At 43.9% G+C, this 70649-nt stretch overlaps 7 protein-coding genes across 7 annotated transcripts; all 7 read right to left on the bottom strand.

Annotated features, from left to right (window-relative positions):
* Window positions 1–4560: 4560 nt before the first annotated feature.
* Window positions 4561–6552, bottom strand: LOC137046765 (zona pellucida sperm-binding protein 3-like). Its single transcript, XM_067424162.1, has 8 exons — window positions 5993–6552; window positions 5693–5811; window positions 5515–5618; window positions 5261–5438; window positions 5032–5149; window positions 4866–4948; window positions 4702–4793; window positions 4561–4631 (listed from the first exon to the last, which is right to left on the bottom strand). Exons 1-8 carry the CDS (start codon window positions 6539–6541, stop codon window positions 4561–4563), a joined length of 1314 nt encoding a protein of 437 aa, XP_067280263.1. The 5' UTR covers window positions 6542–6552.
* Window positions 6553–14706: 8154 nt separating this feature from the next.
* On the bottom strand, window positions 14707–15682 carry LOC137046079 (zona pellucida sperm-binding protein 3-like). The gene is made up of 6 exons (XM_067423132.1): window positions 15679–15682; window positions 15426–15603; window positions 15197–15314; window positions 15031–15113; window positions 14869–14960; window positions 14707–14801 (listed from the first exon to the last, which is right to left on the bottom strand). Exons 1-6 carry the CDS (start codon window positions 15680–15682, stop codon window positions 14731–14733), a joined length of 546 nt encoding a protein of 181 aa, XP_067279233.1. The 3' UTR covers window positions 14707–14730.
* Window positions 15683–15718: 36 nt separating this feature from the next.
* LOC137046776 (zona pellucida sperm-binding protein 3-like) lies at window positions 15719–16592 on the bottom strand. The gene is made up of 2 exons (XM_067424176.1): window positions 16155–16592; window positions 15719–15975 (listed from the first exon to the last, which is right to left on the bottom strand). The coding sequence occupies exons 1-2, from the start codon at window positions 16578–16580 to the stop codon at window positions 15853–15855; spliced, it is 549 nt and encodes a 182-aa protein (XP_067280277.1). The 5' UTR covers window positions 16581–16592; the 3' UTR covers window positions 15719–15852.
* A 5346-nt stretch (window positions 16593–21938) lies between these two features.
* LOC137046774 (uncharacterized) lies at window positions 21939–25442 on the bottom strand. Its single transcript, XM_067424174.1, has 6 exons — window positions 24954–25442; window positions 24566–24709; window positions 23622–23711; window positions 23320–23462; window positions 22655–22805; window positions 21939–22289 (listed from the first exon to the last, which is right to left on the bottom strand). Exons 1-6 carry the CDS (start codon window positions 24963–24965, stop codon window positions 22221–22223), a joined length of 609 nt encoding a protein of 202 aa, XP_067280275.1. The 5' UTR covers window positions 24966–25442; the 3' UTR covers window positions 21939–22220.
* Window positions 25443–33591: 8149 nt separating this feature from the next.
* On the bottom strand, window positions 33592–36054 carry LOC137046081 (uncharacterized). Its single transcript, XM_067423133.1, has 3 exons — window positions 35887–36054; window positions 35591–35642; window positions 33592–35371 (listed from the first exon to the last, which is right to left on the bottom strand). Exon 3 carries the CDS (start codon window positions 35143–35145, stop codon window positions 33592–33594), a length of 1554 nt encoding a protein of 517 aa, XP_067279234.1. The 5' UTR covers window positions 35146–35371; window positions 35591–35642; window positions 35887–36054.
* Window positions 36055–37635: 1581 nt separating this feature from the next.
* LOC137046082 (uncharacterized) lies at window positions 37636–41774 on the bottom strand. The gene is made up of 4 exons (XM_067423134.1): window positions 41616–41774; window positions 38194–38661; window positions 37893–38011; window positions 37636–37639 (listed from the first exon to the last, which is right to left on the bottom strand). The coding sequence occupies exons 1-4, from the start codon at window positions 41772–41774 to the stop codon at window positions 37636–37638; spliced, it is 750 nt and encodes a 249-aa protein (XP_067279235.1).
* A 4296-nt stretch (window positions 41775–46070) lies between these two features.
* Window positions 46071–47069, bottom strand: LOC137046083 (zona pellucida sperm-binding protein 3-like). The gene is made up of 4 exons (XM_067423135.1): window positions 46628–47069; window positions 46328–46446; window positions 46140–46253; window positions 46071–46074 (listed from the first exon to the last, which is right to left on the bottom strand). Exons 1-4 carry the CDS (start codon window positions 47051–47053, stop codon window positions 46071–46073), a joined length of 663 nt encoding a protein of 220 aa, XP_067279236.1. The 5' UTR covers window positions 47054–47069.
* Between the last annotated feature and the right edge of the window lie 23580 nt (window positions 47070–70649).

The following is a 70649-nucleotide window of genomic DNA, read 5'->3' on the forward strand; positions in this document are numbered from 1 at the left end:
GCCGCGGAAAGCCATTTGAGATCCTGGCTGACAGAGGAACCAACTTCCGAGGTGGAGCTGCGGAGCTGCAAGCCAGTTTTGCAGCTTTAGAAGGTCCTCTTCAAGAACAGCTGGCCAGACAGCAAATCGAGTTCCGTTTCAACCCCCCTGGCTCTCCACACTTTGGGGCAACATGGGAACGAGAGATCAAGTCGATTAAGTCAGCTCTCCAAGTTATCCTTCAGGACCACACCGTCGCTGAACCTGTGCTGCAAACTGTGCTGATTGAAGTGGAAGGAATACTCAATGCTAAACCACTTGGGTACCTCTCCTCCGATGCTGCAGATCCGGATCCTGTCACGCCAAATCTACTGTTGATGGGACGCCGTGACGCATCACTCCCACAGGCTGTCTATGCATCTAGTGACCTTCTCAGCAGAAGAAGATGGCGCCACAGCCAGATCCTGGCGGACCATTTCTGGTCCAACTTTATCCGTCGTCATCTCCCGGACCTTAAGAAGCGGTCGAAGTGGCACAAGGACACAGACAATCTGGCTGCTGGCCAGGTGGTGAAGGTGGTTGATTCACAGCTACCCAGAGCTCAGTGGCCCATCGGGAGAGTGGTGAAGACCTGTTCCGGTTCGGATGGACGAGTCAGGGTAGCTGAAGTTAAGATCAAGAGACAGACCTACCTACGTCCAGTCGTGCGTCTTGTGCGGCTGCCAGCCTGGGAGGATGAAGATGACACCAACTAAGTAGACTTTCCTTTGGGATTCAAATTTATCGTTAAATTTGGGAGCGCTATGTCAGGAAGTCTTTTATTCCTGACATTTTATTTTGAAACTGTAATGATGTCATATCTTTTCTGAGCGCATCACATCATCATTGCCAACTCCGCATTCTGTGGGATGGTGGCTCGCGTGGTCGTAACCTAATCGAAAACCACACACACACATACACACACACACACACACACACACACACACACACACACACACACACACACACACCCCACCTATATACCTATTTGTACACCAATGATTGTACCCAAACTACAAAGTTTGCTGAAATAACTTCTCCGTGCCCTTCTCTCTGGTTCAGTGTGATTCAGCGAGGTCTGCAGCGGGAGAGAGAGCCGTGGGACGAGCGGTAAGTGAGTGGGTTGGACGCAGATTGATAACCCCTGTATCTTGTTTCAGTAAAGGGCGCAGAGAGAGTATAAAATGCCAGGAGAAACGGAAGCAGGAGAGAGAGAGACAGACTGCTGACGCACCCCCCTGAGAGACCCGGAAGTGAAACTGTTCCTGAGTGTTTATGAGAAGTCACAGGCTGAAGTGTGCGCGCTGTGTTTGGAGTTGAATAATAAAAGTCGTCAGCAGTCTTGCCGACCCCCGTGTCCTCTTCCTTCCGTTCTTACCGAATCACTACACTGGTGCCGAAACCCGGGAGGGAAGAAGGACCCGCGCCGCCGCCATGCAGAGTTCGTCCTCCACGCCGCTTGCGGACATCATCGCATCCCTCGCGGCCCTACATCGCGAGCAACATCAAGCCCTGCTGGACCTCGGAACTGACCAAGAGAGGTGCTTCCAGGCCATCGTCCAGGCCCAGCAGGAGGGCCGCGAGAGGTTCCGGAGCTGGGTCGATCGGGAGGTTCACACCGAGGCCGTCGGGCAGTCCACCGCACCGGTTCACGTGCCGCTGCACAAGATGGGGCCACAGGATGATCCGGAGGCTTTCCTGGAACTGTTCCAAAAATCAGCGGACGCCTGCGGGTGGCCCCGTGCACAGTGGCCGGTGCGCTTGATCCCCCTGCTATCCGGCGAGGAACAGGCGGCCGCACAACAGCTACCGGTGGTGAACCTCCTTGTCTACGACGACCTGAAGAGGGCCATCATCCAGCGGGTCGGCCAGTCGCCGGAACAACATCGCCAGCGCTTCCGTTCCTTAGACTGGGGCAATGCCGGCCGGCCCTTCGCGATGGCCCAGCAGCTCCGGGACTCATTCCGCAAGTGGCTATTGGCCGGGGGAAGCGACGTGGACCAAGTGATCTATCTGGTGGTGCGGGAGCAGTTCATCACTCGGCTCCCCAAGAAGACGGCCGAGTGGGTCCAGTGCCACTGGCCCACATCGCAGGACACGGCCATCCACCTGGCGGAGGACCACATGGTGGCGTGCCCAGGGGTCGGCGAACCACTAACTTCTACCTCTCTCTCTCCCCCCTCTGTTTCTCTCTCTCGCCCTGTCCCTCTTCCTAGGTCCCGTCCACCGGGCCCTCCTCGTGTTCCCCCCAGAGGCCGGGGGGGAATGGGCCCAGGCCAGTTCGGGGGTTTGAGGGCTCCGCCCAGGGGGGCGGGGCTTATGGGGGCAGGGGGGGATAGTGCTTCCGGGGTTCTGCTCTCTCCGCGCCTGTTCTCAAACCCACTCCCTGCCACTGGAGCGGCGGGTAGGTCTGGGCTGGCCTGCTGGAGTACCCCCGATCAGGCTGGCGAGTACCAAATACTGAGAAATGGAAGCAGGAGAGAGAGAGACGGACTGCTGACGCACCCCCCTGAGAGACTGAGTTAACCGGAAGCCGGAAAGGCCGCAACCCGGAAGTGAAACTGTTCCTGAGTGTTTATGAGAAGTCACACGCTGAAGTGTGCGCGCTGTTTTTGGAGTTGAATAATAAAAGTCGTCAGCAGGCTCGCCGATCCCCGTGTCCTCTTCCTTCCTTTCTTACCGAATCACTACATCCCTTCAGAGTGTCCCACTCTATCATAGTCACTTAATTAGATTTTACCATTTCATTTGAGAAAACTATCATGTCATGAATACAGACACTTGAAGGTCTTCACGGCAACCTGTCAAAATTAAAGTGCAGTTTAACGTGAAGAAATTAGAAATATATTAGGCTACTGTTGTACAGTAGATTTAGCCAAGTCTCTATGTAATAATAATATGTACTACTACTAATAATTATGCCTAGATTGTTGCTTTTACTTGTTTTTTATAAACAATGTCTACTTTTAAACAGCATACAGCCTTAAATTTAAATGTTTATGTTGTGGAAATTGCAGTAAATTACAAGAGACAAGTTCTCACGTTGACCACACATGTACGTGTGTCATTTATTTTATGAAGAAGAAAAATCTAAACCAAAATGATGCTGACAAGTCCCACGTCAACACCATGATCAACACGCATTCAGAACATTTAAAGGGACCGCGATCCCTGAACAGTTCTGAAGAAACATGCTAAGAATAAAGTGCTGCCTTTATAATCAACAGTGTATAAAAATACGTTTAACAACAAAGGTGAATTATGTTTGTCACATTTACTACATTGTATTATTTAATTATAATTATCATCATAAAGAATAAACTCATTGAATGCAATTATAAATAACTTTTAAATAGTAAAAAAAAAAAGTATGGTATTGGTAATGACTACTGGAATTTTGTGACATCCCTAATTACTACTAGTATTAAATTACTACCACTAGTAATATAAATTGGAGATGTTGCTGATATGATCATTCATAGTAGTAATAGTAGAGATTTTTCCTTTTTTTTACTATAATTTAGTCACAAATCTGTTCTCTCTAGAAATAAGCATTTTTCAAGCATATGGCTGTTTGGTAGCTGTATAATACTTATTGTACATTGTTGCTATTTAAAAAAAATAGATGAACTGCTAATAAATGAAAAACTAATCATCTTTGGCACATTTTATTTACAGAATGAATGATATATCATGATTTTCTTGAAATATATCGTGTCAAAGAATCGCTGTTGTTGTGATAGTTATCATTGGTAAAATATCACGATAGTATCATATCATGAGTTATCCTGTGATTCCCACCCCTAATAGTTATGTAATACTTGATGTACTGCTTAATGCTGCATATTTGTAAAACTGCTGTGAGGGTGCTTCAAAGACAACATCTATGGGATTGATGGTAAAAAAAACAGCTCTTTTCACTGCAGTTATCAAGCTCATTATTTTCCCTCTTTTTTTGAAAGTTGTGAAACTGTTACTGCATTTCTATTTTGCCATTTGAGCAAATGGTGACAATATTTAATGTACTCCTCCAGTCACCACTATAAAAAGGTAACTCAACTACGATGACTTCCACTCTGAGAAACCCAGAAATGTGAAAAGGGTCTATGAAGCTCAACATAAAAACTACACTATCACTGAAGTGAAGTCTAATGAGTATTCAGTTAATAAAGGACAATATAATGTTGAAACTAAATGATAATAGTTTAGAGTAAGAGATTTGTGAACAGTAGTGGAACTAAAGGAACCAAATGAGTGCTTGTCATGCCGTAAAGTCAGCCAATCATGAAACAGTGTCAAGCAGCCACTCTGGAGAAGCTGCGCAGAAAGCACCAGTCAGCTGCTCGAGCCACTTACAGCACTTTGGAATTGGCATGATCTCACGTCAGACAATTTCTACCCAGAATGCACTGCTAAAGTAAGCCACTTATCAGTCTGTGCATTGCGGCATGAAGTTGAACAAGCCTTTTGAGAGCACAGAAATATGATAAGGAGAACAAAGAAATATAACAAGTCAGATACAAGCAAGAATTGATGTCAGCTTTATTGAGGAACTTTCTTTTGCCCTTGAACCACCACAGGACCAAGTGTAGCCTTGCCTTCCCACTGAACACCTAGAGAGAGGAGAGCCAGGTTAGAGCAGTTAAAACGTCAAATGCAACCTTAAGAGCAAAAGTTACTAACCTCCATAGGGAGAAGCAGCAATTCCACCATCAGGACCACATGTTGAGTCACAGCAACCACAAACTTGGTCATTTCCATCAGCAGCAAACCACCTGAACCAAGACAAAGACACCACCTTCAACATGATTAAAGTCAGCTTTAAAATAAGATAAAGTGCAACGTACCCATTGGCGAATGAACAGGATTTGTGCTGAGCGTCACTGGGTGCAGAAGCAATAGTTGCCTTCACAACACATGTTATGTAGATCTGCAAGGGATGACAGACACGTCAGAAAACCAAAGAAGATGGGAAGAGAAGTCGAATTAACTCATGATATGCGCAGTACATACAGAAGGACTGGAGCTCTCCTGGAACACGAACGCCTCCAGCTGGATCTGGACCTTGTCAACCTGGGACCGAGGCATGAAGCGGGAGCTGGAAGCTGTAGCCTTGGCATCCACAAAGCACCTGAAGACAAAGAGCAACTCAACTATAGAGAAAGTGAGCAACTAGACCCTAGCCATGACTGGTTAAAAAGCAACCAAAACGGTCCTATAGCATCAAGGGCCATGACCTTACCCATGATTCTCAATGAAGGAATATCTCGGAAGGGAGTTCACATCAGGCCCTTGAGTGGCCACACAGCTGTCCACAAACACACGCAGAGGCACATGATTGTACTGCTTCACAGATGCCTCAATGTTAATAATGCCACCCAGGAAATAGATGGATGAAGGTCTCTGACTGGACCAATCATCTACAGAGAAAGAGGGAACATTTTAGAAAAATAAAAAATAAATCCTTATTCTTGTTTATCAAAAACCTGTACCAACCCATCATAAGCTTCAGGGAGAACACCAAGGCTTCTTCACCAACCTCCGTTGAGGCATAAGGGACCCATGTTGGCCTCAAGGCATCACTGCTTACATTCTGAAGCCTGTGGTTCATTAAAGGACCCATTAAATGAGCTCCCCGTTGCACGAGAGGAAGTGAAAGTCACAGACCACTTACCTTTGATAGTGGCATTGAACACCAACAACTGCACCCTCGACCCGGGTAATCGGAGTACCTGCAAGAGCCTCAGGGGTGTAGGTAAGAGAGAAGGTGTAGACAAGCTCATCCTCATTCATCTGGAAGAGATTGAAGTAGTTAAAACAACTGTTCCTCACTAAGATGATTGGGTGAACCACCCCTTTAAGAAAGGTTTATACCAGCTGCCCTGGCATTGCAAATACAACAGCCATGTGAACTGACACTCCTTGAGGACTTTGGATATCCTCAACTAGAATAAACAGATTCAGGAGTACTTACCATCTGCACGCTGTTGCAGTCCTGTAACTCATACTCAAAGATGAGCACCTTAGACTGAGAGTCCTGACCAACAACAGGACAGCCGCCTAAAGACAGGCCAGTTGGCTGGATCAAATGACCATTGCTAAACAAGTCCTGCTGGACCTCTACAAGAACCCGGTTCTCTCCGCATTGAACCGCTACGCTGCTGGGAGTCACGGGTTGCCTCAACTGGAAGTTCACCGCCAACTCGCTCTGCACCTCGGGAACAATGGGATACTTCCAATCCAAAGGCTTCACTGGACCCTGCAACAGCTGCTTCTCCTGAAGGCCAAAAGGCTCCTGTGCAAGGCCTCTGGAGGAAGAACCCAAAGGACTCTGAAACTGAGACGACACTTGCAAAGTGTTCCGGAGCCCTGGAGGAGAAAGGGCAGGACTTCTGGAAGCTGGATCTGATTTTGGCCCCATGCTTCTTGGACTTTGACTGTATCTCAAACTTCCCCATGCATTAGGCAGATCAACTGCAACAATCACAACCACCACTAAGACACCTTTCAGAAACTCCATCATAGCAAACTTTGACACAAATGCCACAACACACACCAGTGCTTGGCTTGGCCATTTTGTACAGCATTGAGTGAAGGTGGCTCCTCCCCTTTTAGTTTAATTGATTACCTTTGATTCTCCTCTGGACCTGTAGAGTTTATCCATCTCTGGCACCCACTGCTCTGCGTTTACACTGGCACAAACAAATCAGAATTTTTACTCACATCTAACCCAGATCAAAATTTGTTGCATGCATATAAACGCAAAAATATATATATATATATTTTGCATCCATTTTGAGCCACTCCCAGATGTGTTTTTAAATCAGATTTATATCCGATATCTGGACATCTGACCAACGTCTAAATATGAATATCTTATTCCCATTGGCAGTCCAAGCCACCACGAGGCCAGAGTAACACATTTGGCCACAAAGATAGCTTTTTATGTCGTATTATGAAGCAGATGTGCCTGTATAAGCTCACATTAAAATTACTGCTATTATCCGGTCTATCCGTTGTCAGATTGAGCTGCAAACATCCATGACAGATTTGAACTTATCCAAACAGGAAAATAATCATGGCCACCCGACATGAATTTTTCGGCAAGGAGTTAAAAACCGAAACATGAAGTCCGACACTTTCTGCTTCCTATAGGGATGCTTGTGCTGTTTGAATAGTTTATCAAAGATGGAGTGAAATAAATGCAATATTTGTCAAATACACAGATGTTTCAAAGAGATCATAGTTATTAGGGGTGGGACAAAAAAAACGATATGCCGATTTATCGTGATATTTCGAGCCACGAGACGTTATCGATACTCTAGCACCAAGTATCAATATATTTTTTGTATAGGCTACATAGGCCTACCCACAGCTGCGTTCAGTCGCTTCCGTGTTTATCTAAGCGCAGGGCTCCAGACTGTAGCCGAATATACACTAGTGTCTGTGAATATTAAACTGCAAAATACTATTTAATAGTACGTGGCAGGTGTCAGGCCAGTGATTATTTCGTTCGCTGGCGTCCCCTGGATCGGCTAAATGAGCAGAGTGCTTCCCTGGTACCAGCTACGGTGACCTCTGGTGTGTGTGGCTTTCCCCATATCTACCGCCGTCGAGGAGTGTGTTCCGGTCATCTGCGCACTTTCCCTCGGATGCAGCGGTCGGAGGAGTTGACGGTGACGGACAGTCCGCGTCTGTTCAGGCTGGGTCTACTTAATTCGAGATCGGTGGTAAATAAGACTTTTATTATAAACGCCTTTTTTACCTCGCGCGAATTGGACTGCTTATTTATAACGGAAACCTGGATTACCGTTGGTGATTTAAGTCCTTTGTTGGAACTTTTGCCTTCAAACTGTTTTTAAACTCGCCCCGCTTAACTGGCAGGGGTGGCGGATTACTCTCTATGTTTAAAGACAAATATTCTTATCACCAAATAGGACAAAATGACTACAGAAGTTTTGAGCTGCAACGCTTTGTATTTGAACTAAATAGCCCATTGCTTTGATATATCGTCCTCCAAAACACAACACAGACTTTTTAATTGAGTTTGCAGATTTTTTGGGTGAATAAGTACCAAGGTATGATAAAGTGTTAATTTTAGGAGATTTTAATGTGCATGTGTGTTGCGCAACAGATTATTTAGGTAAGGAGTTTATTACTTTGATAAATGCCTTTGATTTGGATCAGCATGTAAATGTTCCTACCCATTGGGGTGGACATACTCTTGATCTTGTACTATCTCATGGTATTTCTTTGTTTGATCTGGAGATAGTAGATAATGGGTTTTCCGATCATAAATGTATTATATTCTCAATTCCTTCATCATCAAACTCTTTGAAATCCAAAAAGCTAGTTCGTAAATCTCGATTAATAAGTTCTGATATTACGACAATTTTTTCATCAGCTTTTTGTGATAAAAATGCATGTTATGGATACAAACCATGAATTAAGTGCAGAAGATCTTTTGTATGAGTTTAATTCTACATGTGTGAATGTTTTAAATGTAGTAGCTCCCGTAAAGATTTTAAAACCTAAGCCAGGTTTTGATCCATGGGTTGATGATAACATCCGCACTTTGAGGCAATCCTGCAGAAAAGCAGAGCGTAGATGGAAAAAGGATAAGCTTCATGTTTCTTTTGAAATACTAAGTGATTCATTGTTAAAATATCAAAAGGCCTTGAGAGCAGCAAGATCTGATTACTTCACAAAACTCATTACTAAAAACTATCACAGACCAAGAACTCTTTTTACTGTTTTTAATTCTGTTATTAACCCACCTGTTTATGAATATCCTGCTGCCTCATGTACTCTGTGTGATGATTTTCTTAATTTTTTGTGTGAATAAGATCAGTGACATTAGATTGGTGATACCTTACCCTTCTTTTGATCCTACTATTCCCATGGCGTATTTGGCAGAGCTTAAGCAATTCGTACCCATTTCTCTCTCCCATCTGCAAGAAATAGTGGGGCAATTAAAGCCGTCGGGCTCCTCTATGGATGCCATCCCTCCTTTTCTGTTGAAAAAAGTTTTTGATGCTATGGGGCCCTACATTTTAAACATTATAAATCGATGTTTAGAAACCTCCATGGTACCAGAAGCATTGAAGCATGCTATAGTTCGGCCACTTTTAAAGAAACCAAACATAGACTTAAATGTTATGGTGAATTTTAGACCTATTTCGAATTTGCTTTTGTCTCTAAGATTTTAGAGAAGATAGTGCTGAATCAATTACAGAGTTTCCTGGATGAAAGTAAGGTTTTTACTTTTCCAATCGGGTTTTAAAAAATATCATTCTGCACTCTGAGACTGCACTCCTTAAAGTTTTAAACGATGTGTTAATATCTGCTGACTCTGGGGTTTCTACCATACTTATATTGCTAGACTTGAGTGCCGCCTTTGATACGGTGGATCATTCTATTCTTCTTCATCGTCTGGAGCAGTGGGTGGGTATCAAAGGAACTGCTTTGGAATGGTTTAAATCATACTTGTCAAATAGGAAGTTTAGTGTTGGTACTGGGGAATATTCATCGAAGGCTGCTCCTTTGTCTTGTGGTGTTCCGCAGGGATCCATTTTGGCTCCAACTCTTTTCACATTATATATGCTTCCATTGGGGTCCATTTTCAGAAAAAATGGGTTGTCGTTCCACTGCTATGCGGACGACACTCAAGTTTATTTACCCCTAAAACCAAATTGTGATGGACTGGAAAAAATTAAGGCCTGCCTATCTGATGTGAAAGCTTGGTTATCTCGAAATTTCCTTAATTTTAATGAAAATAAAACTGAAATTATAGTATTCGGCTCATCGAATTCTATTAGTCAAATTACCTTAGGTAATTTAACACTTCCAGTTAAGTCTCGAGTGAAAAACTTAGGTGTCATTTTTGATGACGGTCTAAAATTTGACAGGCAGATAAGCTCGGTGGTTAAATCATGCTGTTTCCAACTGCGTCTTTTATCTAGAGTAAAACCAATTTTATCTTTTAAAAACTTTGAAAGACTGATTCATGCTTTTTTAACAACGAGGCTGGACTACTGTAACTCACTGTATGTCGGGATTAGCCAATCAGCTTTATCAGTTATAGGTAATTCAAAATGCGGCGGCCAGACTTCTAACAGGCACTAGAAAGCGGGAACATATTACTCCAGTACTACGTCATTTGCACTGGCTACCGGTACAATATCGTGTTGATTTTAAAATTCTTCTTCTGGTTTTTAAATCCTTACATGGTTTGACCCCTCCTTACCTTTCGGATTTACTGACAGAACATCGTCCAGTTAAGTCTCTCCGGTCGTCGAATCAGAGGTACTTATGTGTACCAAAAACAAAGTTGAAAAGTAGCGGGGACCGGGCGTTTTCATCAGCTGCGCCTAGACTATGGAATGCGTTACCTTTAAATATTAGATTAGCCCCTTCCTTGGCTGTTTTTAAATCTCGGCTAAAAACCTATCTTTTTGATTTGGCATATGGCTGAGGATGAAATGTATTGTTTTTATATTGTGTTTTACTTTGTATTTTGTATTGATGTAAAGCACACTGGTCAACTAGTGTTGTGTTTAGTAGTGCTATATAAATAAAATTGACATTGACATTGACATTAATAATTACTGAACTCTTGCATGTTCTGCGTCTCTGAACGACGGGCACTGATCTGTTATTATCTATTGCGCTGATGCACGAGAGCGCGTGCACACACACACACACACACACACACACACACACACACACACACACACACACACACACACACACACACACACACACACACACACAAGCGCAAGCACAAGCACGTGACACTCGCTCGCAGTCTTATTAGCCTTAAAAGCTTAATCTGCCGTCTCACTATATGAGGACTCGAATGCGTAAACTGTCACTGTCAGGAAGTCTTTTATTCCTGACATTTTATTTTGAAACTGTAATGATGTCATATCCTTTCCGAGCGCATCACATCATCATTGCCGACTCCGCATTCCGTGGGATGGTGGCTCGCGTGTGCGTAACCTAATCGAACCCCCACCTACTATAAACCTATTTGTACACCAATGATTGTACCCAAACTACAATATTAAAGTTTGCTGGAATAACTTCTCCGTGCCCTTCTCTCTGACTGGAGCCCTGAGCCCTGTCAAAGGGCCCTGCCAGACCAGTATTATCCCCTTCAGAGTGTCTCTATCATATGGTCTCTATCCACTCTATCATATGGTCCTTCGAGCCGGATCTGACAGCTTTCTGGAGACAATATGGAGCCAGGACAACCATCTGCAGATCCAGCAGTGCGTTCTCAAACCCAGCATAAGATACAGTTACCAGCATCCCTTGCAAACTTTGAAGTTGGGTACACACTGAGAGTCACAGTACTCCCTTCCACCAAAGCTGAGGAACTCGGAGCAGCAGCCCCAGCTCAAGACATCCCAATCCCTGATCCATTTTCACTGCCATCTGTGAGAGCAGAGTCATGTCGATCCTGGATATCTTCTCATCGTAGCAGACCGAGATCTCGAGCCAGTGCTGCCTCATCAACCTAGAGGTCCATTGCAGACGGGTTATCCGAGCTACAAAGTGCCATGTTGGAGGAACAGGTCAAGCGGATGGAATTAGCAGAAGTGCAGTGGCAGATTATGGAGCAGACGCTAGTGGACGAGCAGTGTACTCTTCTAGACAAAGAAGCCAGAGAGGCCCTCTATGAGAAGGAGGATCTTCTCAGAGAACAAGAACGTCAGAGACGATGACTGGAGGAGAAAGCAGAGATGGCACACAAGAGTAAAGAGGCTATCACCAGGCATCAGATGTTGCGACGGCGACAGAAAGAGAAAGAGATGGAATTGACGCAAGCGGCTCTTATCCCGTCTTTCCTGAAGGAAGAAGGAATTGAGAGTTCCCGTTCCTCCATGCCCCTCAGTGAATGTGAGTACAACCGAATCTATTTGGTCCCTACAATGTCAAGGTGGGCCGGTGCACAGAAAAGCGGTGGGGTCTGATTTTCAAGTGCATGATGACGAGCTGTGTGCATCTTGACCTACTGGAGAGCATAGACACTGATGCTTTCCTGATGTCTCTCAAGCCGCCTCATCGCCCGCCGCGGAAAGCCATTTGAGATCCTGGCTGACAGAGGAACCAACTTCCGAGGTGGAGCTGCGGAGCTGCAAGCCAGTTTTGCCGCTTTAGAAGTTCCTCTTCCAGAACAGCTGGCCAGACAGCAAATCGAGTTCCCTTTCAACCCCCCTGGCTCTCCACACTTTGGGGGAACATGGGAACGAGAGATCAAGTCGATTAAGTCAGCTCTCCAAGTTATCCTTCAGGACCACACCGCCGCTGAACCTGTGCTGCAAACTGTGCTGATTGAAGTGGAAGGAATACTCAATGCTAAACCGCTTGGGTACCTCTCCTCCGATGCTGCAGATCCGGATCCCGTCACACCAAATCTATTGTTGATGGGACGCCGTGACGCATCACTCCCACAGGCTGTCTATGCATCTAGTGACCTTCTCAGCAGAAGAAGATGGCGCCACAGCCAGATCCTGGCGGACCATTTCTGGTCCAACTTTATCCGTCTTCATCTCCTGGACCTTCAGAAGCGGTCGAAGTGGCACAAGGACACAGACAATCTGGCTGCTGGCCAGGTGGTGATGGTGGTTGATTCACAGCTACCCAGAGCTCAGTGGCCCATCGGGAGAGTGGTGAAGACCTGTTCCGGTTCGGATGGACGAGTCAGGGCAGCTGAAGTTAAGATCAAGAGACAGACCTACCTACGGCCAGTCGGGCGCCTTGTGTGGCTGCCAGCCTGGGAGGATGAAGATGACACCAACTAAGTAGACTTTCCTTTGGGATTCAAATTTATCGCTAAATTTGGGGGCGCTATGTCAGGAAGTCTTTTATTCCTGACATTTTATTTTGAAACTGTAATGATATCATATCCTTTCCGAGCGCATCGCATCATAATCGCCGACTCCGCATTCTGTGGGATGGTGGCTCGCGTGTGCATAACCTAATCGAAAACCACACACACACACACACACACACACACACACACACACACACACACACACACACACAATTAGAAATATATTAGGCTACTGTTGTACAGTAGATTTAGCCATGTCTCTATGTGATAATAATATGTACTACTAATAATAATTATGCCTAGATTGTTGCTTTTACTTGTTTTTTATAAACAATGTCTACTTTTAAACAGCATACAGCCTTAAATTTAAATGTTTATGTTGTGGAAATTGCAGTAAATTACAAGAGACAAGTTCTCACGTTGACCACACATGTACGTGTGTCATTTATTTTATGAAGAAGAAAAATCTAAACCAAAATGGTGCTGACAAGTCCCACGTCAACACCATGATCAACACGCATTCAGAACATTTAAAGTGACCGCGATCCCTGAACAGTTATGAAGAAACATGCTAAGAATAAAGTGCTGCCTTTATAATCAACAGTGTATAAAAATACATTAAACAACAAAGGTGAATTATGTTTGTCACATTTACTACATTGTATTATTTAATTATAATTATCATCATAAAGAATAAACTCATTGAATAAACCGACTACTGGAATTGTGTGACATCCCTAATTACTACTAGTATTAAATTACTACCACTAGTAATATAAATTGGAGATATTGCTGGTATGATCATTCATAGCAGTAGTAATAGTAGATTTTTCCTTTTTTACTATAAATCATTTAGTCACAAATCTGTTCTCTCTAGAAATAAGCATTTTTCAAGCATATGGCTGTTTGGTAGCTGTATAATATTTATTGTACATTGTTGCTATTTAAAAAAAAATAGATGAACTGTTAATAAATGATAAACTAATCATCTTTGGCACATTTTATTTACAGAATGATAGTGATATATCATGATTTTCTTGAAATATATCGTGTGTCAAAGAGTCGCTGTTGTGATAGTTATCGTTGGTAAAATATCACGATAGTATCATATCATGAGTTATCCTGTGATTCCCACCCCTAATAGTTATGTAATACTTGATGTACTGCTTAATGCTGCATATTTGTAATACTGCTGTGAGGGTGTTTTAAATACAACATCTATGGGATTGATAGTAAAAAAATAGCTCTCTTCACTGCAGTTATCAAGCTCACTATTTTCCCCCTCTTTTTGAAAGTTGTGAAACTGTTACTCCATTTCTATTTTGCCATTTGAGCAAATGGTGACAAAATATTTAATGTACTCCTCCAGTCACCACTATAAAAGTTAACTCCACTACAATGACTTCCACTCTGAGAAACCCAGAAATGTGAAAAGGGTCTATGAAGCGCAACATAAAAGCTACACTATCACTGAAGTCAAATGAGTATTCAGTTGATAAAGGACAATATAATGTTGCAACTAAATGATAATAGTTTAGAGTAAGAGATTTGTGACCAGTAGTGGAACTAAAGGGACCAAATGAGTGCTTGTCATGCCATAAAGTCAGCCAATCATGAAACAGTGTCAAGCAGCCGCTCTGAAGAAGCTGCGCAGAAAGCACCAGTCAGCTGCTCGAGCCACTTACAGCACTTTGGAATTGGCATGATCTCACGTCAGACAATTTCTACCCAGAATGCACTGCTAAAGTAAGCCACTGATCAGTCTGTGCGTTGCTGCATGAAGTTGAACAAGCCTTTTGAGAGCACAGAAATATGATAGGGAGAACAAAGAAATATAACAAGTCAGATACAAGCAAGAATAGATGTCAGCTTTATTGAGGAACTTTCTTTTGCCCTTGAACCACCACAGGACCAAGTGTAGCCTTGCCTTCCCACTGAACACCTAGAGAGAGGAGAGCCAGGTTACAGTTAAAACGTCAAACGCAACCTTAAGAGCAAAAGTTACTAACCTCCATAGGGAGAAGCAGCAATTCCACCATCAGGACCACATGTTGAGTCACAGCAACCACAAACTTGGGCATTTCCATCAGCAGCAAACCACCTGAACCAAGACAAAGACACCACCTTCAACATGAGCAAAGTCCGCTTTAAAATAAGAAAGTGCAACGTACCCATTGGCGAATGAACAGGATTTGTGCTGAGCGTCACTGGGTGCAGAAGCAATAGTTGCCTTCACAACACATGTTATGTAGATCTGCAAGGGATGACAGACATGTCAGAAAACCAAAGAAGATGGGAAGAGAAGTCAAATTAACTCATGATATGTGTAGTACATACAGAAGGACTGGAGCTCTCCTGGAACATGAACGCCTCCAGCTGGATCTGGACCTTGTCAACCTGGGACCGAGGCATGAAGCGGGAGCTGGAAGCTGTAGCCTTGGCATCCACAAAGCACCTGAAGACAAAGAGCAACTCAACTATAGAGAAAGTGAGCAACTAGACCCTAGCCATGACTGGTTAAAAAGCAACCAAAACGGTCCTATAGCATCAAGGGCCATGACCTTACCCATGATTCTCAATGAAGGAATATCTCGGAAGGGAGTTCACATCAGGCCCTTGAGTGGCCACACAGCTGTCCACAAACACACGCAGAGGCACATGATTGTACTGCTTCACAGATGCCTCAATGTTAATAATGCCACCCAGGAAATAGAGGGATGAAGGTCTCTGACTGGACCAATCATCTACAGAGAAAGGGGGAACATTTTAGAACAAAAAACAAGAATAAGGATTTATTTTTATCAAAAACCTCTACCAACCCATCATAAGCTTCAGGGAGAACACCAAGGCTTCTTCACCAATCTCCGTTGAGGCATAAGGGACCCATGTTGGCCTCAAGGCATCACTGCTTACATTCTGAAGCCTGTGGTTCATTAAAGGACCCATTAAATGGGCTCCCCGTTGCACGAGAGGAAGTGAAAGTCACAGACCACTTAACTTTGATAGTGGCATTGAACACCAACAACTGCACCCTCGACCCGGGTAATCGGAGTACCTGCAAGAGCCTCAGGGGTGTAGGTAAGAGAGAAGGTGTAGACAAGCTCATCCTCAGTCATCTGGAAGAGATTGAATCAGTGGGTTAAGCAAGAGGGTTTTTAAACAGATGCCACATACCAAGATGGGCTTTTTGGTTTGAAGGGTTATTTCAAGCGCAAGTTTAGAACGGTGAAAATACAACATTAACTTTTATCAACCCTCTGCCACAAAAAAAAAAAATGGATTTAGGAGTTCTTACCATCTGCACGCTGTTGCAGTCCTGTAACTCATACTCAAAGATGAGCACCTTAGACTGAGAGTCCTGACCAACAACAGGACAGCCACCTAAAGACAGGCCAGTTGGCTGGATCAAATGACCATTGCTAAACAAGTCCTGCTGGACCTCTACAAGAACCCGGTTCTCTCCACATTGAACCGCTACGCTGCTGGGAGTCACGGGTTGCCTCAACTGGAAGTTCACCGCCAACTCGCTCGGCACCTCGGGAACAATGGGATACTTCCAATCCAGAGGCTTCACTGGACCCTGCAACAGCTGCTTCTCCTGAAGGCCAAAAGGCTCCTGTGCAATTGGACTTTGACTGTATCTCAAACTTCCCCATGCATTAGGCAGATCAAATGCAACAATCACAACCACCACTAAGACACCTTTCAGAAACTCCATCATAGCAAACTTTGACACAAATGCCACAACACACACCAGTGCTTGGCTTGGCCATTTTGTACAGCATTGAGTGAAGGTGGCTCCTCCCCTTTTAGTTTAATTGATTACCTTTGATTCTCCTCTGGACCTGTAGAGTTTATCCATCTCTGGCACCCACAGCTCTGCGGTTTCTATGTCTGCGTTTACACTGGCACAAAAAAATCTGATTTTTTTACTCACATCTCACCCAGATCAAAATTTGTTGCATGCATATATGCATAAAAAAAAAAAAAAAAAAAAAAAAAATATATATATATATATATATATATATATATATATATATATATATAAGAGCTTTTGTATGAGTTTAATTCTACATGTGTGAATGTTTTAAATGTAGTAGCTCCCGTAAAGATTTTAAAACCTAAGCCAGGTTTTGATCCATGGGTTGATGATAACATCCGCACTTTGAGGCAATCCTGCAGAAAAGCAGAGCGTAGATGGAAAAAGGATAAGCTTCATGTTTCTTTTGAAATACTAAGTGATTCATTGTTAAAATATCAAAAGGCCTTGAGAGCAGCAAGATCTGATTATTTCACAAAACTCATTACTAAAAACTATCACAGACCAAGAACTCTTTTTACTGTTTTTAATTCTGTTATTAACCCACCTGTTTATGAATATCCTGCTGCATCATGTACTCTGTGTGATGATTTTCTTAATTTTTTGTGTGAATAAGATCAGTGACATTAGATTGGCGATACCTTACCCTTCTTTTGATCCTACTATTCCCATGGCGTATTTGGCGGAGCTTAAGCAATTCGTACCCATTTCTCTCTCCCATCTGCAAGAAATAGTGGGGCAATTAAAGCCGTCGGGCTCCTCTTGCTTTTTTAACAACGAGGCTGGACTACTGTAACTCACTGTATGTCGGGATTAGCCAATCAGCTTTATCAGTTACAGGTAATTCAAAATGCGGCGGCCAGACTTCTAACAGGCCCTAGAAAGCGGGAACATATTACTCCAGTACTACGTCATTTGCACTGGCTACCGGTACAATATCGTGTTGATTTTAAAATTCTTCTTCTGGTTTTAAAATCCTTACATGGTTTGACCCCTCCTTACCTTTCGGATTTACTGACAGAACATCGTCCAGTTAAGTCTCTCCGGTCCGGTCATCGAATCAGAGGTACTTATGTGTACCAAAAACAAAGTTGAAAAGTAGCGGGGACCGGGCGTTTTCATCAGCTGCGCCTAGACTATGGAATGCGTTACCTTTAAATATTAGATTAGCCCCTTCCTTGGCTGTTTTTAAATCTCGGCTAAAAACCTATCTTTGTGATTTGGCATATGGCTGAGGATGAAATGTATTGTTTTTATATTGTGTTTTACTTTGTCTTTTGTATTGATGTAAAGCACACTGGTCAACTAGTGTTGTGTTTAGTAGTGCTATATAAATAAAATTGACATTGACATTGACATTAATAATTACTGAACTCTTGCATGTTCTGCGTCTCTGAACGACGGGCACTGATCTGTTATTATCTATTGCGCTGATGCACAAGAGCGCGCGCACTCTCTCTCTCTGGTAGTCCATCGATGTCCGATGATGACTTCTTCTATGACTTGTGTGTTCTTTGATGACTGTAAAGTCCGATGCGGGAAGCACACTGTCTTTTACAGACAGGGCATGTAAAAATGTCTCCGGATTGCCTTGGGGGTGCGGGAACAAGCATTGCCTGTTTTCTCTGATCTCTTTTAGACAGGCGAAGTTCAATTCTCCTGGCTTCATAGCTTTGTGCTCCATTCTGACATGTTTGCCGCCAGAGTGTACGGTTTGCGGCACTACTTTCCAGGGATAAGGGGTTCATCCCACACTTCTTAAGAGAGGCTTTTAGTTGGTCTTTCAGTCTCTTTTTTTGACCTCCTGCAGAACGACATCCAAGATGTAATTGCCCGTACAATACCTTACGCGGAAAGCGACTTGATGGCATTCTCACCACATGACCAAGCCATCTAAGTTGGTATAGCATTAGAGTTGCTTCTATACTCCAACAGTTAGATTTTTTCAGGATATCAACATGTGGCACTCGATCTTGCCAAGTCACCTTAAGGATACGCTGCAGGCATCTAATGTGGAAAGACTCCAACATTTTCAGATGTCGAGCATAGATAGTCCATGTCTCAGAACCATACAGAAGGGCGGTGAGGCAGATTGCCCGATAAACAGCAATCTTTGTGTGGAGATTTAAATTTGTGTTACTGAACACTCTTTTCCTCAACCTCCCAAATGAAGATGCAGCCTGCTTGATCCTATATTGAATATCTTGATCTATGCTACAGTCATTTGATAGATAACTGCCAAGATATTTGAAGTGTGGCACTATAGTAAGTGTGGAATCATGAACAGTGAAAACTGGTGGCTTTTGTGGAGGATCCGAGGACCACTGACAAAGGACTTCCGTTTTCTTGATATTCACAGCTAGACCCATCCTGCTGTATGCTTTAACAACAGCATTAAGAGTATTCTGTAAGTCTTCTGGAGTATGTGACACCAAGGCACAATCGTCTGCATACTGCAATTCCAGCACTCGAACCAACTGAAGCTTAGTGACTGCCTGGAACCTCCTGATGTTAAACAGGTTACCATCCAGTCTATAAGCCACTGTAACGCCACTTTCTTCTTCCATTTCTTTATGCAGCAGCTTTGTGACACACAGTAAGAAGATGTTAAACAAGACTGGTGCAAGAACACAGCCCTGCCTTACTCCAGTGCCTACTGCAAAGTGTGCAGATTCTAGTCCACCCAATGTCACTTTGGCAGTCATCCCATCATGGAACTGTCGTAGCAATGTGATAAACTTTACAGAGCATCCAAAATGCAAAAGCACTTCCCATAAGATGTCACGATTTACAGAATCAAAGGCTTTGGAAAGATCTACAAAAGCAATGAACAAGTTCTTATGTTGTTCGCGACATTTCTCCTGCAGCTGGCGTGTGGTAAATATCATGTCCACTGTACTTCGACCTGCTCTGAACCCGCTTTGGGATTCAGGCAATAGATTTTCTGAGATAGTATTAACAAGTCTATGGAGCATTACCTTTGCCAGAACTTTACCTGCAACTGAAAGAAGAGAGATACCCCTACTATTTTCACAAATGGACCTGTCACCCTTGTTTTTATATATTGTGACAATATTTGCATCCTTCCACTGTTGGGGAATATTTTCTTGCTGCCACACTAGGGTGATGAACTGATGGATTGCCCTTGTGCAGAGGTACCCTCCTTCCTTCAGGAGCTCAGCAGGAATACAGTCAGGCCCAGGGGACTTGCTGTTTTTCAATTTCTTGATTGCAGCATACACTTCAGAAAAAGAAGGTGGAACATCAAGACTCTGTATGCTTGGTAAAGTTGGTAGTTCCTCCAGCACTGTAAGATCAACAGATGCCTTTTGGTTTAATAAGGCTTGAAAATGCTCTCCCCATCTTTGAACAATACCTGTTTGGTCCTTAATGAGGGTCAGTTCATCAGCTGATCTCAAGGGGCAGATCGAGTAAGATATTGGGCCATAAATGGCCTTAACTGCATTATAAAAATTATGCATATCATGCTTATCTGCAAAGGATTGAATCTGCTGGGCCTTGGATATCCACCACTGATTCTGCAGTTGCCGCAAGGTCCCTTGCATTGCTTTTCTCTGTCCGTGCCAGACCTTCTTAAGAGTTTCACAAGTTGGATTATTAAGGAAGGCTTTATGGGCAATATGCATTTTTTTAAGGAGGGTGGTAATATGTGTGGAATTTTCGTCAAACCAATCCTGTTTTTTTTTCTTGTGCTTTCCAATAGATTCAACTGCTGCATCATAAAGAGATGTACTTATGTAACTCCATTTGCTGTCAATTGTCACACACACACACACACACACAAGCGCAAGCACAAGCACAAGCACAAGCACGTGACACTCGCTCGCAGTCTTATTAGCCTTAAAAGCTTAGTCTGCCGTCTCACTATATGAGGACACGAATGCATAAACTGTCACTGTCAGGAAGTCTTTTATTCCTGACATTTTATTTTGAAACTGTAATGATGTCATATCCTTTCCGAGCGCATCACATCATCATTGCCGACTCCGCATTCTGTGGGATGGTGGCTCGCGTGTGCGTAACCTAATCGAACCCCCCACCTATATACCTATTTGTACACCAATGATTGTACCCAAACTACAATATTAAAGTTTGCTGGAATAACTTCTCCGTGCCCTTCTCTCTGACCGGAGCCCTGAGCCCTGTCAAAGGGCCCTGCCAGACCAGTATTATCCCCTTCAGAGTGTCCCACTCTACACTCTAAAAACTGCTGGGTTAAAATCAACCCAAATTGGGTTGTTTTGGCAACCCAGCGCTGGGTTAAAAAGGGACGTACCCAGCGCTGGGTTGTTTTAACCCAACTAGTTGGGTTAAATGTTTAACCCAGCATGCTGGGTTGTTATTTTAACCCAATTATGGGTTAAAAATTACTACACCGCTGGGTTGATGTAACCCAAAATGGGTTGGAAGTTTAAACTAGAAATTCTAGTAATTAAAATGACATCTACAGCAATACAGACTTCAGTAATAAAAATATAAAATTTTATTTTTGTTTTATCAAGTAAAATTGTCCATTTGTGAATACATTTTTAAAAAAAAAATTCCCATCACTCCCTACCCATTGACAAAAATCAATGAGACTTGAAATAACTTGAAGAAAATATGAAGTGAAATCTAAAAACATTTCATTTACATCAACATCTTGCACACAAGATATCATGTGAGCGAAATACTCAGAATCAATTGTAATGTAAATGTACTGTAGAAGAAAAGTACAAGTATTTAGAAATAGTAAATATAAAAGAGGAAAGATCTCAGACAGTACAAAAACTGTCATCAAGAGTCAGAAAAATGAACCGTTTGAAGAAAATTTGAAATCTTTAAGCATTTACATCAACATCTTGAGCAAACATCATGTGAGTGAAATACTCTGTAATCAATTGTAGTGTAATTGTACTGTAGAAGAAAAGTACACATATTTAGAAGTAGTAGTAAATATAAGAAGAACAGCAAAGAGGAAAGGTCTCAGACAGTACAAAAACTGTCAAAAATTAGTCAGAAAAATTAACCTTTTAAAGAAGATTTGAAATCTCAAATTTACATCAACATCTTGAGCAAACATCATGTGAGTGAAATACTCTGTAATCAATTGTAGTGTAATTGTACTGTAGAAGAAAAGTACACATATTTAGAAGTAGTAGTAAATATAAGAAGAACAGCAAAGAGGAAAGTAATAAAGTAATAAAGTAATAAAAATGAGTCAGAAAAATTTACTTTTTGAAGAAGATGAATGTGAATTTGAAATCTTAAAACATTTCAAAGCATTTACATCAACATCTTGAGCATAACATCATGTGACAATTACTGTTTGTCAGCAAAAATGAAGGCTCGCAAAACTCTCATTGTTGGGGTTTCATCCCTGGAAAGTCCATAAACTAGTTTGTAAAAACTGTTACACTGTGGAACACCGTTTCGGGTAGTCTATGTCAAATACATAGAATGCCTTTAAGTAAATATCAACTGCAGCAAGCAATGTATTTTGCTCGAGTGTTGATAATTGCAAAGGCTTGAGGGCATTGGTTATCTCCAAGCATGAGGGAATTCTTTTGAGTCTTTTGAGCGCAGGTACTCAGCCATATTGGTCCCAATCTGAAAAGAAGAAAAAAAATAGAGAAGGGGGGGATAGGGGATTGGCATCAATTTAGAACGCAAAAAGGTCAAACTAATGTAAATACCTTTAGGAACAGTAAAGGGTATGACACACCAAGCCGACCAGTATACAGTACTCTCATTAATTATAAAGATAACATTCAGCTAGTGACTACTTGAAGTGTGGCTGAGCAGTGTAGTGAAAGGATAATGATATTATTCTGTCTTGTATTAATATACAAAAAGGGAAAACGGCTCTCACTTAAAGCAGCTGGCTCATATATCAATAAAATTTAACAAGTAGAGGCCATTCGCACCCAGAATCGGAAGTCCAAATTTTGCATATATAATAGACACAGACATACCTGGCAAAATAAAACTACTGCTAGTTCATGGGTTCTCTGAAGAAACTCGATTTTGTCCTCCTTTTCTGACCCTTTTGTGCACGTTTCGAAGACGCTCCTCCAGGAAGCCAGTAGCAGGTCTGTGGAATCGACTTGGACTGAACCATGCTTCCTTGTGTTTAAAGAAAAAGAAAACAGTATTAAAAAGTGCAACACTGGCGCCATTTACATGAGTACATGAATGTGATTAAAGGAGTGTTTTCCCATCCCTGTTCCTGGTGGCACATGAGCATTACACATTTCTGAACTCGTCCTAATCAAACACCTGATTCAACTCATCAGCTCATTAGTAGAAAAATACAAAAGTCCATATAAATACAGCAAAATCACATCCCTGTGTTAGACACTGTACTCCTTTACCCTGGCAATCCTTAAAGGGGGTCATATAATGGTACATGCACGTTTACAAGCAGATTGTATGGAAATGTGTGTTGGCAGTGCCTGTACACAACCATCCTATAATGATAAAAAACATTCCCAACACTGCTAATGCAGGGTTTTTCCTGGGTCAGAAATGGTCTTCGGTGGTGGCTGTCTAGCTGACCAGACATGGTCATCCACACACACGCGAGCACGAGCACACACACGCACGCGCAGTAAAAGCACCTACCCGCGTGTGTACTCACTTTTCTCCAAAGCGTTCAATAAGATGTGACACCAAGATCCGAACCATGGCTTGTCTCTCTTTAAGTGAAATGCAGTGCTCGTTTTCAATAGCATCTACAATACCTCTGCCATTGGGTGTTGCAAGAAGGATGTCTCTTACGCTCTAAAAAAATAAATTATATATTTTTGTATAAATATTGTTATTTTTGTTAGAAAAACATCCTACAAATTTCTTTAATTCATGCACACAAAAAAAGACAAGGCCTTTTCTAGCAACAGTCTGGTACCAAAACAAGAAATCATTAAACACACAAAAACTTACAAATGCTGCTACTTGCTCCACAGCTATCCTGTGCTGCTGCTCCCTTGATATGGATATAGTAGGTGTAGTTGAAAGCTCTTCAGTTGATTCCTTTAATAGAAAATTGAATGGTAATGCATTTTTACAGCATGTTAGTTCTGCACAATATATTGTTTCAGCAATGATATCATGATGTGCATGATCATGATATCATTGCCAATTTTCTAAACCATAAACCATTTTTTCAGTGAAACTTACAAGATGTATACGTTATGATGACAACAAATTGAGAAACCCTCTCAGTGTATTGTGATGTGCCCATGATGACTTAATTTATATTAATAGAATATGGTTTACAACTGCAAGAGGTAGTATTTGGTAGAAGGTGTAGACAAGCATAATTTAGGGGGTTAGTTAGGGTTATTCACTCACTATCACGTTGTTCCAAACCCGCAAGACTTTCGTTCATCTTCATAACATAAATTAATATCTTTTGATGAAATCTGAGATGTGCCCCTTTTTGACAGTCTTCACAACTAACGTTAGCACTTTGAAGCTTCAAAAGTTTTTTTTTTATATATATATATGAATCGAGCGGTTTAGTCCACATTTTCTGAAGAGACACCATCGAAAATTAACTTAACATATCTCGGGAGAGAGGCACGGACAAAATGGCGGTCGATGTAACGTTAAAAAAATATACTGTCTATACGTTTAAATAGGTACAAATATAAAGTATGTATAGTAAGTGGATTGCTCATAGTAAATTAATAACATCTACTGTTATTAATGTACAGTTAAACGAAAGCAGGAACGGAAGATTTGTTAAGTAACGTTATGTTCTGAACAGAAGACCAAGCTAGAATAATAAGTTAAACTTCACCGAATCAAACCCGTAGCCAATACAGCAAATAATATATAATAAAGTTGACATATTCAGAAGCAATTTTTAAAAATGGACTTACCTTTTCCCTTCCAAATGCCAGCGTCGTGATGACAGTGTGGCGCACTTTCTTCCTAGTCCACTGAAGACAGTTGTGTCGTATGAGACGCAGCGCGGCTGTCATTTGGCCGTGAGGTCGAATCTCAATTGAGCTGAGAGCATAAAACTGCGTTTATACAATAAAATCGTTAGAGAAATATTTAATATATGTTGATAACAGCCTCTATTAACAGAATGTTTGGAAATAAGACGAAAGAAACCCAATAAAAGCGGCAGTTAAGACTTGAGGCAAAAAAACGCGAATATTTCCATATAAGCTCTTTTCTGACTTTTCCACCTTCCACGAAATCTCTAAATACTCTTGGATAAAAAACAATTGATAACTACTTGAAATTTGTATATTTACTTACCATAAACTGCATAAACGTCTTTTATTCGCTTCCACCTGAATGCGCTAAGAAAATGGCGGCTTCTCCAACTGGTGTCGTCCGTGTTTTTGCGTGACGTGCGTGCTCTCTTTCACGTCCGCGTTCCCAACCCAGCACGCTGGGTTGCAGGTTAAAAACAACTTTCAACCCAAATTGGGTTAAATCAACCCAGCATTCTTACCCAGCAGTCTCAACCCAGCGTTTGGGTTGAAAAAACAACCCAGCATTTTTTAGAGTGTATCATATGGTCCTTCGAGCCGGATCTGACAGATCCAGCAGTGCGTTCTCGACCCCAGCGGAAGATACAGTTACCAGCATCCCTTGCAAACTTTGAAGTTGGGTACACACTGAGAGTCACAGTACTCCCTTCCACCGAAGCTGAGGAACTCGGAGCAGCAGCCCCAGCTCAAGACATCCCAATCCCTGATCCATTTTCACTGCCATCTGTGAGAGCAGAGTCATGTCGATCCTGGATATCTTCTCATCGTAACAGACCGAGATCTCGAGCCAGTGCTGCCTCATCAACCTAGATGTCCATTGCAGACGGGCTATCCGAGCTACAAAGTGCCATGTTGGAGGAACAGGTCAAGCGGATGGAATTAGCAGAAGTGCAGTGGCAGATCATGGAACAGACGCTAGTGGACGAGCAGTGTACTCATCTAGACAAAGAAGCCAGAGATGCCCTCTATGAGAAGGAGGAACTTCTCAGAGAACAAGAACGTCAGAGACGTCGACTGGAGGAGAAAGCAGAGATGGCATACAAGAGTAAAGAGGCTATCACCAGGCATCAGATGTTGCGACGGCGACAGAAAGAGAAAGAGATGGAATTGGCGCAAGCGGCTCTTATCACGTCTTTCCTGGAGGAAGAAGGAATTGAGAGTTCCCGTTCCTCCAAGGCCCTCAGTGAATGTGAGTACAACCGAATCTATTTGGTCCCTACAATGTCATGGTGGTGCACAGAAAAGCGGTGGGGTCTGATTTTCAAGTGCATGACGACGAGCTGTGTGCATCTTGACCTACTGGAGAGCATAGACACTGATGCTTTCCTGATGTCTCTCCGTCGCCTCGTCGCCCGCCGCGGAAAGCCATTTGAGATCCTGGCTGACAGAGGAACCAACTTCCGAGGTGGAGCTGCGGAGCTGCAAGCCAGTTTTGCCGCTTTAGAAGTTCCTCTTCCAGAACAGCTGGCCAGACAGCAAATCGAGTTCCCTTTCAACCCCCCTGGCTCTCCACACTTTGGGGGAACAGGGGAACGAGAGATCAAGTCGATTAAGTCAGCTCTCCAAGTTATCCTTCAGGACCACACCGTCGCTGAACCTGTGCTGCAAACTGTGCTGATTGAAGTGGAAGGAATACTCAATGCTAAACCGCTTGGGTACCTCTCCTCCGATGCTGCAGATCCGGATCCCGTCACACCAAATCTACTGTTGATGGGACGCCGTGACGCATCACTCCCACAGGCTGTCTATGCATCTAGTGACCTTCTCAGCAGAAGAAGATGGCGCCACAGCCAGATCCTGGCGGACCATTTCTGGTCCAACTTTATCCGTCGTCATCTCCCGGACCTTAAGAAGCGGTCGAAGTGGCACAAGGACACAGACAATCTGGCTGCTGGCCAGGTGGTGATGGTGGTTGATTCACAGCTACCCAGAGCTCAGTGGCCCATCGGGAGAGTGGTGAAGACCTGTTCCGGTTCGGATGGACGAGTCAGGGCAGCTGAAGTTAAGATCAAGGGACAGACCTACCTACGGCCAGTCGTGCGCCTTGTGCGGCTGCCAGCCTGGGAGGATGAAGATGACACCAACTAAGTAGACTTTCCTTTGGGATTCAAATTTATCGCTAATTTTGGGGGCGCTATGTCAGGAAGTCTTTTATTCCTGACATTTTATTTTGAAACTGTAATGATGTCATATCCTTTCCGAGCGCATCGCATCATAATTGCCGACTCCGCATTCTGTGGGATGGTGGCTCGCGTGTGCATAACACACACACACACACACACACACACACACACACACACACACACACACACACACACACACACGAAATTAGAAATATAATAGGCTACTGTTGTACAGTAGATTTAGCCATGTCTCTATGTAATAATATGTACTACTAATAATAATTATGCCTAGATTGTTGCTTTTACTTGTTTTTTATAAGCAATGTCTACTTTAAAACAGCATACAGCCTTAAATTTAAATGTTTATGTTGTGGAAATTGCAGTAAATTACAAGAGACAAGTTCTCACATTGACCACACATGTACGTGTGTCATTTATTTTATGAAGAAGAAAAATCTAAACCAAAATGATGCTGACAAGTCCCACGTCAACACCATGATCAACACGCATTCAGAACATTTAAAGGGACCGCGATCCCTGAACAGTTCTTTAGAAACATGCTAAGAATAAAGTGCTGCCTTTATAATCAACAGTGTATAAAAATACGTTTAACAACAAAGGTGAATTATGTTTGTCACATTTACAACATTGTATTATTTAATTATAATTATCATAAAGAATAAACTCATTGAATAAACCGACTACTGGAATTGTGTGACATCCCTAATTACTACTAGTATTAAATTACTACCACTAGTAATATAAATTGGAGATGTTGCTGATATGATCATTCATAGTAGTAGTAATAGTAGTTTCCTTATTTTACTATAAATCATTTAGTCACAAATCTGTTCTCTCTAGAAATAAGCATTTTTCAAGCATATGGCTGTTTGGTAGCTGTATAATACTTATTGTACATTGTTGCTATTTAAAAAAAAATAGATGAACTGTTAATAAATGAAAAACTAATCATCTTTGGCACATTTTATTTACAGAATGATAGTGATATATCATGATTTTCTTGAAATATATCATGTCAAAGAATCGCTGCTGTTGTGATAGTTATCGTTGGTAAAATATCATGATAGTATCATGTAACCCGTCTTGTCTTTCTGCGTTGTGTTCTGGGTTGTTATCAAGTAGACACCGAGGCACGGGCTGTCACAATGCTGTTTATTATCTGCGGTCATAAACAATATGGCAATGAGTGTTGCGTGACATCAGGTTAGCATCTCAGTCAAATCCAGCATTGCTCTGACTGAATTCACATTAACCACATTTAACCTCTTTTCATACAGAAAAGCTACATACATTTGTAATCAAAACAAATACAAAGAAAATATCACAGATATTCCCAATAGAAAAACACATTGTAAAATTCCATTACATAAACTACACATATATTCATTAAGTCATCTCAAACAAATATGCACAAACACAAAAAAACATACCTGCGGTCATAAACAATATGGCAATGAGTGTTGCGTGACATCAGGTTAGCATCTAAAAAGATAGCATCACGTCAATACAATGTTAATGGCCTGCAGAACACTTAGTTCACCATGTGCTGCAGCAACTACCGAACTGCATTTAACATATAAAAACACAATATCGCGGCTCGTAGTTTATTAAGACTACTGCAAAATTCACTCATCATCACAGACATTCTTACACAGTGATATGTCAACATATAAGTGATAATAACAACTTATATATCCGTTTTATTATCGGAGAAACCTGACGTGAACTCACCTCAGTCAAATCCAGCATTGCTCTGACTGAGGTAAGCCTTGCGCAATCTGATGACGTCACTCGCACACACTGCACTAACCCGACGCGCAAGCAGAATGAACCCACAACGAAACTGCCAGTAATACAAAAAGAAATATTTTTGGGTGGAATTCATAAGTATACAAATAAACCTGCTACAATCACCCCCCCTGAATTCCACCAAAATAAAACCACCCTTGAATTCTATTATTAGCACCAAAGATGCATCAATGTTAATACACTCGTACCCGGACCAAATAACAATGTGATCGAATCCCAAAGTTCAGTAAAAAACTATCCGTAAAACAGATCAAGAGAAAAAAGAAGGTTGATCAGGCCCTCATCCTCTCAGGAACATAAAGGTGCAGCCTACACCCCTAAACATCTGGTCCCCTGGCTTGAAAAACCCCACAGTACGGTTTTACATTCAAGGATGGAAAAAACAACAACAAAAAGAAACTAGTTGAAAAGAGAAAAAACTTAATGTGCACTCTAAATCAAACTTTCTGAGGCAAAGAGAGGCCCCATATAACAGGTCTCTGAACCATACTCTCAATAAGCCTATTGACAGACCTAACCACTCTCCCAGTAAAGTCAGTGGGAGTAAAGTCAGTCAGACTTGTATCAACGTCAGTAGGTTCATTTGACTGAACAGGGTCTGGACCAGACAGAGTCGCTTCAGGTGGACTGGCCATAACTTCATGAGCGTTAGACTCATCCTCAAGGTCTGGAATAGAAGCTTCTTCGGCTGCTGAAGCCTCAGCAGATCGATCTGGGTCTGACAGAACCCACGAGGATGTCCGTGCCAGTGAAGACTCTTGTTCCAGATTGCTCAGGTTATCCGCATCTCCACAGACACTTGAGTCTTCAACTTCCAACGAGCTGACCAGAGACCGCTTCTCCAGGGTGTCTTGGATAGGAAGGAAACTCACATCAAGCAAAAGGTTCCTGTGCACAACCTTGCTCTGGCCAGAGGCATCGCTGATCTTGTAGATGTGAGTCTTGGGGTTCCGCTCCACTACCGTATACACTGCAGGTTCCCACTTGTCGGCTAACTTCTTCTTACCTTTCTCTCTCTTGTTCGCGAGCAGCACTCGGGCTCCAACATGTAAGGAAACCCCTCTGACCTTTTTATTGTACTGATGAGCCTGCTGTTCCTGCTCTTTAGTGGCATGCTGCTGGGCGATATTGGCTGCCTCAGACAGGTAAGATAGCAGGGTCCTTGAGTAGCTGCTGAAGTCTGTCACAGTGAAGTCGTGCAGAACAGACTGAAAGACAACATCAACTGGCAGCCTCGGAACGCAACCGAACATCAAGTGGAAGGGTGCATAGCCGGTTGTTTCATGAGCAGTTGCGTTATATGCAAACGTCAGCGTCTGGATCTGCTGTGGCCATTCTCGCTTGGCTCTCAGAGGAAGACTCCGTATCATGTTGCCCAGTGTACGGTTAAAGCGCTCTGTGCCCCCATTGCCCATTGGGTGATAAGCCGTTGTATGAGACTTTGCCACCCCCGACAGCTGCAGCAACTCAGACACTAGCTCACTCTCAAAATTAGGGCCCTGGTCAGAGTGGATGCGCTCAGGGAACCCGTAGACACAAAAGACACAATCCCATAACTTCCTGGCCACTTGCTTGGCAGTCTGGTTCCTGCATGGAAAGGCAAAAGCCATTTTCGTGAAGTGGTCAGTCGCAACCAGCACATCAACAGAATTCTTGTTCTTATCCTCTGCTGACCAAAAATCAATACAGACCAGTTCCATGGCAGCGGAAGTTTTAATACTTTTCAAGGGGGCTCGTGCTGAGGGCTCTGGAGATTTTGCAAGTACACACCTCTCACAGCATCGCACATGCTCTCTTGTGTCCCTCTCCATACTGGGCCAGAAGAAGCGCTGTCTTGCCAGATGGAGCGTCCTCGCCTGTCCCTGATGTCCTGCCAAGTCATGAACTCCCTTCAAGGCCTCACCCCTCAAACTGGCTGGCAGTAGCAACTGGAATCTTTTCATCCTACTCACAGGGTCCTTCGTTTCTCGGTACAAGACACCATTCCGGATGACTAGCCTCTCCCAATGTTTCAGTAATGCCAATGAACTGGGGCCCATATTGTGCTTTTCTCGTCTGGATGGGCGACGTCTGCGGACCACAAACGGGAGTACAGAAGATATTGTGGGATCCTGAAGCTGCTTATCTTCCAATTCGCGCAGAGTGAGTGAGGGCAAAAAGTACACTGGCCTGCGGGTTGCAGCTGTTGGACATGTTGGCCAAGACAAAGAGCCCTGTTCTCCACACCACTCCTCCAGGAGCTGTGAGCGGCTAGAGCAGCTTTGACTTCAGCTGCACTGTAGGAGCCTGTTGTGTAATGTGTTGGCTCGTGCTGTTGAACCGCTTGAAGGTGTTGGACGCCCAGTCTGAATGTCTGTTGCACCTCCTCAGCCTCCGCACCTTCAGCCTCTTGCACTAGTCTACCATATGGCTCTTGGATCAGACGCCTGCTAACTGAAGTGGTAAAGGGATCTCGACTGAGTGCGTCTGCTACAATATTTTTTGGGCCTGGGATGTATTTCAGGTCGAAGTTGTATGAAGACAGTTTAGCTACCCACCTCTGTTCATACGCATCAAGTTTGGGCTTGGTCATGATGTGGGTTAACGGGTTGTTGTCTGTCCACACAGTAAAGTCATGCCCTTTCAGCCAGTGACTGAACTTCTCAGAGACGCTCCACTTCAGTGCCATAAACTCAAGACGATGAGCGGGATATCTTTGCTGTGACTTGCTGAGTGTCTTACTGGCAAAAGCAATGGGGCGAGCCTTGTCCTCCCCTGCTGGCAATTGTGACAACACAGCACCAAGCCCGTCCAGGGATGCATCAACAGACAGGATGAATGGTCTTGAGAAATCAGGATGGGCCAATACGGCACAGTTAAGCAGATCTGTCTTGAGCTTCCGGAAAGCCTTTTCGCACTCAGGAGTCCAATCCGCTGCAGTCAGTTTCCTGTACATACCCGCACCTCCACCACTCCGACCAGTCCGGCCTCTCCTCTTCTGGCCTGCCGTCAAAGCAAACAGGGGCTTGGCAATGGCTGAGCAGCCAGGGATGAAAGACTGGTAGAAGAACACCATTCCAAGAAATGACTTCAGCCTCTTTACAGAAGGGGTACGACCATCCTCCTCCATCAGAGCCTCCTTTGGCATCTTACAGATGACATCAACTTTATTGGGATCCTCCGCAACCCCACTTTGGTCAATGACGTGACCAAGGAACCTTACTGACCTCATCAGAAGGTGGCATTTCTTGGGGCTCAGCTTGAGGTTGTTGTCTCTGAGCTTACCGAAGACCACTTGGAGCCTGTTTAGTGCTTCCTCTTCAGTGGGCGCAAAGACAAGTAGGTCGTCTAGGTAGCAGAGCAGGCTGGTGAAGTTAAGGCTGCCGAAGATGCTCAGCATCATACGCATGAACGATGCTGGGCTGTTACAAAGCCCTTGTGGCATCCTGTTATACTCATACAACCCAACAGGTGTCGTGAAGGCTGTATACTTTTTGTGGTCTTCACACATCGGAACATTATAGAAGCCCGAAGTCAAATCCATTGTACTGAAGACAGCATTACCTCCCAGTGCTGCTAGACAGTCGGCCTGATGAGGCAGTGGGTGGGCATCTTTTAAAGTCCGTGCATTCAGCCACCTGAAGTCTGTGCAGATTCTGAGCCCACCATCTTTCTTCCACACCATGACGAGAGGGGATGCATATTCACTGATGGACTTGCGGATGATCCCCCTCTCCTCCATGTCTGAAAGCACGCGTCGTAGCTGTTGGTAATGTGCAGGAGGAACTCTCCTATATGGCATGCGAAATGGGCGATCGTCTGTCAGGCGAATGCTGTGCACAAACTCTCTCGCCTCGCCACAATCAAGTGAGTGTCTGGAGAAGATGTCTTCATACTCTTGAACCAGTTCGACAAGACGTTTCTTTGCCCAAAAGCTGGCCTCGCATGAATCAATGTCCAAATCGCTCAACCCCAGGTTGGACAGGCGTGCTTTGAGGTCAGCATCTGTGACAGCCGAAACTATAACACTCTCTGGCTTCAAGCCCTCCATCTCACACAGACCTTGCTGAACGTTGAAGTCCTCCACAGCAAGACACGGGAAAACATCAGCGATGATGGCATTACGTCTCAATGTGATTGGCTTCGGCGAAAGATTTGTCATCTTCAAGGGCACCCACCTGTCAGCCCACATTGCAGTGATGACACGACCCACAAGGACATCCCGTGGACCTGACCTGGAACCGCATGGTTCCACAATGACTGTGCTGCCTGGAGACATCGGCACCTTGCTGGACAGCCTACCCCACACTAGGTGTTCGTGCTGCGGTTCCAGTGTGACAGCATGAGACAGCTTCAAAGGGCCGATCTTGTCTGGGACATCCTCGCTCTTCCATCTTGTGGTGCAGGACAGCATATCAAGGAACTGGTCACAGTCTGACGGTACTTTCTTGCCTCCAGCTGATATAAGCCTCCAGTAGTTTTCATCGCTCTTCATGGTACGTGCGAGGTGTTTGAGGACGTTTGAACCGATGATGAGTTCATCATGCTGGCCTGGCACAAGCAAAACAGGAACAACGCACTTCACTCCATACACAGACAGCGTCAAGTCATAAACACCTCTGGGACATGTCTGTTTTCCGCCACAACCCACAAGCACAATTCTCTCGGCTGATTCAGGCTCTTTAATAAGGACTCCTGCCACCTTGAGTAATGCTTCAGCCCCCTCACTCATCGTACAAGCCATGGATCCTGAGTCAATCATGCCCTTCAGCTCTACCTTGTCATCAACCACAACCTGAACGTAGAATAAATCACTGAAAGCTGGCACCTCTCCAGACCCTTGAACCACGACCTGAAGACCTTCTGGTACGGCCGAACAGGCATTAACGTAAAGTAACTCCAAGTCCTCGTCTCCAATGAGGGTTTCGTGTTGATCCCCCACACTGCCCCTCTCCAAGTGTGGGCTCCCTAGTTTCCCGCCGGCGGCCCTCGTCTGGCATCAGCCTGGCCCACCCGCTTCCGTCCATACTTGTCACAGTCCTTCTTCCAGTGACCAGGAGCAAAACACGCGAGACACAGGTTTTCTCTCCTGCAGTGTGCGAGCGTGGAATGTCTGACATCGTCACAGACTCTACAGCTCCTCCTCTGAAAGGTCATTGGACCATATGATGGCTCTTGTGCAGGGGCTTGGACGTTCTGACGCACCACCAAGTGATCTAGGAGATTGATCAGTGCATTCATGCTATTCACACCAACAGCTGCGGCAGTGGCTGGAGTGGCGTGACTGGACTGGGGAGCCTGAAAGCATGCTGGTGACTGTGCATGTTGTGGAACAGACTGTGCATGGGATGGTTGAGGCAAATGAACGGCTGGGGAATTGGGCACAAACTGCTCTGCTAAAGGTGAGAGCTGTGATGTTGGTGTCTGAACTGATGCGTTAGCCAACATAGTGGCTTGAGGCAGAACGAACCCCTGAGAAGAAGGCAGCTGAAACTGGGGCTCTGTTGGCGCTGGTTGAGACAGCTCTGGCTCTCGTGACATGGCTGACTGGGTGTGCGTGACTATGTGTCTCAGTGGATCATGCGAACTGGCCAGCGTGCGCATCCTGAGTTCCCTCTGGTAGGCGTCAATACGTTCCTGAACCTCGCTTGTGGTCCACTCCTCAGCCGCCTTGAAGCTAAGTCTGTTAGAGAGTATGGGGTCTGGGCAAAACTTGATGAACATCATGCATACCTCCCGTCCCGGATCTTCAACACTTCGTCTCTGTCTCTTTAAGCACTCGTAAGCGATATCAATGGCGTTATTTAACCTGATCCAGTAGTCCATCACCCCTTCGTCTCGTAGTGGCCTGGTGTTGTAAAAGTCAGCCATTGGCATGGATGAGTAGGTCAACTCACTAAAGTGTTGTTTCAGTATGTCATAGACAAAGTCGGGAGTCGGGTCAGTAGAGTTATGTCGTAGAGTAACCCGCACTACATCTCTAGCCTTTCCCCTTAGTTTAGCTAATATCTCCTGTGGCTGCTGGTGTACTGGAACATTACTCTTACGAAAATATGCCCCTACCATTTCCACCCACTCCTGCACAGAGCACTTATCACTGCTATCACCCCTATAAATAGGCGGCTCCTTAGCATCAGTTTGCATTACTAGCTTAACACCGGACAAATTAAACTCTGTCGGTTGAGGTTCTGGCTGTGAACCCCCCCTTTTTACAGATGTGTCGTGTGCTGTTACATCGCTATTACGTTGCAGCTGGTCTGCGATAGACTGGCCAATTTGGCTGGCTAACTCTGTAATGAGGGCTCTTACATCATCACTAGAGGCTGACGTGGTACGCTGCTCACTTGGGGAAAGACTGCGGGGAAACTGGACACGACTGGAACACGCCATGGGCGTTCTCAACCCTCCCACATCAGGCGACTGAACCTCATCCTTGAATAACCTCCCCCGCCCAAACCCCACAGTATCATACACATCCTGATCAAAAACCCCCGTACCCACTGGTGTATTCACTGAGTCCATTGTGCAATACTTGGGTGAAACAATGCAGTCCCCACGGCGATCGAAGTGGCGTCGATACTCGAAGAATCCAAAAGGTCACGGCACCAATGTAACCCGTCTTGTCTTTCTGCGTTGTGTTCTGGGTTGTTCTCAAGTAGACACCGAGGCACGGGCTGTCACAATGCTGTTTATTATCTGCGGTCATAAACAATATGGCAATGAGTGTTGCGTGACATCAGGTTAGCATCTCAGTCAAATCCAGCATTGCTTTGACTGAATTCACATTAACCACATTTAACCTCTTTTCATACAGAAAAGCTACATACATTTGTAATCAAAACAAATACAAAGAAAATATCACAGATATTCCCAATAGAAAAACACATTGTAAAATTCCATTACATAAACTACACATATATTCATTAAGTCATCTCAAACAAATATGCACAAACACAAAAAAACATACCTGCGGTCATAAACAATATGGCAATGAGTGTTGCGTGACATCAGGTTAGCATCTAAAAAGATAGCATCACGTCAATACAATGTTAATGGCCTGCAGAACAGCTAGCTCACCATGTGCTGCAGCAACTACCGAACTGCATTTAACATATAAAAACACAATATCGCGGCTCGTAGTTTATTAAGACTACTGCAAAATTCACTCATCACAGACATTCTTACACAGTGATATGTCAACATATGTGATAATAACAACTTATATATCCGTTTTATTATCGGAGAAACCTGACGTGAACTCACCTCAGTCAAATCCAGCATTGCTCTGACTGAGGTAAGCCTTGCGCAATCTGATGACGTCACTCGCACACACTGCACTAACCCGACGCGCAAGCAGAATGAACCCACAACGAAACTGCCAGTAATACAAAAAGAAATATTTTTGGGTGGAATTCATAAGTATACAAATAAACCTGCTACAATCATATCATGAGTTAAAGATGTTTCAAAGACAACATCTATGGGATTGATGGTAAAAAAAAAACAACAGCTCTTTTCACTGCAGTTATCAAGCTCACTATTTTCACTCTCTTTTTGAAAGTTGTGAAACTGTTACTGCATTTATATTTTGCCATTTGAGCAAATGGTGACAGAATATTTAATGTACTCCTCCAGTCACCACTATAAAAGTGAACTCAACTACGATGACTTCCACTCTGAGAAACCCAGAAACATGAAAAGGGTCTATGAAGCTCAACATAAAAACTACACTATCACTGAAGTGAAGTCAAATGAGTATTCAGTTGATAAAGGACAATATAATGTTGCAACTAAATGATAATAGTTTAGAGTAAGAGATTTGTGAACAGTAGTGGAACTAAAGGGACCAAATGAGTGCTTGTCATGCCGTAAAGCCAGCCAATCACGAAACAGTGTCAAGCAGCCGCTCTGGAGAAGCTGCGCAGAAAGCACCAGTCAGCTGCTCGAGCCACTTACAGCACTTTGGAATTGGCATGATCTCACGTCAGACAATTTCTACCCAGAATGCACTGCTAAAGTAAGCCACTGACCAGTCTGTGCATTGCTGCATGAAGTTGAACAAGCCTTTTGAGAGCACAGAAATATGATAGGGAGAACAAAGAAATATAACAAGTCAGATACAAGAATTGATGTCAGTTTTATTGAGGAACTTTCTTTTGGCCTTGAACCACCACAGGACCAAGTGTAGCCTTGCCTTCCCACTGAACACCTAGAAAGAGGAGAGCCAGGTTAGAGCAGTTAAAACGTCAAACGCAACCTTAAGAGCAAAAGTTACTAACCTCCATAGGGAGAAGCAGCAATTCCACCATCAGGACCACATGTTGAGTCACAGCAACCACAAACTTGGTCATTTCCATCAGCAGCAAACCACCTGAACCAAGACAAAGACACCACCTTCAACATGAGCAAAGTCCGCTTTAAAATAAGATAAAGTGCAACGTACCCATTGGCGAATGAACAGGATTTGTGCTGAGCGTCACTGGGTGCAGAAGCAATAGTTGCCTTCACAACACATGTTATGTAGATCTGCAAGGGATGACAGACACGTCAGAAAACCAAAGAAGATGGGAAGAGAAGTCAAATTAACTCATGATATGTGTAGTACATACAGAAGGACTGGAGCTCTCCTGGAACACGAACGCCTCCAGCTGGATCTGGACCTTGTCAACCTGGGACCGAGGCATGAAGCGGGAGCTGGAAGCTGTAGCCTTGGCATCCACAAAGCACCTGAAGACAAAGAGCAACTCAACTATAGAGAAAGTGAGCAACTAGACCCTAGCCATGACTGGTTAAAAAGCAACCAAAACGGTCCTATAGCATCAAGGGCCATGACCTTACCCATGATTCTCAATGAAGGAATATCTCGGAAGGGAGTTCACATCAGGCCCTTGAGTGGCCACACAGCTGTCCACAAACACACGCAGAGGCACATGATTGTACTGCTTCACAGATGCCTCAATGTTAATAATGCCACCCAGGAAATAGATGGATGAAGGTCTCTGATTGGACCAATCATCTACAGAGAAAGGGGGAACATTTTAGAACAAAAAACAAGAATAAGGATTTATTTTTATCAAAAACCTGTACCAACCCATCATAAGCTTCAGGGAGAACACCAAGGCTTCTTCACCAACCTCCGTTGAGGCATAAGGGACCCATGTTGGCCTCAAGGCATCACTGCTTACATTCTGAAGCCTGTGGTTCATTAAAGGACCAATTAAACGTGCTGCCCATTGCACGAGAGGAAGTGAAAGTCACAGACCACTTACCTTTGATAGTGGCATTGAACACCAACAACTGCACCCTCAACCCGGTTAATCGGAGTACCTGCAAGAGCCTCAGGGGTGTAGGTAATAGAGAAGGTGTAGACAAGCTCATCCTCAGTCATCTGGAAGAGATTGAATCAGTTGGTTGAGCAAGAGGGTTTTTAAACAGATGCCACATACCAAGATGGGCTTGTTGGTTTGAAGGGTTATTTCAAGCACAAGTTTAGAACGGTGAAAATACAACATTAACTTTTATCAACCCTCTGCCACAAAAAATAAATAAATTAGATTTAGGAGTTCTTACCATCTGCACGCTGTTGCAGTCCTGTAACTCATACTCAAAGATGAGCACCTTAGACTGAGAGTCCTGACCAACAACAGGACAGCCGCCTAAAGACAGGCCAGTTGGCTGGATCAAATGACCATTGCTAAACAAGTCCTGCTGGACCTCTACAAGAATCCGGTTCTCTCCACATTGAACCGCTACGCTACTGGGAGTCACGGGTTGCCTCAACTGGAAGTTCACCGCCAACTCGCTCTGCACCTCAGGAACAATGGGATACTTCCAATCCAGAGGCTTCACTGGACCCTGCAACAGCTGCTTCTCCTGAAGGCCAAAAGGCTCCTGTGCAATTGGACTTTGACTGTATCTCAAACTTCCCCATGCATTAGGCAGGTCAAATGCAACAATCACAACCACCACTAAGACACCTTTCAGAAACTCCATCATAGCAAACTTTGACACAAATGCCACAACATGTCTGCGTTTACACTGGCACAAAAAAATCTGATTTTTTTACTCACATCTCACCCAGATCAAAATTTGTTGCATGCATATATGCATATAAAAAAATAAAATAAAAAAAAATATATATATATATATATATATATATATATATATATATATATAAGAGCTTTTGTATGAGTTTAATTCTACATGTGTGAATGTTTTAAATGTAGTAGCTCCCGTAAAGATTTTAAAACCTAAGCCAGGTTTTGATCCATGGGTTGATGATAACATCCGCACTTTGAGGCAATCCTGCAGAAAAGCAGAGCGTAGATGGAAAAAGGATAAGCTTCATGTTTCTTTTGAAATACTAAGTGATTCATTGTTAAAATATCAAAAGGCCTTGAGAGCAGCAAGATCTGATTATTTCACAAAACTCATTACTAAAAACTATCACAGACCAAGAACTCTTTGTACTGTTTTTAATTCTGTTATTAACCCACCTGTTTATGAATATCCTGCTGCATCATGTACTCTGTGTGATGATTTTCTTAATTTTTTTTGTGAATAAGATCAGTGACATTAGATTGGCGATACCTTACCCTTCTTTTGATCCTACTATTCCCATGGCGTATTTGGCAGAGCTTAAGCAATTCGTACCCATTTCTCTCTCCCATCTGCAAGAAATAGTGGGGCAATTAAAGCCGTCGGGCTCCTCTATGGATGCCATCCCTCCTTTTCTGTTGAAAAAAGTTTTTGATGCTGTGGGGCCCTACATTTTAAACATTATAAATCGATGTTTAGAAACCTCCATGGTACCAGAAGCATTGAAGCATGCTATAGTACGGCCACTTTTAAAGAAACCAAACATAGACTTAAATGTTATGGTGAATTTTAGACCTATTTCGAATTTGCCTTTTGTCTCTAAGATTTTAGAGAAGATAGTGCTGAATCAATTACAGAGTTTCCTGGATGAAAGTAAGGTTTTTGAGCTTTTCCAATCGGGTTTTAAAAAATATCATTCTGCACTCTGAGACTGCACTCCTTAAAGTTTTAAACGATGTGTTAATATCTGCTGACTCTGGGGTTTCTACCATACTTATATTGCTAGACTTGAGTGCCGCCTTTGATACGGTGGATCATTCTATTCTTCTTCATCGTCTGGAGCAGTGGGTGGGTATCAAAGGAACTGCTTTGGAATGGTTTAAATCATACTTGTTAAATAGGAAGTTTAGTGTTGGTACTGGGGAATATTCATCGAAGGCTGCTCCTTTGTCTTGTGGTGTTCCGCAGGGATCCATTTTGGCTCCAACTCTTTTCACATTATATACGCTTCCATTGGGGTCCATTTTCAGAAAACATGGGTTGTCGTTCCACTGCTATGCGGACGACACTCAAGTTTATTTACCCCTAAAACCAAATTGTGATGGACTGGAAAAAATTAAGGCCTGCCTATCTGATTGGAAATCTCGAAATTTCCTTAATTTTAATGAAAATAAAACTGAAATTATAGTATTCGGCTCATCGAATTCTATTAGTCAAATTACCTTAGGTAATGTAACACTTCCAGTTCCAGTCTTGGGTTTAAAAACCTAGGTGTCATTTTTGATGACAGTCTAAAATTTGACAGGCAGATAAGCTCGGTGGTTAAATCATGCTGTTTCCAACTGCGTCAATTTTATCTTTTAAAAACTTTGAAAGACTGATTCATGCTTTTTTAACTACGAGGCTGGACTACTGTAACTCACTGTATGTCGGGATTAGCCAATCAGCTTTATCAGTTACAGGTAATTCAAAATGCGGCGGCCAGACTTCTAACAGGCACTAGAAAGCGGGAACATATTACTCCAGTACTACGTCATTTGCACTGGCTACCAGTACAATATCGTGTTGATTTTAAAATTCTTCTTCTGGTTTTAAAATCCTTACATGGTTTGGCCCCTCCTTACCTTTCGGATTTACTGACAGAACATCGTCCAGTTAAGTCTCTCCGGTCCGGTCATCGAATCAGAGGTACTTATGTATACCAAAAACAAAGTTGAAAAGTAGCGGGGACCGGGCGTTTTCATCAGCTGCGCCTAGACTATGGAATGTGTTACCTTTAAATATTAGATTAGCCCCTTCCTTGGCTGTTTTTAAATCTCGGCTAAAAACCTATCTTTGTGATTTGGCATATGGCTGAGGATGAAATGTATTGTTTTTATATTGTGTTTTACTTTGTCTTTTGTATTGCTGTAAAGCACACTGGTCAACTAGTGTTGTGTTTAGTAGTGCTATATAAATAAAATTGACATTGACATTAATAATTACTGAGCTCTTGCATGTTCTGCGTCTCTCAACGACAGGCACTGATCTGTTATTATCTATTGTGCTGATGCACGAGAGTGCGCACACACACACACACACACACACACACACACACACACACAAGCGCAAGCACAAGCACAAGCACGTGACACTCGCTCGCAGTCTTATTAGCCTTAAAAGCTTAATCTGCCGTCTCACTATATGAGGACACGAATGCATAAACTGTCACTGTCAGGAAGTCTTTTATTCCTGACATTTTATTTTGAAACTGTAATGATGTCATATCCTTTCCAAGCGCATCACATCATCATTGCAGACTCCGCATTCTGTGGGATGGTGGCTCGCGTGTGCGTAACCTAATCGAACCCCCCACCTATATACCTATTTGTACACCAATGATTGTACCCAAACTACAATATTAAAGTTTGCTGGAATAACTTCTTCATGCCCTTCTCTCTGACCGGAGCCCTGAGCCCTGTCAAAGGAAACTGCCAGACCAGTATTATCCCCTTCAGAGTGTCCCACTCTATCATATGGTCCTTCGAGCTGGATCTGACAGCTTTCTGGAGACAATATGGAGCCAGGACAACCATCTGCAGATCCAGCAGTGCGTTCTCAAACCCAGCGTAAGATACAGTTACCAGCATCCCTTGCAAACTTTGAAGTTGGGTACACACTAAGAGTCACAGTACTCCCTTCCACCGAAGCTGAGGAACTCGGAGCAGCAGCCCCAGCTCAAGACATCCCAATCCCTGATCCATTTTCACTGCCATCTGTGAGAGCAGAGTCATGTCGATCCTGGATATCTTCTCATCGTAACAGACCGAGATCTCGAGCCAGTGCTGCCTCATCAACCTAGAGGTCCATTGCAGGCGGGCTATCCGAGCTACAAAGTGCCATGTTGGAGGAACAGGTCAAGCGGATGGAATTAGCAGAAGTGCAGTGGCAGATCATGGAACAGACGCTAGTGGACGAGCAGTGTACTCTTCTAGACAAAGAAGCCAGAGAGGCCCTCTATGAGAAGGAGGATCTTCTCAGAGAACAAGAACGTCAGAGACGTCGACTGGAGGAGAAAGCAGAGATGGCACACAAGAGTAGAGAGGCTATCACCAGGCATCAGATGTTGCGACGGCGACAGAAAGAGATGGAATTGACACAAGCGGCTCTTATCACGTCTTTCCTGAAGGAATCGAGAGTTCCCGTTCCTCCAAGCCCCTCAGTGAATGTGAGTACAACCGAATCTATTTGGTCCCTACAATGTCAAGGTGGGCCGATGCACAGAAAAGCGGTGGGGTCTGATTTTCAAGTGCATGACGACGAGCTGTGTGCATCTTGACCTACTGGAGAGCATAGACACTGATGCTTTCCTGATGTCTCTCCGTCGCCTCATCGCCCGCCGCGGAAAGCCATTTGAGATCCTTGCTGACAGAGGAACCAACTTCCGAGGTGGAGCTGCGGAGCTGCAAGCCAGTTTTGCCGCTTTAGAAGTTCCTCTTCAAGAACAGCTGGCCAGTCAGCAAATCGAGTTCCGTTTCAACCCCCCTGGCTCTCCACACTTTGGGGGAACATGGGAACGAGAGATCAAGTCGATTAAGTCAGCTCTCCAAGTTATCCTTCAGGACCACACCGTCGCTGAACCTGTGCTGCAAACTGTGCTGATTGAAGTGGAAGGAATACTCAATGCTAAACCGCTTGGGTACCTCTCCTCCGATGCTGCAGATCCGGATCCCGTCACACCAAATCTACTGTTGATGGGACGCCGTGACGCATCACTCCCACAGGCTGTCTATGCATCTAGTGACCTTCTCAGCAGAAGAAGATGGCGCCACAGCCAGATCCTGGCGGACCATTTCTGGTCCAACTTTATCCGTCTTCATCTCCCGGACCTTCAGAAGCGGTCGAAGTGGCACAGGGACACAGACAATCTGGCTGCTGACCAGGTGGTGATGGTGGTTGATTCACAGCTACCCAGAGCTCAGTGGCCCATCGGGAGAGTGGTGAAGACCGGTTCCGGTTCGGATGGACGAGTCAGGGCAGCTGAAGTTAAGATCAAGGGACAGACCTACCTTCGGTCAGTCGTGCGCCTTGTGCGGCTGCCAGCCTGGGAGGATGAAGATGACACCAACTAAGTAGACTTTCCTTTGGGATTCAAATTTATCGCTAAATTTGGGGGCGCTATATCAGGAAGTCTTTTATTCCTGAAATTTTATTTTGAAACTGTAATGATGTCATATCCTTTCCGAGCGCATCGCATCATCATTGCCGACTCCGCATTCTGTGGGATGGTGGCTCGCGTGTGCGTAACGTAATCGAAAACCACACACACACACACCCCACCTATATACCTATTTGTACACCAATGATTGTACCCAAACTACAATATTAAAGTTTGCTGGAATAACTTCTTCATGCCCTTCTCTCTGCCCGGAGCCCTGAGCCCTGCCAAAGGAAACTGCCAGACCAGTATTATCCCCTTCAGAGTGTCCCACTCTATCATAGTCACTTAATTAGATTTTAACGTTTCATTTGAGAAAACTATCATATCATGAATACAGACACTTGAAGGTCTTCACGGCAACCTGTCAAAATTAAAGTGCGGTTTAACGTGAAGAAATTAGAAATATATTAGGCTACTGTTGTACAGTAGATTTAGCCATGTCTCTATGTAATAATAATATGTACTACTAATAATAATTATGCCTAGATTGTTGCTTTTACTTGTTTTTTTATAAACAATGTCTACTTTTAAACAGCATACAGCCTTAAATTTAAATGTTTATGTTGTGGAAATTGCAGTAAATTACAAGAGACAAGTTCTCACGTTGACCACACATGTACGTGTGTCATTTATTTTATGAAGAAGAAAAATCTAAACCAAAATGATGCTGACAAGTCCCACGTCAACACCATGATCAACACGCATTCAGAACATTTAAAGGGACCGCGATCCCTGAACAGTTATGAAGAAACATGCTAAGAATAAAGTGCTGCCTTTATAATCAACAGTGTATAAAAATACATTAAACAACAAAGGTGAATTATGTTTGTCACATTTACTACATTGTATTATTTAATTATAATTATCATCATAAAGAATAAACTCATTGAATAAACCGACTACTGGAATTTTGTGACATCCCTAATTACTACTAGTATTAAATTACTACCACTAGTAATATAAATTGGAGATGTTGCTGATATGATCATTCATAGTAGTAGTAATAGTAGAGATTTTTCCTTTTTTACTATAAATCATTTAGTCACAAATCTGTTCTCTCTAGAAATAAGCATTTTTCAAGCATATGGTTGTTTGGTAGCTGTATAATACTTATTGTACATTGTTGCTATTTAAAATAAACAAATAGATGAACTGTTAATAAATGAAAAACTAATCATCTTTAGCACATTTTATTTACAAAATGATAGTGATATATCATGATTTTCTTGAAATATATGGTGTCAAAGAGTCGCTGCTGTTGTGATTTATCGTTGGTAAAATATCATGATAGTATCAGGAGTTATCCTGTGATTCCCACCCCTAATAGTTATGTAATACTTGATGTACTGCTTAATGCTGCATATTTGTAATACTGCTGTGAGGGTGTTTCAAATACAACATCTATGGGATTGATGGTAAAAAAAAAAAAAAAACAGCTCTTTTCACTGCAGTTATCAAGCTCACTATTTTCCCTCTCTTTTTGAAAGTTGTGAAACTGTTACTGCATTTCTATTTTGCCATTTGAGCAAATGGTGACAAAATATTTAATGTACTCCTCCAGTCACCACTATAAAAGTTAACTCAACTACGATGACTTCCACTCTGAGAAACCCAGAAATGTGAAAAGGGTCTATGAAGCTCAACATAAAAACTACACTATCACTGAAGTGAAGTCTAATGAGTATTCAGTTGATAAAGGACAATATAATGTTGCAACTAAATGATAATAGTTTAGAGTAAGAGATTTGTGAACAGTAGTGGACCTAAAGGGACCAAATGAGTGCTTGTCATGCCGTAAAGTCAGCTAATCATGAAACAGTGTCAAGCAGTCGCTCTGGAGAAGCTGCACAGAAAGCACCAGTCACTGGCACTAGTCGAGATCATTGGCATAATCTCACGTCAGACAATTTCTACCCAGAATGCACTGCTAAAGTAAGCCACTGACCAGTCTGTGTGTTGCGGCATGAAGTTGAACAAGCCTTTTGAGAGCACAAATATGATAGGGAGAACAAAGAAATATAACAAGTCAGATACAAGCAAGAATTGATGTCAGCTTTATTGAGGAACTTTCTTTTGGCCTTGAACCACCACAGGACCAAGTGTAGCCTTGCCTTCCCACTGAACACCTAGAGAGAGGAGAGCCAGGTTAGAGCAGTTAAAACGTCAAACGCAACCTTAAGAGCAAAAGTTACTAACCTCCATAGGGAGAAGCAGCAATTCCACCATCAGGACCACATGTTGAGTCACAGCAACCACAAACTTGGTCATTTCCATCAGCAGCAAACCACCTGAACCAAGACAAAGACACCACCTTCAACATGAGCAAAGTCAGCTTTAAAATAAGATAAAGTGCAACGTACCCATTAGCGAATGAACAGGATTTGTGCTGAGCGTCACTGGGTGCAGAAGCAATAGTTGCCTTCACAACACATGTTATGTAGATCTGCAAGGGATGACAGACACGTCAGAAAACCTAAGAAGATGGGAAGAGAAGTCGAATTAACTCATGATATGCGCAGTACATACAGAAGGACTGGAGCTCTCCTGGAACACGAACGCCTCCAGCTGGATCTGGACCTTGTCAACCTGGGACCGAGGCATGAAGCGGGAGCTGGAAGCTGTAGCCTTGGCATCCACAAAGCACCTGAAGACAAAGAGCAACTCAACTATAGAGAAAGTGAGCAACTAGACCCTAGCCATGACTGGTTAAAAAGCAACCAAAACGGTCCTATAGCATCAAGGGCCATGACCTTACCCATGATTCTCAATGAAGGAATATCTCGGAAGGGAGTTCACATCAGGCCCTTGAGTGGCCACACAGCTGTCCACAAACACACGCAGAGGCACATGATTGTACTGCTTCACAGATGCCACAATGTTAATAATGCCACCCAGGAAATAGATGGATGAAGGTCTCTGACTGGACCAATCATCTACAGAGAAAGAGGGAACATTTTAGAAAAAAAAACAAGAATAAGGATTTATTTTTATCAAAAACCTGTACCAACCCATCATAAGCTTCAGGGAGAACACCAAGGCTTCTTCACCAACCTCTGTTGAGGCATAAGGGACCCATGTTGGCCTCAAGGCATCACTGCTTACATTCTGAAGCCTGTGGTTCATTAAAGGACCAATTAAATGGGCTCCCCGTTGCGCGAGAGGAACTGAAAGTCACAGACCACTTACCTTTGATAGTGGCATTGAACGCCAACAACTGCACCCTCGACCCGGGTAATCGGAGTACCTGCAAGACCCTCAGGGGTGTAGGTAAGGGAGAAGGTGTAGACAAGCTCATCCTCATTCATCTGGAAGAGATTGAAGTAGTTAAAACAACTGTTCCTAACTAAGATGATTGGGTGAACCACCCCTTTAAGAAAGGTTTATACCAGCAGCCCTGGCATTGCAAATACAACAGCCATGTGAACTGACACTCCTTGAGGACTTTGGATATCCTCACCTAGAACAAACAGATTCAGGAGTACTTACCATCTGCACGCTGTTGCAGTCCTGTAACTCATACTCAAAGATGAGCACCTTAGACTGAGAGTCCTGACCAACAACAGGACAGCCGCCTAAAGACAGGCCAGTTGGCTGGATCAAATGACCATTGCTAAACAAGTCCTGCTGAACCTCTACAAGAACCCGGTTCTCTCCGCATTGAACCGCTACGCTGCTGGGAGTCACGGGTTGCCTCAACTGGAAGTTCACCGCCAACTCGCTCTGCACCTCAGGAACAATGGGATACTTCCAATCCAAAGGCTTCACTGGACCCTGCAACAGCTGCTTCTCCTGAAGGCCAAAAGGCTCCTGTGCAATTGGACTTTGACTGTATCTCAAACTTCCCCATGCATTAGGCAGATCAAATGCAACAATCACAACCACCACTAAGACACCTTTCAGAAACTCCATCATAGCAAACTTTGACACAAATGCCACAACACACACCAGTGCTTGGCTTGGCCATTTTGTACAGCATTGAGTGAAGGTGGCTCCTCCCCTTTTAGTTTAATTGATTACCTTTGATTCTCCTCTGGACCTGTAGAGTTTATCTATCTCTGGCACCCACAGCTCTGCGTTTTGTATGTCTGCGTTTACACTGGCACAAAAAAATCTGATTTTTTTACTCACATCTAACCCAGATCAAAATTTGTTGCATGCATATAACTGCAAATATATATATATATATATATATATATATATATATATATATATATATATATATATATATATATATATATATCTGAGCCACTCCCAGATGTGTTTTTAAATCAGATACATATCCAATATCTGGACATCTGACCAACGTCTAAATATGAATATCTTATTCCCATTGGCAGTCCAAGCCACCACAAGGCCAGAGTAACACATTTGGCCACAAAGATAGCTTTTTATGTCGTATTATGAAGTAGATGTGCCTGTATAAGCTCACATTAAGATTACTGCTATTATCCGGTCTATCCGTTGTCAGATTGAGCTGCAAACATCCATGACAGATTTGAACTTATCCAAACAGGAAAATAATCATGGCCACCCGACATGAATTTTCCGGCAAGGAGCTAAAAACCGAAACATGAAGTCCGACACTTTCTGCTTCCTATAGGGATGCTTGTGCTGTTTGAATAGTTTATCAAAGATGGAGTGAAATAATTGCAATATTTGTCAAATACACAGATGTTTCAACGACATCATAGTTATTAGGGGTGGGACAAAAAAAACGATATGCCGATTTATCGTGATATTTCCAGCCACGAGACGTTATCGATACTCTAGCACCAAGTATCAATATATTTTTTGTATAGGCTACATAGGCCTACCCACAGCTGCGTTCAGTCGCTTCCGTGTTTATCTAAGCGCAGGGCTCCAGACTGTAGCCGAATATACACTAGTGTCTGTGAATATTAAACTGCAAAATACTATTTAATAGTACGTGGCAGGTGTCAGGCCAGTGATTATTTCGTTCGCTGGCGTCCCCTGGATCGGCTAAATGAGCAGAGTGCTTCCCTGGTACCAGCTACGGTGACCTCTGGTGTGTGTGGCTTTCCCCATATCTACCGCCGTCGAGGAGTGTGTTCCGGTCATCTGCGCACTTTCCCTCGGATGCAGCGGTCGGAGGAGTTGACGGTGACGGACAGTCCGCGTCTGTTCACGCTGGGTCTACTTAATTCGAGATCGGTGGTAAATAAGACTTTTATTATAAACACCTTTTTTACCTCGCGCGAATTGGACTGCTTATTTATAACGGAAACCTGGATTACCGTTGGTGATTTAAGTCCTTTGTTGGAACTTTTGCCTTCAAACTGTTTTTAAACTCGCCCCGCATAACTGGCAGGGGTGGCGGATTACTCTCTATGTTTAAAGACAAATATTCTTATCACCAAATAGGACAAAATGACTACAGAAGTTTTGAGCTGCAACGCTTTGTATTTGAACTAAATAGCCCACTGTTGATTGCTTTGATATATCGTCCTCCAAAACACAACACAGACTTTTTAATTGAGTTTGCAGATTTTTTGGGTGAATTAGTAGTATGATAAAGTGTTACTTTTAGGAGATTTTAATGTGCATGTGTGTTGCGCAACAGATTATTTAGGTAAAGAGTTTATTACTTTGATAAATGTCTATTAGTCAAATTACCTTAGGTAATGTAACACTTCCAGTTAAGTCTTGGGTGAAAAACCTAGGTGTCATTTTTGATGACGGTCTAAAATTTGACAAGCAGATAAACTCGGTGGTTAAATCATGCTGTTTCCAACTGCGTCTTTTATCTAGAGTAAAACCAATTTTATCTTTTAAAAACCTTGAAAGACTGATTCATGCTTTTTTAACTACGAGGCTGGACTACTGTAACTCACTGTATGTCGGGATTAGCCAATCAGCTTTATCAGTTACAGGTAATTCAAAATGCGGCGGCCAGGCTTCTAACAGGCACTAGAAAGCGGGAACATATTACTCCAGTACTACGTCATTTGCACTGGCTACCGTTAAAATATCGTGTTGATTTTAAAATTCTTCTTCTGGTTTTTAAATCCTTACATGGTTTGACCCCTCCTTACCTTTCGGATTTACTGACAGAACATCGTCCAGTTAAGTCTCTCCGGTCCGGTCGTCGAATCAGAGGTACTTGGGACCGAGCGTTTTCATCATCTGCGCCTAGACTATGGAATGCGTTACCTTTAAATATTAGATTAGCCCCTTCCTTGGCTGTTTTTAAATCTCGGCTAAAAACCTATCTTTTTGATTTGGCATATGGCTGAGGATGAAATGTATTGTTTTTATATTGTGTTTTAATTTGTCTTTTGTATTGATGTAAAGCACACTGGTCAACTAGTGTTGTGTTTAGTAGTGCTATATAAATAAAATTGACATTGACATTGACATTAATAATTACTGAACTCTTGCATGTTCTGCGTCTCTGAACGACAGGCACTGATCTGTTATTATCTATTGTGCTGATGCACGAGAGCGCGCGCGCACACACACACACACACACACACACACACACACACACACACACACACACACACACACACACAAGCGCAAGCACAAGCACGTGACACTTGCTCGCAGTCTTATTAGCCTTAAAAGCTTAATCTGCCGTCTCACTATATGAGAACACGAATGCATAAACTGTCACTGTCAGGAAGTCTTTTATTCCTGACATTTTATTTTGAAACTGTAATGATGTCATATCCTTTCCGAGCGCATCACATCATCATTGCCGACTCCGCATTCTGTGGGATGGTGGCTCGCGTGTGCGTAACCTAATCGAATCCCCCACCTATATACCTATTTATACACCAATGATTTTACCCAAACTACAATATTAAAGTTTGCTGGAATAACTTCTCCGTGCCCTTCTCTCTGACCGGAGCCCTGAGCCCTGTCAAAGGGCCCTGCCAGACCAGTATTATCCCCTTCAGAGTGTCCCACTCTATCATATGGTCCTTCGAGCCGGATCTGACAGCTTTCTGGAGACAATATGGAGCCAGGACAACCATCTGCAGATCCAGCAGTGCGTTCTCAAACCCAGCGTAAGATACAGTTACCAGCATCCCTTGCAAACTTTGAAGTTGGGTACACACTGAGAGTCACAGTACTCCCTTCCACCGAAGCTGAGGAACTCGGAGCAGCAGCCCCAGCTCAAGACATCCCAATCCCTGATCCATTTTCACTGCCATCTGTGAGAGCAGAGTCATGTCGATCCTGGATATCTTCTCATCGTAGCAGACCGAGATCTCGAGCCAGTGCTGCCTCATCAACCTAGAGGTCCATTGCAGACGGGCTATCCGAGCTACAAAGTGCCATGTTGGAGGAACAGGTCAAGCGGATGGAATTAGCAGAAGTGCAGTGGCAGATCATGGAGCAGACGCAGTGTACTCTTCTAGACAAAGAAGCCAGAGATGCCCTCTATGAGAAGGAGGAACTTCTCAGAGAACATGAACGTCAGAGACGTCGACTGGAGGAGAAAGCAGAGATGGCATACAAGAGTAGAGAGGCTATCACCAGGCATCAGATGTTGCGACTGCGACAGAAAGAGAAAGAGATGGAATTGACACAAGCGGCTCTTATCACGTCTTTTCTGAAGGAAGAAGGAATTGAGAGTTCCCGTTCCTCCAAGCCCCTCAGTGAATGTGAGTACAACCTAATCTATTTGGTCCCTACAATGTCAAGGTGGGCCGGTGCACAGAAAAGCGGTGGGGTCTGATTTTCAAGTACTCGACGACGAGCTGTGTGCATCTTGACCTACTGGAGAGCATAGACACTGATGCTTTCCTGATGTCTCTCCGCCGTCTAATCGCCCGCCGCGGAAAGCCATATGAGATCCTGGCTGACAGAGGAACCAACTTCCGAGGTGGAGCTGCGGAGCTGCAAGCCAGTTTTGTCGCTTTAGAAGTTCCTCTTCAAGAACAGCTGGCCAGTCAGCAAATCGAATTCCGTTTCAACCCCCCTGGCTCTCCACACTTTGGGGGAACAGGGGAACGAGAGATCAAGTCGATTAAGTCAGCTCTCCAAGTTATCCTTCAGGACCACACCGTCGCTGAACCTGTGCTGCAAACTGTGCTGATTGAAGTGGAAGGAATACTCAATGCTAAACCACTTGGGTACCTCTCCTCCAATGCTGCAGATCCGGATCCCGTCACACCAAATCTACTGTTGATGGGACGCCGTGACGCATCACTCCCACAGGCTGTCTATGCATCTAGTGACCTTCTCAGCAGAAGAAGATGGCGCCATAGCCAGATCCTGGCGGACCATTTCTGGTCCAACTTTATCCGTCGTCATCTCCCGGACCTTCAGAAGCGGTCGAAGTGGCACAAGGACACAGACAATCTGGCTGCTGGCCAGGTGGTGATGGTGGTTGATTCACAGCTACCCAGAGCTCAGTGGCCCATCGGGAGAGTGGTGAAGACCTGTTCTGGTTTGGATGGACGAGTCAGGGCAGCTGAAGTTAAGATCAAGGGACAGACCTACCTACGGCCAGTCGTGCGCCTTGTGCGGCTGACAGCCTGGGAGGATGAAGATGACACCAACTAAGTAGACTTTCCTTTGGGATTCAAATTTATCGCTAAATTTGGGGGCGCTATATCAGGAAGTCTTTTATTCCTGACATTTTATTTTGAAACTGTAATGATGTCATATCCTTTCCGAGCGCATCACATCATCATTGCCGACTCCGCATTCTGTGGGATGGTGGCTCACGTGTGCGTAACCTAATCGAAAACCACACACACACACACACACACACACACACACACACACACACACACACACACACACACACACACACACACACACACACACACACACACACACACACACACACCTCACCTATATACCTATTTGTACACCAATGATTGTACCCAAACTACAATATTAAAGTTTGCTGAAATAACTTCTCCGTGCCCTTCTCTCTGACCGGAGCCCTGTCAAAGGAAACTGCCAGACCAGTATTATCCCCTTCAGAGTGTCCCACTCTATCATAGTCACTTAATTAGATTTTAATGTTTCATTGGAGAAAACTATCATATCATGAATACAGACACTTGAAGGTAACCTGTCAAAATTAAAGTGCGGTTTAACGTGAAGAAATTAGAAATATATTAGGCTACTGTTGTACAGTAGATTTAGCCATGTCTCTATGTGATAATATGTACTACTAATAATAATTATGCCTAGATTGTTGCTTTTACTTGTGTTTTTTATAAACAATGTCTACTTTTAAACAGCATACAGCCTTAAATTTAATTGTTTATGTTGTGGAAATTGCAGTAAATTACAAGAGACAAGTTCTCACGTTGACCACACATGTACGTGTGTCATTTATTTTATGAAGATGAAAAATCTAAACCAAAATGGTGCTGACAAGTCCCACGTCAACACCATGATCAACACGCATTCAGAACATTTAAAGGGACCGCGATCCCTGAACAGTTATGAAGAAACATGCTAAGAATAAATTGCTGCCTTTATAATCAACAGTGTATAAAAATACATTAAACAACAAAGGTGAATTATGTTTGTCACATTTACTACTGTCACAAATAAGGCCTCTGGGGCTCCCTCTGATCGCCACCAGAGGGCTCCCTACCTCAATATTTATCCCCACTCTGGACTTCATTACCCATAATCCTTTGCCCTGACACATCAGCCATTATTGTTTACACCTGTGTGCCATTAGCCTCAGTCTATACAAACCTTGTTCACTCTGCTATTCACTGCGAAGTCTTGTAAAGTGTAATCACTACAATTCTGAGCGTTCTGTCATGGTTTCATGTCTCTTGGTTTTTGATCACCGCCTGTTTCTGGATTGTTCTTTTGCCTACGTTCCCTGTCTTGTTGTGTTTGTTTGGACTGCCTACATGGATTGCGATCTTGCCTGAACTTTAGACTTCGATTGTGGACTGTTGTATTAATTAAAATTGCATTTGGATCCCCACTCTGTTGATTCATCGTCACAGAAGACTTCGCCTCACATGGATCCATCAATTCAACTAATCCGTCTGAAGCAAGGTAACAGACCACTAGAAGACCACACCCGAGATTTCCTGGACCTTGCTTATTTAACAGACTTCCCTGATTTTGCCCTTATTGACTTTTTTTGTTATGGACTCAATGATCATTACAAATCTGAACTCACCAGAGAAGGTCCTCGAGGATCACTGGTTGAGTTTCTGGATTATGCACTGTTATTAAGTGGGTCCTCCTACACTGTTGGGGAGGTAGAGGATGAGGTTTCCCCTAAATATTTTTTGGGAGGGGGCTCCGTGCTCTGCCCTCGCCGCCCAGGCTCCGTGCTCTGCCCTCGCCGCCCGGGCTCCGTGCTCTGCCCTCGCCGCCCGGGCTCCGTGCTCTGCCCTCGCCGCCCAGGCTCCGTGCTCTGCCCTCGCCGCCCGGGCTCCGTGCTCTGCCCTCGCCACCCAGGTGCCTCGCCCCGCCGTGGTCAGCTAAGGAACAGGCTCCAGAGAGGACTCCGCTACCCATCACAGCTCCAGAGGGGACTCTGTGGTCTCCTGAGCTTCCGGCGCCCCCGTGGTCCCCTGATTGGCCCGCACCGCCATGGCTCCTAGAATGTCCAGGTCCGCCCACGCCCCACGGCCCAGGTCCGCCCCCGGCCCAGGTCCAACCACGGCACAGGTCCGCCCACGCTCCAACCCAGGTCCGCCTACACGCCCAGGCCCATCTATGTCAAGCCATGTCCCAGGTCCTGTTCCGCTCCATGGGCCTGGCCCTCCATCCCACCCCCAGGCCAGCCTCCGCTCCACCACCCTCCTTGACAATTATAGGAGTGTCTGGAAGCCACTCCTTAGGAGGGGGGCTCTGTCACAAATAAGGCCTCTGGGGCTCCCTCTGATCGCCACCAGAGGGCTCCCTACCTCAATATTTATCCCCACTCTGGACTTCATTACCCATAATCCTTTGCCCTGACACATCAGCCATTATTGTTTACACCTGTGTGCCATTAGCCTCAGTCTATATAAACCTTGTTCACTCTGCTATTCACTGCGAAGTCTTGTAAAGTGTAATCACTACAATTCTGAGCATTCTGTCATGGTTTCATGTCTCTTGGTTTTTGATCACCGCCTGTTTCTGGATTGTTCTTTTGCCTACGTTCCCTGTAGTGATGGCCAAATGAGGCTTCCTGAACCACTGAGGCTTTCCAGCCCATTGTTTCACCAAAAGGTTCATTATACCTGAAGCCTCATGAAACAGTGTGCTCCCTAGTGACACCTGCTGTGCAAAGCAATGCGTCGCACACAAATCTATTCATCCTGAGCAACCAAATTGTCATAGTGTGGGCACACCCTTTTTCTATTGCCTGTGTATTAATAAAGTATTTTACTCTGCCTGTATTAACCTATGCACACACAACTCACACAAACACACAGCTTTGTGTTCAACTATTCAGTAGTTCTTTGGGTTAGTGATGACAGTGAATGCCCAGAATGATTGTAAATAAATTATTGTGAGTACAGTGCTTATGGGACTGGAATTGTGGAACAGCAAACTGCAACAGGGATGGGAAAAGCTTTCCCCAATACAGTCTAGTCTTATAATATTAATAATAATAATAGCAATAATATATATAATAATAACACTACTACTAATATATATGAGGGGCCGTACAAGCCATAATTAATTCTGGTACTCTCCTCTCACACACATACAATATAGGCTATATATATATATGTATATATATATATATATATATATATATATATATAATAATTACGTAGTATAGGTATTACAACTAGGCTAATTTACTCTAATAATCTACTGAACTATGTATAATTTACTCTAATAATCTACTGAACTATGTATAATTTACTCTAATAATCTACTAAACTAAGTATAATGTAATATATAATACAGCTATGATATATAATGATATCGCTACTACAACACCTCAACACCAATGCAAATGCCTACTGCAAACCCCACAAGAGCCGCGAGGTTTCGAACCACTTTTATCCGAAAGCGATACTCAGAATGAAGCAATGACGTATTCAGCAGAAAACGAGGCCTCGTTTGTCATCGTCACGTGATTTTCCCGGAAACGATACAAGCCTCGAATCGGGGCTTCATCTGGAACGCCCCTTTTTGCTCGACACAAGCTCCGGAGCCTCGCTTCAGATGTCCCATCACTAGTTCCCTGCCTTGTTGTGTTTGTTTGGACTGCCTACATGGATTGCGATCTTGCCTGAACTTTAGACTTCGATTGTGGACTGTTGTATTAATTAAAATTGCATTTGGATCCCCACTCTGTTGATTCATCGTCACAACTACATTGTATTATTTAATTATAATTATCATCATCATAAAGAATAAACTCATTGAATGCAATTATAAATAACTTTTAAATAGTTAAAAAAAAGTATGGTATTGGTACCGACTACTGGAATTTTGTGACATCCCTAATTACTACTAGTATTAAATTACTACCACTAGTAATATAAATTGGAGATGTGGATGATATGATCATTCATAGTAGTAGTAATAGTGGAGATTTTTCCTTTTTTTACTATAAATCATTTAGTCACAAATCTGTTCTCTCTAGAAATAAGCATTTTTCAAGCGTATGGCTGTTTGGTAGCTGTATAATACTTATTGTACATTGTTGCTATTTAAAAAAAATTGATGAACTGTTAATAAATGAAAAACGAATCACTTTGGCGCATTTATTTACAGAATGATAGTGATATATCATGATTTTCTTGAAATACAGGTCCTTCTCAAAAAAAATTGCATATTGTGATAAAGTTCATTATTTTCCATAATGTAATGATAAAAATTAAACTTTCATATATTTTAGATTCATTGCACACCAACTGAAATATTTCAGGTCTTTTATTGTTTTAATACTGATGATTTTGGCACACAGCTCATGAAAACCCTCAAAAAATTAGCACATCATGAAGCGGTTCTCTAAACGAGCTATTAACCTAATCATCTGAATCAACTAATTAACTCTAAACACCTGCAAAAGATTCCTGAGGCTTTTAAAAACTCCCAGCCTGGTTCATTACTCAAAACCGCAATCATGGGTAAGACTGCCGACCTGACTGCTGTCCAGAAGGCCATCATTGACACCCTCAAGCGAGAGGGGAAGACACAGAAAGACATTTCTGAACGAATAGGCTGTTCCCAGAGTGCTGTATCAGGGCACCTCAGTGGGAAGTCTGTGGGAAGGAAAAGGTAGTGATGGGCAGACCGAGGCTTCGTGAAGCACTGAAACAGTTGAAGCAAACGTGCCGAAGCTTCGTAACAACACCCGACACCCGTCACCATGACGCCATCTATTGGACTACTATGGCCGTTCATGTCGAGTGCGACGAACTGCTTCCCGTTTAGAGCGTCTCTCTTCCAGAAATGACTTATAGGACTCCTGAGAGTCCCTACGGCCGTTGTTAATTGCTGCACGCCAGTTGGTTCTGTCAAATGCAAGTGCCTCCCAGTTGTCCAGGTTGATGGAGAAGGCCTGAAGATCCCTCTTAATGACGTCTTTGAAACGTAGATGGGGGCGACCACGTTTGCGGGGGGCATTTGCCAGCTCGCCATACAGCAAGATTTTTGGGAGGCGGGTGTCCTTCATTCGATAGATATGCCCAGTCCAACGGAGGTGGCGTTCACGAAGGATGGTGTACAGGTCACTGGAGCCAGTTCTCTCAAGTATGACAGAGTTTGGCACTTGGTCTTTCCAGCATACACCCAGTATGGAGCGGAGGCAGCGAAAATGGAAGGCGTTGAGGCGATGTTCGTGCCTTCTGTAAGTTGTCCATGTCTCACTTGCATATAGCAAGGTGCTAAGTACACATGCATGATATACACGGACTTTGAGGAGCAATGAGAGGTTCTTGTTGTGCCAGACACGCTTGCTCAATTTTCCAAACACCGATGATGCCCTCCCAATGCGCATGTCAAGCTCTGCGTCAAGGTTATTGTTATTTGATACTGTGGAACCCAGGTAGGTGAATTTGTCTACCACAGATAGAGGTATGTTGTTAATGTATACTGTAGGGTTCAGGGTTGCAGGTTGGGCAAGGATAACTGTTTTTTTAAGACTGATCTGCAAACCAAACTCTAGACATGCAGCGGAAAAAGATGAGCAGAGTAGTTGTAGATCTCCCTCTGAGTGGGCAACAAAGGCAGCATCATCAGCATAAAGCAGCTCACGTACCAGAACATGGCGCACTTTAGTCTTCGCCCGCAGCCTGGCCAGATTGAACAGTTTTCCTGAGCTGCGGGTGTGTAGCAGGATACCCGAGTCATCAGGGAAGGCACGGCGTAGTAGGGCAGAGAAGAAAATTCCAAAAAGGGTAGGAGCAAGGACACATCCCTGCTTTACTCCACACCTTATCTGGAACTCTTCAGAGCAAGTGCCTTCAGACTGTACAGTTGCCTTCATGCCCTCATGAAACTCCGTGATCACCTTCAGTAACTTTGGAGGGCAGCCAAGTCTTTGTAGGATGAGGAAAAGTCCAGATCGACTAACGTAGTCAAAAGCCTTGGTCAAGTCTACAAACACCAAGAACAGAGGTTTATGCTGTTCGATACACTTTTCCTGTAGTTGACGAACACAGAACACCATGTCTGCTATGGACCGGCCAGCACGGAAGCCGCACTGGCTTTCAGGGAGGATACGATCAGCAAGGATTTGTAGACGTGGTAAAATAGTGCGAGCAAATATCTTGCCAGCAAGACTGAGCAAAGATATTCCTCTGAAATTGTTACAATCTGCACGGTCCCCCTTGTTCTTGTAGATGGTGATGATGTTGGCATCTCTAAGGACATCTGGGAGATATCCACTCTTCCAGCACATCACAACCAGATGATGTAGAACAGAGGCAAGAACATCACCACCTGCCTTATAAGCCTCAGGGGGGAGGCCGTCAGCACCGGGAGACTTGTTATTTTTCAATGCTTTAATTCCAGTTTTGACTTCCTCAATGGTAATATCTGCATCCAGATCAGACATAGTAGGGAGCTCAGGAACAGCAGCATTTATTGCCAGTGTGTTGGCTGTGACAGGCTGAGCATAGAGAAGGCTATAGTGCTCTGCCCATCTCGCCAATTGAGATTCCAAATCAGTCAGAAGGTCACCTGATAGGGAATAGAGTGGAGAGGATTTTTTAGGGACTGGGCCCAAGGCTTCTTTCAGGCCCTCAAAGACTCCTCGAATGTTTCCATTGGATGCACTTGACTCAATACGGTCACACAGTGTGGTCCAGTAAGCCTGCATGGCTGTGCGAGTGACCCGCTGGACATTGCGGCATGCCTGCTTCAAAGCTGCCTTACTTGAGCGAGTGTTATGCTGCAGGTAGGACAATCTGGCTGAGCGCTTAGAGTCAATTTCAGGTAGGAGCAGGCTGGCATGGGTTTTGAACCAGTCAGGCTGGGATCTGGATTGCTTTCCAAAGATGGCAAATGCAGCCTTTGTGGTAGTAGAGTGGAAGTGCTGCCAGGCAGCCGTAATGTCTGCATAAGGAGGTGAGGAGTCAAAGCTGGAAGCAAGTAGTGCCTGGAACGCATGCTGCGATGCAGGCACATGGGTTGCAGAAACATCCAGACGAGGAGTAGGCTTAGGTTTGGCGTAATGAAACTTATTTGGGACCATCCTTAGTTTGCAACGTAGGAGGGCATGGTCAGTGTCACAATCTGCTGAGTGTAGTGATCGGCAGTGTGTTACTTCCTTCAAGTGTTCACGCTTCACCAATACATGGTCAAGTTGGTGCCAGCGCTTAGAACGTGGATGACGCCAGGGGACCTTGGAGGAGCTTGAGCCCTGAAAGAATGAGGAGGGGACACAGAGTTTGTGGGTGCTACAAAATTCCAGTAAGCGCTGACCGTTGTCATTCATGTTGCCATATCCATGGCTTCCCAGAATGTCAGGCCATGCACTAGAGTTGGCACCCACTCGGGCATTAAAGTCACCAAGGATCATCAAGCGCTCAGTTGAGGGGATCTTTTGAACAATAGCGCTAAGTTGATTGTAGAAAGATTCCTTGACGTCTAGATCAGAAGTCAGTGTAGGGGCATAAGTGGCTATGATTGTAACTGGGCCACAGTTTGTGTGCAGGCTCAGTAAGGAGAGACGTGAGGAGATGGGCACAGGTTTTTCCACTGAGGAAAGTAGCTTGTTTTGGATTGCAAAGCCAACACCGTGCATTGGTCTTTCACCGTCTGGGTATCCATTCCAGAATAAAGTATAGTTTTTTTCCCGGACAGAACCAACACCGGTCAGCCAGGTTTCACTCAGGGCAGCGATGGAGATGTTAAGTCGGAGTAATTCTGCATCAATCAGGGCTGATTTACGAGGTGAGACGCAGTCCATGTCAGAACTAACACCAAGAGAGCGTACATTCCAGCATGCGATGGAGGTATATGCGACAGTTGCAGGATGACGACCAGGTCGCGCCTGCCGTACACGCGAACCTTGCCGAGCAACGACAGCACTCTTAAGGACAGAGTGCTCCCGAGTTGCCAGTCGTGGAAGCTGAAAGTTTGCCGTCATAAAAGGAGAGATGAGATGCTCATAGTAGAGAGCGCCCGGGCAAAAATTTAAGTGAAAGCATGCATGCCCAGGTCAAACTTCCACCTCTGGACTCAGCACTACAAATTCCAACGGAACACAGGTGTGTGACGGTTGGTGTAGTTATGAGTTGCCCCGCAGTGACCAACTGACTAGGTCTATTGCCCCGTGACCATTGGCGAGGTGCTCTTCTGCTCACCGGGCGACTGAGACAGACCGACTCAGGTGCTATGAAAGCAGACGCGCTCTGATACTCAGCATACCAGCCCCTGCTGCCGGGCTAGTAGGGTGGGGTGGACTGGGTTTCGTCTGGTCTCTCGCCTTTGACCTGTCTGGCTTGCTTAAAGCTACCAGGGGTACAAATCCCCTGCCAGCTTAGCTCTCAGGGTCATTGGGACTCACAAGCTGTTCCGCCACGGCAAGGCACCAGTCCACGGAACAGCTATTGGACACTGGCTATCTATTGGACATTGATCTGAAATAACCTTGACTGTGATCTACTATGTAAAAAAACAAAAACATTTTTATCATTTGTCTGACAACTACTTGGTTTTGTAACCTGTAGCCTCCTCATTGTAAATAACTTTAGTTTTTTGTTTTGTTTTTTTGTCATGAAAAATTAAGATTATTAAAAGGAATAAAGCCACAATGTGTCATTTGTTCCATAACATTTTTATATAAAAAAATATGAATTGCTCTGCTGTTGAAGGACTTGGTCGATATTTTTCTCTCTCTTTTTTTGGGTGAATATGAATGATGTTGTATGATTGTTGGCTGTCTTTGTTATTTATGTTATCTGCCTATAGGGGACTGCAGACGAAAAGTAGTTATTTTTATTAATTCTGGCATATTTACATGGTGTATTTTTATACAACAATGTTCATGAATATGCTTGGTCCCTATTAAATAAATTAATAAAATAAAAATATATATCACCTACACTGTAAAACCCAACAAGTTACGGTAACTCAAACCATTTGAGGAAACCGATTGCTTCAAACCAATTAAGTTTTAAAACCATTAAGTATGAGTACTGAAAACTCATATACATTGAGTTAAATTAACTCATATTTTAGTGTTGTTTAAGTGTTAAAACTTATATTTTAGTGTTGTGTTGATCAATTATTAAGAGTAAACTGAACTTAAAGATTTTAAGTTAATTTTATTAATTCAGTTTGAATTCAGGTAACAAATCTAACTAAGTCTTAACAACTACATGGTTACTTAAATGGTTTTAGGAAACAGATTGCGGCAAATGGTTTAAGTTCATCAAACTCAAAGTGATTAAGTTACATAAGACTAAGCACAAGCTAACATTGGTACAAAATGAAGACAGAACAGGAGGGTATTTTTAAGTAATTTATTGAAATATAACATTTACATCATAAATACAGTATGCCATATGTTCACAAATATAACTAGACAAAAAATATTAGACTTTTTCACCAAATAAAACAGCACAAACATGTTTAAAAAAGTCATAACATTTAAATAACCAAACATATAAAATGAAAAAATTATGTAAAAAGGTACGTTTCCTCAAAAAGCAAAAGCACTGTATGATCTTTAATGTACTCTAAGTGTATTGCACTGACCGAAGACTTGGCAGACATCACCACCTCATCTTTAAAGACAATCAAAGCATCCAGTGGGTTTAAAGGTAACGTTCCCTCTTCCTCCTCGACAGTAAGGATGGTGACTGTTGGCTTCTGCACCTGGTCAAGCTCCTTTTTCTATATGCATTGGAAAAAAAGTTTGTATGTCACCACATATAAAAATAACCCTTGTCAGGGCAGACACCATATTTCAATTTTCATAAATAAAAAAAAACGTTGTTAAAAGGAACGGATTATTGTTGATTTAATTGGGCGTGTGCTTATTTAAAACCCTGTAGTTCAATTTTGTAAAGATGTTAAGTTGTTTGTCAGCAAGGTTTAATTGGGGGAAAAACATTTTCAGGGGTGTATCAGCCGAATGTTCTAGACCTTGAATTGAATGACGAATTGAATTGAATTCAAGCGATAATGCACAGATTGCAAAACATTTGTTTTTCATGTCAGTATGTCATAAATAGAAAGAGGCAACAGTTTACTGTCAAAGATTTGTCGCTCACATCACGCCGCATCCAGTTGTCACATGCCTGTCCTGTCTTGTGTGCACATGTGGGTTTGTCATGTCTACTGTCAACCCCGCCCTTCTTGTTATCTGATTATTGGTTCATTTGCCCCACCTGTTCTCCCTCATTATCTGCCTTGTTTGTTCCCTTTATAATCTCCTTGTGTTTGTCAGTCTGTGTTGGATCCTTGTGTAATGTCTGCGTCTTCCGTCCTCCCCGTGATTCTGTTGGTTTGTTTAAGTTTGTATTTATATTATTCTATTATGTGTTTTTCCCCCTTGTGGGTTTTGTTTTGAGTTTGTTTTATTTTATAATAAATTATCATTTTCTGCACTTGAGTCCTCGCACCCTTTTCCCTTGTCTGTGACGTGACAGAAGGATCCAACCATACAATGAGGACTCAGCAAAGAAGTTCTCCCTCGGTGCCAGTCCCGGGGGTCCCGAGTCCGGGAATCCCGAGTCCAGACATGGCCTGGAGGGCTGTTATGGGAGGCTTTGTGGTGGCAGTCCTGCATGCTTGGGAGAAGCACAGGGTGTCATCCACAACTCCGGTGGTCCCAGTTCCGGTGGATCGTGTTCCGGTGGTCCCTGTGCCGGTGGATCGTGTTCCGGTGGATCGTGTTCCGGTGGTCCCAGTGCCGGTGGATCGTGTTCCGGTGGTCCCAGTGCCGGTGGATCGTGTTCCGGTGGTCCCAGTGCCGGTGGATCGTGTTCCGGTGGTCCCTGTGCCGGTGGATCGTGTTCCGGTGGTCCCTGTGCCGGTGGATCGTTTTCCGGTGGTCCCTGTGCCGGTGGACTCCGTTCCGGTGGTCCCGAGTCCGGAAACGGCCTGGAGGGCTGTGATGGGATGCTTTGTGGTGGCAGTCCTGCATGCGTGGAAGGAGCACAGGGCTTTATCCGAAGCCCCGGAGGCAGTTCCGGTGGTCCCAGTTCCGGCGGATCGTGTTCCGGTGGTCCCTGTGCTGGTGGATCGTGTTCCGGTGGTCCCAGTTCCGGCAGATCATGTTCCGGTGGTCCCAATGCCAGCAGATCGTATTCCGGTGGTCCCAGTGCTGGTGGATACTGCTGGACTGGAGAAGTTTCCCCAACACCCTGCCTGCGCCGCTGAGGCGTCCTGCTCTCCCTGCGCCGCTGAGGCGTCCTGCTCTCCCTACGCCGCTGAGGCGTCCTGCTCTCCCTGCGCCCCTGAGGCGTCCTGCTCTCCGTGCGCCGCTGAGGCGTCCTGCTCTCCGTGCGCCGCTGAGGCGTCCTGCTCTCCGTGCGCCGCTGAGGCGTCCTGCTCTCCGTGCGCCGCTGAGGCGTCCTGCTCTCCGTGCGCCGCTGAGGCGTCCTGCTCTCCGTGCGCCGCTGAGGCGTCCTGCTCTCCGTGCGCCGCTGAGGCGTCCTGCTCTCCGTGCGCCGCTGAGGCGTCCTGCTCTCCGTGCGCCGCTGAGGCGTCCTGCTCTCCGTGCGCCGCTGAGGCGTCCTGCTCTCCGTGCGCCGCTGAGGCGTCCTGCTCTCCGTGCGCCGCTGAGGCGTCCTGCTCTCACCGCTCCTCCCTGGCACCCCCTGCACTCACCGCGCCACCCAGGAGTCCTGCTCTCACCGCGCCGCCCTGGCCGCCTGAACTCTGCGGGCCGCCTGAACTCGGCGGGCCGTCCTGGCCATTCGAACTTTGTGTGCCACCGTGGCCTCTTGAACTTTTTGTTTTCCTTGTCCCTCCCTTGTTTACCCCTCCCTTGTCTGTTTCTTCCTGGTCTGTCCCTCCCATGCCCCCCTGGTCAGTCCCTCCCGTGCCCCCCTGGTCTGTCCCTCCCGTGCCCCCCTGGTCTGTCCCTCCCGTGCCCCCCTGGTCTGTCCCTCCCGTGCCCCCCTGGTCTGTCCCTCCCGTCCCGCCCTGGTCTGTCCCTCCCGTCCCGCCCTGGTCTGTCCCTCCCGTCCCGCCCTGGTCTGTCCCGCCCGTCCCTAGTGGAGCGTCTGGTAGCCGCTCCTTAAGGAGGGGGTAATGTCACATGCCTGTCCTGTCTTGTGTGCACATGTGGGTTTGTCATGTCTACTGTCAACCCCGCCCTTCTTGTTATCTGATTATTGGTTCATTTGCCCCACCTGTTCTCCCTCATTATCTGCCTTGTTTGTTCCCTTTATAATCTCCTTGTGTTTGTCAGTCTGTGTTGGATCCTTGTGTAATGTCTGCGTCTTCCGTCCTCCCCGTGATTCTGTTGGTTTGTTTAAGTTTGTATTTATATTATTCTATTATGTGTTCTTCCCCCTTGTGGGTTTTGTTTTGAGTTTGTTTTATTTTATAATAAATTATCATTTTCTGCACTTGAGTCCTCGCACCCTTTTCCCTTGTCTGTGACGTGACACCAGTGTAGACAACATAACGGACTATAAGGGGCTCTTTTGTCCTGTCGCGCTGCTCACATCCGGTGTAGACAAAGTGAAACAAGACAGATTCAAGGGCAGGGTCAATGCAGCGAGCTATCAGGAGATTTTAGAGCACTTCATGCTTCCATCTGCTGAAAAGCTTTATGGAGATGAAGATTTGGTTTTTCGGCACAACCTGGCACCTGCTCAGTGCCAAAACCACTGGTAAATGGTTTACTGACCATGGTATTACTGTGCTCAACTCTCCTGACCTGAACCCCATAGAGAATCTGTGGGATATTGTGAAGAGAAAGTTGAGAGACGCGAGACCCAACACTCTGGATGAGCTTAAGGCCGCTATCGAAGCATCCTGGGCCTCCAGAACACCTCAGCAGCGCCACAGGCTGATCGCCTCCATGCCACGCCGCACTGAAGCAGTCATTTCTGCTAAAGGATTCCCCACCAAGTGTTGAGTGCAGAACTGAACATCATTATTTGAAGGTTGACTTTTTTTTGTATTAAAAACACTTTTCTTTCATTGGTCGGATGAAATATGCTAATTTTTTGAGATAGGAATTTTGGGTTTTCATGAGCTGTATGCCAAAATCATCAATATTAAAACAATAAAAGACCTGAAATATTTCAGTTGGTGTGCAATTAATCTAAAATATATGAAAGTTAAATTATTATCATTACATTACGGAAAATAATGAACTTTATCACAATATGCAATTTTTTTGAAAAGGACCTGTATATCGCATCACAGAAACGCTGGTGTTGTGATATAGTTATCGTTGGTAAAATATCATGATAGTATCATGAGTTATCCTGTGATTCCCACCCCTCATAGTTATGTAATACTTGATGTACTGCTTAATGCTGCATATTTGTACAATGGACCTTTCACAGACTGATGCGTTTTAATATGTCAATATCAAATCCTGCAACATTTTTTTTAATTGTACGTACATTTATAACAATAATAGTTTGCATTAGATTACTTTTGCATCAAATTACCAAAAAAAAAAAAAAAAAAAAGTAATTCTGCTGTGAGGGTGTTTCGAATACAACATCTATGGGATTGATGGTAAAAAACAGCTCTGTTTCCTGCATACTGAGCTTTCCACTGTTAAAGACTTGGATTCCCATCCTAAACACAGACAAAGTTTCAAAAACTAATGTTGGACGTTTGATGGAGTATTTCTGTGTTAAAAATACTCCTTCCGGTTTCTCACAAGTTTCGGAGAGTTTTTTTCGAGTATGGGTCGGCTTGACGTTAATAGAGCGGAAGGTTCTTGTATGGGCCGTACGGGCTCTTCTCCCGGTAGGGTGCGCACGCGTGACTAGAGCGAGAGAGGAAACGCACGCCCATACACACTCTCAGCTGCAGATCCAGTCGTCCGTGAACACTTCTGTCATTATAGTCCACGCCGCGCTCCACTTTATTCCTATGGGTGACGTCGAGCGACTTCAACGCTTCAGCACAGCATTCTGGGAAGGCAGCGCTGCATTTGAACCGATTTGAACACAGAAATGATGGAAAGCTTCACAACATCGCTTCAGTCGCGTCTCAAAGGGGATTTCCACGGCCACTGCTGTCAGGACTTCACCAAATCATACCAAAGAAGTGTGTTTCTGACGGAGCGGTCCCAGCGATAAAGGTTCGGTCCTGCTTTGGAAGCAGCCGGTGAGTAAAACTGCTTCAGATGCCTGTGCTGTCGGCTATCGTCGCGTGAGTAAACATCAGTAAACGACACGATCGCGTGCTTCGTCAGTCAAATGCGCTAACGGACTCCATTGTTGTTCTGTGTATAAAGTTACACTAGTCTGACATGCAAAACCATTTTGCTTGCTACTGCTAAGGTTTAGTCGCATGCAATAGTCCATAAACCGAATCATGTCCACATAAACTGCGAGTAAAGACACAAATGTGGACAGGCCACTAAATACAGTCCATACCACAGAGACGGACGTCCTGCTGCTGCTTCTCCTGTTCTATTTATTTTAGCCTCCGAATGATTCTGGATCATATCTTTATTACCTGAGCTCAATAGCCATGGGGTTTCTCCACGCTTGAGGACGTCACCGCTTTGTGCGCATTCGTCATTCTTTAGCTCCGCCCACACGATACACCTCAAGGCGCTCGTTTTTTTCCGGAAAGACTTGGTATAGCCTATATTTATTTTATAAATATAATAAAACTAAAGACTTTGAGATATGAAGGATGCAATACTACTCTATAGGTACTCAAGATTGACTGAAACTGCGTGCCACCCAGGAAATAGATGGATGAAGGTCTCTGACTGGACCAATCAGCTACAGAGAAAGAGGGAACATTTTAGAAAAAAAAAACAAGAATAAGGATTTATTTTTATCAAAAACCTGTACCAACCCATCATAAGCTTCAGGGAGAACACCAAGGCTTCTTCACCAACCTCCATTGAGGCATAAGGGACCCATGTTGGCCTCAAGGCATCACTGCTTACATTCTGAAGCCTGTGGTTCATTAAAGGACCCATTAAATGGGCTCCCCGTTGCGCAAGAGGAAGTGAAAGTCACAGACCACTTACCTTTGATAGTGGCATTGAACACCAACAACTGCACCCTCGACCCGGGTAATCGGAGTACCTGCAAGAGCCTCAGGGGTGTAGGTAAGAGAGAAGGTGTAGGCAAGCTCATCCTCAGTCATCTGGAAGAGATTGAATCAGTGGGTTAAGCAAGAGGGTTTTTAAACAGATGCCACATACCAAGATGGGCTTGTTGGTTTGAAGGGTTATTTCAAGCGCAAGTTTAGAACGGTGAAAATACAACATTAACTTTTATCAACCCTCTGCCACAAAAAAAAAAAAAAAAAATTTAGATTTAGGAGTTCTTACCATCTGCACACTGTTGCAGTCCTGTAACTCATACTCAAAGATGAGCACCTTAGACTGAGAGTCCTGACCAACAACAGGACAGCCGCCTAAAGACAGGCCAGTTGGCTGGATCAAATGACCATTGCTAAACAAGTCCTGCTGGACCTCTACAAGAACCCGGTTCTCTCCACATTGAACCGCTACGCTGCTGGGAGTCACGGGTTGCCTCAACTGGAAGTTCACCGCCAACTCGCTCTGCACCTCGGGAACAATGGGATACTTCCAATCCAAAGGCTTCACTGGACCCTGCAACAGCTGCTTCTCCTGAAGGCCAAAAGGCTCCTGTGCAATTGGACTTTGACTGTATCTCAAACTTCCCCATGCATTAGGCAGATCAAATGCACCAATCACAACCACCACTAAGACACCTGTCAGAAACTCCATCATAGCAAACTTTGACACAAATGCCACAACACACACCAGTGCTTGGCTTGGCCATTTTGTACAGCATTGAGTGAAGGTGGCTCCTCCCCTTTTAGTTTAATTGATTACCTTTGATTCTCCTCTGGACCTGTAGGGGCAGTTTCTGGACAGGGTTTAAAGGAAGACATTAATCAAGAATAGTTAAGAGTGATTTAAAAAATGGTTTTGAATTTTTTCACAAAACCTGTGCTGCATTCCAGTTCGTTAATAGGCTTGTTCGACTTCACCTAGCGATGCGCAGACCGATCGGCAGCTGACTTAAAGCAGTGCATGCCGGTTAGAAATTTTGTCCGACTTGAGACAGCGCCAACGGCATATGACTGTGACTTATGTCAACAAAGTACCGCGAGAGAGCAGCTGGCTGATGCAGCCGCTGCAGATGGCTGCAGGAGCTGCTCGAGCTCTGATGACGACACAGCTGATCCACGATTGGCCGATTCGCCGTATGACAGCCATCACGTGTGTTTCGTGTTTATTCTAAAACCTTACGTTATGCTAATGCTCACAAATCATTTATTTATAACAGTAAAACCTCTTTTCATGTAGCTGCGATGTTATATCATCATGTTTATCAAACTAAAACTAATAAAAACCGTTGACAACACTTCATTGACAGTGTATGTTTATATGTTGAACATTAATCTTGTCCAAACAGACGCTTTATTAAACAGTATATAAAGTATTGAATGAAAATGCCATTTGAAACATCTGTGTATTTGAGAAATATTGCATTTATTTAACTTCAGCTGTGATAAAGTTTGCAAACGCAGTGCAAGCGTCACCACGGGAAGCAGAAAGTGTCCGACTTCACGTCTCTGTTTGCAGCTCCTCCCCGCCTGCACTCGGCTACTCTCGCCGATCGCATCCATCCAGCCGCAGCCGATGTCGAACACACCTATTATTTTGCCCTTCATTCGCAAACTTCCCTCTGTCTCGTTCACTCGGATGGGCGTCATTGCGTACGTTGCATGAGTGTGATAAAAAAACAGTATCACATCACCACTGTCATGTTTTGAAAAAACATAGACTATTGGGTTTTCAGAATATGATAAATTTGAAAATGGCCTGTCAGATTTACAAGGTTTTACATTCCCTCTCTCCTCCACCTCTAAAGGATTTTATCAAAACTAAAGATTCTTCACAAAGAACCACGCGAGCCTCCACCAGAGGAGACTTGATAATACCCCACAGGTATACCACCTTTGGACAGACAGTTCTGTCTGTCCGAGGTGGGAACATGTGGAATAGTCTTCCTCTAACATTGAGAGAATGCCCTACATATAGTTTGTTTAAAGTCCAATTAAAAAAATGGTTATGGGCAAACCAAAGTTGCACACATTAGTGAGTATGTTGCGTCGTATTTTAACTTTTGTATTTCGTCTTGTGCATATGGATGTATTTCTGATGACTAATTAATTTTTTATTTTTATGAAAATATAGTTTATAGGACATTAGATAACGGTTGTTTTTGTGAGCTATGTGACCTTAGCTCGTGGGACTATGGATGGAAATTAGCCCTCGGCTACAATCCGGCATGTTTACATGCATGTACTCCATGTTGTGTTCATTAACATGCACTGTCCCAATCAAATAAATAAATAAATAAATAAAATAAATAAGTGTCCACTACTGGTGGAAACTTTGCGATGGACTGAACTGGAACGCTCTAAGCCCTTGATCACTTGGAATCCACAATGGAGTTGATTTATTTATTTTTTCCTTTACGAAATTGTTTAATGCAGCATTCTATATGTATATATGGATGTGTTTGGGTTGTTTTAAATGTTTAAATGTTTAAATCGCGTTGTATTGTGGTATATGAAGCTGCCTGAAGTGTACATATGAAGTAGACTCGCTCCCTCGGTCAAACTCGAGGGACCAAGGGTCTGTCCATATAACCTTCCCTTGTCCACTTCACGAAGTGGAACGCACTTCGAAATGGCAGCGGGGATTCCCCCGAGGGGAAGTGCTTAAGGAAGTTTTCTAAGTGTGTGTCTTAAAGTGGAGTGGAACGCAGCACTAGACTGTGGAGTCCTGAACTAAAATAAACTAGATTAATTTAAAAACAACTGAATTAGCATGACAGAGGTTGCCTATAAAACATGAAATGGACCAAGAAAAGCTTAAAATTGTATGGAACTGAGAAGCAAATCTCAGAAAACCATGATGGCAAAAGAAGTCTGCGATCATAAAACATTTAACTGCTCAAGAGAAAACTCTTTTAAAGCAAATAGCAACGAAAAACTCACACATCCTCTGTGGAATGTACGAAGCCCTTAAAGGGACATGGTGAAGGAAAAGTAATATGTGACAAAAATGACTTGTCAATGCTTTTGCATTCTCTCAAAATGTTGTGAGTTCCCCCAAGAAACTTTGCGTTTACAAATATATTGTGGGCACGCACAAAGTTTCCCACTTTACCTATTCCGAGCATGTATTTTAATAACAATACACCATTACAACTGCATGAAAATAGGTTTTGTCAAACCAGCCTTTTGATAGCACAGGAATATGAGAGAGACCAATGCAAGTATCCATGGGCGTAGGTTTAGGGGGAACGCTAGGTACTACCCAGTCAGCAAATTTCAAGTGTGTATTATGCTAAACTAGCAATGAGAGTTGAAGTAGAAGGTAGGGGGAATCACAGCAACTTGCTAAAGATAACAAACAACAACTTCTCAAGAGAAAAAAAGTCTCTTATTGTAAAGAACCGCTCTGAGACAGAATGTAGGAGATCCAAATGCAGTATTTATTAAGAGGGTAATCCACAATCATAGTCAAAAGCAGGCAAAAGGTCATACACAAGCAAACAGTCCAAAAAGGCAAACAAGACAGGAGAGACAGGCAAACGGGTAATCCGGGAAACTGGCAAGAAGTCCAACAAACCAAGAGACATGAAACCGAGGAAAATGCTCTGAAATGCAGTGTACACAAAACAAGACTTCACAGTGAATAACAGAGATAACCAGGCGGAAAACAGAATAATAAGACACAGTGAGTGCTAATGAGTCCGGGCAAAGGATAATGGGTAATGTAGTTTATGATAGAGTGACAGTCCGGATTGGAGTGCCCTCTGGTGGTGAGCACGGGCACTCACACTGGTGAATTGTGACACTCATCAGTGTTGGAAGTGTGTTGCTGGGACTGGCGTTGTTTCAACCGACTGCACCTGCAATAAAA

The sequence above is a fragment of the Pseudorasbora parva genome, chromosome 18 (genome assembly GCF_024679245.1).
Source record: "Pseudorasbora parva isolate DD20220531a chromosome 18, ASM2467924v1, whole genome shotgun sequence".
NCBI lineage: Eukaryota > Metazoa > Chordata > Actinopteri > Cypriniformes > Gobionidae > Pseudorasbora > Pseudorasbora parva.

Bases quoted from the DNA above. Each gene is read 5' to 3' on its own strand.
- LOC137046765 (XM_067424162.1), bottom strand. From the start codon at position 6,541: ATGATGGAGTTTCTGAAAGGTGTCTTAGTGGTGGTTGTGATTGTTGCA. The intron at 5,812-5,992 runs GTAAGTACTCCT...AATCTCTTCCAG, and splicing joins ACTGCAACAGCGTGCAGATG to ATGAATGAGGATGAGCTTGT. The intron at 5,150-5,260 runs GTAAGGTCATGG...CTTTGTCTTCAG, and splicing joins TCCTTCATTGAGAATCATGG to GTGCTTTGTGGATGCCAAGG.
- LOC137046083 (XM_067423135.1), bottom strand. From the start codon at position 47,053: ATGATGGAGTTTCTGAAAGGTGTCTTAGTGGTGGTTGTGATTGTTGCA. The intron at 46,447-46,627 runs GTAAGTACTCCT...AATCTCTTCCAG, and splicing joins ACTGCAACAGCGTGCAGATG to ATGAATGAGGATGAGCTTGT. The intron at 46,254-46,327 runs GTAAGTGGTCTG...AATGAACCACAG, and splicing joins GTTCAATGCCACTATCAAAG to GCTTCAGAATGTAAGCAGTG.
- LOC137046081 (XM_067423133.1), bottom strand. From the start codon at position 35,145: ATGGACTCAGTGAATACACCAGTGGGTACGGGGGTTTTTGATCAGGAT.
- LOC137046774 (XM_067424174.1), bottom strand. The intron at 23,463-23,621 runs GTAAGTTTTTGT...TTATTTTTTTAG, and splicing joins TGGAGCAAGTAGCAGCATTT to AGCGTAAGAGACATCCTTCT. The intron at 22,290-22,654 runs GTATGTCTGTGT...TCTTCTTTTCAG, and splicing joins CAGTAGTTTTATTTTGCCAG to ATTGGGACCAATATGGCTGA.
- LOC137046776 (XM_067424176.1), bottom strand. From the start codon at position 16,580: ATGATGGAGTTTCTGAAAGGTGTCTTAGTGGTGGTTGTGATTGTTGCA. The intron at 15,976-16,154 runs GTAAGAACTCCT...AATCTCTTCCAG, and splicing joins ACTGCAACAGCGTGCAGATG to ATGACTGAGGATGAGCTTGT.
- LOC137046079 (XM_067423132.1), bottom strand. The intron at 15,114-15,196 runs GTATGTACTACA...CATCCCTTGCAG, and splicing joins AGGAGAGCTCCAGTCCTTCT to ATCTACATAACATGTGTTGT. The intron at 14,961-15,030 runs GTACGTTGCACT...GTCTTGGTTCAG, and splicing joins TCCTGTTCATTCGCCAATGG to GTGGTTTGCTGCTGATGGAA.
- LOC137046082 (XM_067423134.1), bottom strand. From the start codon at position 41,774: ATGAGGCAGCACTGGCTCGAGATCTCGGTCTGTTACGATGAGAAGATA. The intron at 38,662-41,615 runs GTACTGTGACTC...TTTTTGTGCCAG, and splicing joins CTCAGCTTCGGTGGAAGGGA to TGTAAACGCAGACATGTTGT. The intron at 38,012-38,193 runs GTAAGAACTCCT...AATCTCTTCCAG, and splicing joins ACTGCAACAGCGTGCAGATG to ATGACTGAGGATGAGCTTGT.